The sequence below is a fragment of the Phoca vitulina genome, unplaced genomic scaffold (genome assembly GCF_004348235.1).
Source record: "Phoca vitulina isolate PV1807 unplaced genomic scaffold, GSC_HSeal_1.0 scaffold63, whole genome shotgun sequence".
In the NCBI taxonomy this organism is placed as follows: Eukaryota; Metazoa; Chordata; class Mammalia; order Carnivora; family Phocidae; genus Phoca; species Phoca vitulina.
The window spans coordinates 8968725-9035883 of record NW_022589766.1 but is presented as its reverse complement, the minus strand read 5'-3'; the positions used below and the strand labels follow the sequence as shown (position 1 = coordinate 9035883).

Genomic DNA, 67159 nt, shown 5'->3' with positions numbered 1-67159 from the left:
TAGCACCAGGTGATCGGGGTCAGCATGCGTCCTGGTGAAGCAGAATAATGACGGGAAGCCAGGGTCAGCTTGCCACGCACCCCCTACAGCTTTCATTCCTCAAACGGACCCAACGACCCTGGTGTCTGCAGGCTTACACTTGTCCCAGGGGAGGAGAGGTGACCTGTCCAAGTCACACGGTGAGTGTAGTAGGAGAGGCAATACTCACACTCAGCGCTCCCGCCTTCAGCCCCAGGTTCCTTCCATCCAGTAAAGACAATGTCCAGGAGCAGAGAGGAACCTTCCTCTACCTCTTTCCAGTTGGATGCAAATCCCCTCTGTAGTCCAGCTGACCCCCGAACAATAAGGGGTGAGGAGCGTCCATCCCCCCAACCTACACCGCACAGTGGAAAATTCGCATGTAAATGGACCCACGCAGTTCACACCCGTGTTGTTCAACGGTCAACTGGATAGAAGAGAGCTGGGACCGACACGGTACAGCCCTCTCTGCTTTTATTGGAGGGAGGTGCAGATTAGGGGGATGTGATTTAACTGGTGTATCCTTCCCAGCTCCACGATCAGGAGGAATTAGCCCAGATTCCTACATCCCTAATCAGTGGTGACTGACTCAGTTACACTCCCAGCAAGAAAGGGACAATCAAGAGACAGTGGTTATGGAGAAGGCACTGAGGATCCCAAGACGCCGTCCCTTCCTTCTCAAACTGCAAGAAGAAGAGGAGAGAACGCTTAGGATGAGTGTTTTCAGAGCACGCACCTGTTCAAGAAGGCGTTGCCGAAGGCGTTCAGCTTCCTGAAAGGCTTCTTAGGATCCACCACCAGCGCGTTCCCAGGGATGATCCCCTCCACCTGTCCGTGCATCACAGCGATGAAGGAGTCAGTGGTCGGCTCGGGCCCAATCCTCATGCCGGGGAAGTCCTGTTCCAGGAGGTACCTGGCGGAAGGGACACAGCCATCAGGCAGGGGTTCCGTTCGCAGAGCAAAGCCGCACCTCTGCCACGGGCAGGTGGTGATGCGAGTCACGGCAGAGGGCAGGTGAACAGCAATGACATTTCATGGCAGGGACAGATTTCCACGGATGGGGAATCCAAAGACCTCTGTGGAGGAAGTGGGATATTAGCTGAATTTAAAATATCTAATCTGTGCTTCTTGGTTTTTATCTTTTTCCCTCCCCGAAATCAGTAATTGGGGCGGGGCAGGGAGAAGCAGGATTTGGATTCAGCAATAAGCACGGGTTGAGACTGAATCCTGCAGAGTACAGTGGACTTTACAACGAAGGTCCCTTGCTCAAGTACCTGCACAAAGTCAAGGTCAGAATGAGACCATCCATAGACTCTGATGGCTTTCCATAGGTCTGTATTTCTTTATCTGGTTAGTCAGTCATTTAATATAAAATATAAAAACACCTCCCACATCATACAGTGTGAAGGGCCCACTGTGAAAAGTCGGTCTCCATCCCATCTAAGACTGTTGGTCTCGCCCTCTAGTGTCAGGACTAGGCTGTGGCTGGAGGTGGCAGGTGTCTCTTTCTGCTCTTCTCCAGGTCTGGGAAGGGAGAGCCCAAGGCCCCTGCTCCTCTCCACAGCCCCTTTTAGAAGTCAAGAGCAAACATGGTGAGCCCAAGAATGAAGAGAAGGAAGGTGGAAGCCTCCTGGACCAGTGGTCCTCAGCCCTGGTGGTACATTCGAGCTACCATCCAGCTCCAGCTAATGGTGCCCAGGCCCCACCCCCAAGGTCCTGCTCTGCTGGCTGGGGGGAGAGGGGGGAGGCCTGGCCACTGGTCCTTTCTAGGAACTCCCTTGTTGATTCTAAGGTGCAGCCCGGGTTGACAGCCTGCTCTAGACCAACCTTCCCATTTCACTGATACAACCACTGACATTCAGTAGCATTTCCACCTGCCAGACATCACACTGGTCACTAGGAGAACATTATCTTCTTCGGGTTTCACATCGGCCCTACAGGCAGGTACTGAGGGAACTGAGGCTTAGTAGCGTTATGTGGCTGTCTCCAAGTTAAACAGCCAGTACCCAGGAGGTCACCCCTGGCCGCACTGGAGGGTTTTCAGTTGCCCTGGGAAGCCCCTCATCTTCCTCCAGGACGGCCCAAGAATCCAGGTGTGAGGGCAGGATCTTCTCCCATCAGAGGACCATTTTGAGAGCTGGCCCTTGGGTTGTGATGAGAATAAATGACAACAGGTGCACACTTGGACAGCACGTCTGGCTTTCTCAAACACACCTTCTTCAGGGCTTCAGTGGCGAGGCAGGGAATCTCAGCAGCCCGGGGCCAGCGACCTGTTTCTCTAACCATGAGGGATATGCCCTTCAGAAGGGAAACTCACCCCCTTCCTCCATGACAGGGGAGATTACAGTTCTGATTTATTAAGCACCTGTGATGTGCCAGACGCTGTTCTAGACTTTCCAGGGATTATCTCATTTCATCTTCATATCTCGGATGTGAGCACTATGATTTTTCTCATCAAATGGGTCTAATAAGAAAACCCACCTCATGGGGTGTTCCGAGGGTCATGTCAGCTACAGAACTTAGGCACTTAAACTACCGGCACCGAGATTCCCAGTCATTGTGAAAAGGAGGAGACAGAGGGCAAACAATGTGCCCCAGGATATGTAGTCAGTGAAGAGCAGAGCTAGGATTTGAACCTCAGCACTCGGACTTGAGAATTCATGCTTCTAACCACTACATGCACGGTCTCCTTTCCTGCCTTAGGTCCCTGGACCAGGAAACGGGAAAGGGCTGAGCCCCACAGGGGACCAGAAGGAGGAATGGGACAGGAAGGCCACGGAGGAGTATGGTTTGGCAGGAGGCTGGCCAGGGGCCAGGCCTTGGGGGAAAGTTAGGCTTCGGTGCCCACAAACGCAGGAATGTATTCATCTCCATAAACACCCACCGCTGGGGTTCACAGCTCAGTCTCCACGAGTGGGATGCAGCACCCAGAAGCGGTTGCTATGGGTGACCAGAGCAGGTCCAGGCCCACTGGCTCTCCAAGGCCCTTCTTGGAACCTGAAGCTGCCTTATGAGAGTCACGGCTCTGCCCGGGAAGCCCCATGCATTCTTGCCTGTGGTGGTGGGGGGAGGGGAGGCACCTGTCCCGCGTGTGCTTGGGGGAGAAGCCTTAGCAGGGCCCTCCCAGCAGAGCGTGTGGCGGTTGTGAGTCTGAGCCTGGAGCAGGGTGCTGGATGTCATCAAAGGCCCCGGGGACAGCTGACACACAGACGGGTAGAAAGAAACAGGCTCGAGACACACAGGAATGCCCAGCCTGCAGAGGGCCAAATGCTGTGACGAAGTATCTTCCGGACATGGGCGCCTCAGATTACAGCCCCAGGAGAGACGCGGTGTACCAGCCGATGAAAAAAGGGTGACGCTTCCCAGCACAACAGGGTCCACTTCCCAGGATGTTCCAGAGCCACAGCCTCAGGCGGCCAAGCAAGGGCCTGGCGACTGGGCCTGCTGTCCTGCTCTCTCAGCTAAACCCACGTGACCCCCAATTTGCTGACCACACATGGGCCTGGAGAAACACAGAATCCAGTGAAGCCACCAGCAGGTCCGGGGACACAGCCGGGCTGGGCAGAGAACCCAGGGCTGGGTAAATTCTCAGGGACATTTGGGTAGGGCTTGCAGCACCGAGTGCCCCCTTAACAAAGCCACCACTGTGTCCAGAAAGGAAAAAGCTATTGAGGGATCTCATGGCTGCTTCTCCATGGGCAGTGATACAGATTCCCTCTGTTCCAGGCGAAAGCATTCCCACAGCAGTGTAAAAAAAGAAAAGGTAATTCAAGCCTGGGTGGGAGTGGCTGAGATGGGGCCACACAAGAATACAGAGGGACGGGCAGGCCGAGCACCAGTGGTGTGGCAGGTGTCCTTCTGGGACCTTCCCCCAAATGCCGTCACTTCATCAGCCCCGGAAGTGCCGTGGGATGGCGGCCTTACTCCGTGCTGCAGGTGAGCGAACTGAGAGAGAGGCGGCCCCCCTCTGGGGCCAAAGAACAATATTCAGAGGGGCTAGGAGTGGAAAAGATTTTGGTACAGCTCCCCCGCCGCCCCCTGGCCATCCAATGCAAAATTAATAAATACTACACTGTAATAGAGGTGCCAGGAAGTCCCACGCAATTCTGATTTTTCCCATGAGGACAATTTTTCTTCACATCTTTTAAAGCAAATTATTTTCTAGCATTTCCCTCATTTTTTGTGTGTGTCCTGCTTGGCTGGCAATCTAGGCATGTGGCCTGCTTTACTGGTGACCTAAGCATCCAGGGTAAAGGCAGGGAGCCAAGAATCTTAACCCAGTCTGCCTCCAAAGTATCCATGTCTGCAACAGCTGGGCCAGACCTCGGGCTGTGGCTCTTACTTTGCGTATCTTTAGACTCTAAATGCACAGGTCACTTTCTGCTCTGTGTTACAGGTATTTGTGTTGTATACCTGTATCTTTGGTCTCTCCAAGCCTTGGGTTCTTAGCTTTGAAACAGGGTCAAAACAGTAATACTGGGGCATCTGGGTGGCTCAGTCGGTTGAGTGTCTGACTCTTGATTTCGGCTCAGGTCATGATCTCAGGGTCTTGGGATTGAGCCCATGTTGAGCTCCCTGCTCAGTGGGGAATCTGCTTGAGATTCCTTCACCGTCTCCGTCGGCCCCTCCCCCTGCTCCTGCACATGCGTGCTCTCTCTCTCTCTCTCTCAAATAAAATCTTAAAAACAAAAACAGTAATACTCTGTTGGGTAATACTTGTTTCAGGAGGTTTTAGGGACACAGGAAAGCACCTCATAATCACAAAGTGACATAGGAGATGGGAGACCCTTGATGGCCATGCTGCGGGCTGAATCAGCTCTGCCATGGGACAAAGTGACCTCAGCACAGAGGAGCCCCGTGGCCCACTAGCCTCCCTTTCTTGTGCCCACCCTGTGACAGGCCGCCTGCCCAGTCCACGACCGACCCAGCACCGCCCACAGTCCCCTTCCCCACTCCTCTTCAGCCCTTGGAGGTAGAGGCAAGATCCTCCACTCCCTCACTTCCCTCCCCTTTCCCTCCCCCACCTGTGGGTGGGGCTGGACAAGAGCTCCCCCCACCCTCCTGAGGGCCAGCCTCTAAGCCTCTGCTTAGAGAATCAGCTAGAAAGAGGAGAGTGAAGGATAAAGCCCCAAGCGCCGTGTCTGCAATGTAATTGGTGCTACATTGGTTCTTTCCCTTCCTAATCGGGAGAGAGACCCTACAAGGTGGTTGCTGCTAGTCTCACGTCAGAGATGAGGAGGCTGGCGTTTGGACAGGTTAGGCCTTCCTGACGAGGTCTCTTGGCCAGTACTGGTAGGGCCTGGATTCAGCTAAGCCAGCCTGTGTTCTTTCCATGGCCTTACCCCACTGTCAGTGGGAATGGGATGGAGGCCTTTCTCCAGAGGTCCCCTCCTGCCAGTAAATGCTTCTCCTGATGACCTCCAGACACCGGAAGTTCAAGGCAGATCTGAAGCCAGACCTGAGGCAGGTGGACTCATTCCTCTGGCCTAGGGCTGTCTGCTCCCTTGAGTAACACTCAGGTCTTGTAAGAGGTGGGCAGAGTCCCACCCACCCCCACTTAGGGACCAGTAGAACACAGCCCCGACAGAAGGGCGTCCACTGACCACAGTGGGAGGACGGGAGTGAGATGTTGCAGGGACTGTGGGTGGCAGGACAGACCCGGCAGAGGTCAGGGGGTAGACCTGGAACGGTGGCCCCTTTCCCTAGTCCTTTGGCTTTCTGGAGGATCATCTTTCACATGGTGGAGATGCTGTAAAGCCAGGGATGAGGCCTGGGCAGTGGAGACGTCGGGGTTGTGAGGAAAGATGGCGTAACCCAGCCAAATGCTGAGTCACCTTCGTGGGAGGACGCAGAGAGCTCCCTGAGAAGTGTGGGAGGTCCAAAGGGCCCACTGAGGAGCCCCCCCACCTCAGCCCGTGCTCATACTTGAGAGTCTGAGTCCCATTGTAGAAGGGCCTCAGGTCCTCACGACCAGCCCAGACCTCCCTGTAGAGGCCCAGGCAGCTTCGCTCTGGCAGCCTCAGGCCGCACACTCCATCCCCTGGTCCTCTACTTGAGCTCTGCCGCGGCCGGGCCTCCCTCCCAGCCCACCAGAGCGCTTGGGCCAGCCCCAGGCTCTGGGACCGCCCGCCATGCACCTTGGTGACCAGGGGGCCACGGGTGCAAGGGAGCGGGGGGGGGGGGGGGGGCTGTGGGCCAGGGAGAGGAAGAATGAAGGGGGGCACACAGCAGAGGCTGAGGAGGGCTGCCAGGGCCAGAGGGACACAGAGCTACTGTCCCCAAAGAGGCAGGCTGTGTGGAGGCAGCAGCCAGCAGGCCAATTTATTGTTTATTTTATTACTCTGGGTTGCCGGGCCTCAGGCCAGGGAAGTTATTTCAGGCAGAGATCAGAGCACATTAATTAGTTATTAGAAGAATGTCCCTTTCTGCATGTTCTTCCTGAGACGAGAAATAGATGCCGTGGCAAGTACCTATAACTGAAAGTGGATGGGCAGTCGGGAGGCAAAGGGCCAAGGGCCAGGAAATGAAGAGGCAGGTCTTTGTTTCCGAGGGAAACGTCCCTCACAGGTTCAGTCCAGGGACAGGAGTTGCTGCGAATCACTGTGCTCAAAGCAAGCAGCAGGGGCGGGAGAGGGCGGGGGGCACTCTGGGCTACCCCAAGGGGGGGCCTTCTTCGCTCTGGGGAAGGGGTGTTGCATCAACTCACTCTCTTGGAAAGCAACTCAGAAATAGGATTCTTAACATCCAAATTAAAAAGCAGAAAAATTTAAAAACGCAACGAAACGGTACAACCTTTGGCCCAGTGATTTCACTTCTGGGAATCTCTGAGAAAACAGTCCAATGTGTGGAAAAACATGCATAGAGGTATTCAGAGTGATTCTGCAATAGCAAAAAATTAGAGATGACCTAAAGCATCCAAAACAAGTGGGCTGGTTAATGAATAATTGCATACACATACAGCGAAATATCATACAGCTCTTAAAAATAATGCTTACCAAGATTTTTAAAGTTACAGGAAAAAATGCTCCTTTTCTAAGTGAAATAAATTAGCACACAGAATTACATTACGGCATGATCTCAATTGTGTTATAAAATAGCTAAAAACACTGGAAAGATAGATATATAAATATCTATATCTATCTATATACATGATATTTAAAATGGTTTCCCCTGAGTCGTGGGCTTATGGGTGATTTTTTTTTTTTCTTCCTCCTCAAATTTATTCTTGTCTACGTTTTCCAGTGGGAGGAAAAATAGCTGTTTAGTGGGTTTAATGAAAAGGAGGAATATATGTAATTTGGTTTTGGAGGACTTCCCCATGCTCCAACCCCTCCTACCCTGCTGCTGGACTCTCCCTCGAGGGGGGGATGGCTTTTGATGCTGGAGCTAAATTCAGTTACTTCATGAGTGGGGAGGGAGAACCCTTGTACTTGGAGGATAAGAAAGCGAGGGATCTGCCTCTCCCAGCCTTCCTGTCTCCCTCAAATAAGGAAAAATCTATGGCAGCTCGACTCTGCCACTCTCTTCGACCCAGTTAACAGCCAGCGTGACTCAGGCAAAGCCAGGAGAGTGTCTCAGGCAAGAGGTACTTACGTCTGCCTCTCCAGGATCCTGCCTCCCGCAGACACTCGCCTTTCCCCACCTTCCCTCCCATTCTGTAAACATTTCCTGGGAGCCTCCAGGAGCTTCCACCCCAGGCGAGGCCCCCCAGGGAGCTAAGGCACAGTTGTAAGATCTGGTGCTACCGGAAGGAGAAGCTCTACATAATGTCCTGGGAGTTATAACCCAGGTGTGTCCAGAGGGCTAGGGAGGGCTGGTGCAAGGGCAACGAGCCATCTGTGAATGGCCTGCGCTTCCCGTGGGGCACAAACCAGGCCAGCTGGAGGACAGGGATTACAAAGGAAACCTGGTACAGAACCTAGGGAGCTCCGGGAGTGCTTTGGCAGCAAAGGCTGCTTCATGAACCAAGGGAAATGGATTCGATCAGGGGTTCTCGCTCTGAGATTCTATGTCAATTTGTGCATTTTTGTGTACATGGATGTGCATTTTCCTAAAGATAGGGCCACAGCTTTCGACAGATTTTCAAAGGATATATTAACCTTTTAAAAAGTTAAGAAAGCAATGGATCAGATCCTTTGCTAAGAGCCCTTGTCATTCTAACAACATAAGATATCCAAAGCCAGTAGCTTCCCACCCCCCACCCCCGGCACCTAACTTCTTTAGAAATCACTCAGCCCCTCAAAGCCGCTGAGCCCAAGGCTGTCCACCCCACAAAGGCAACACCGATCTGGTGTTCTGTTCAGACATGACGTGTTAGCATGGTGCAAGCCCTGCTCCCAGAATGCTTGGGTACAAGCTTGGCGTCAGAGAAAATTAGTATCTAGAAAATTAGTAACCAGACTGTTAACTTTTCTGCTCTCCTTGCCGAACAAAGCACAGTGCTTTGCATGTTGCAGGTGCTCAGCTAACTGGAATGGAAACAAGATTTGATCTAAATGGAAACAAGAGCACCCTGCTTTGAAACCTCCTGCAGGAGATGAGCACCACTGATTTTGGGGGCCGCTGCCCCCGTAGCCACACTACAGGAGTCCGACTCAACAGAGGGCCACAAAGCACCTGCAATAGCTTGGCAATGACTGTAAATGAGGCCAAAGGAAACCGCCTGGCCTTGGGGGTTGTGTGGACTGAGGACTGGAGAGAGGCCTGTCCTGGAAAGATAGGAAAGATGGTCGTCACTCTGGTGGACAATGTACAGACCTCTCTGAGTGCAGGGTGGACAAGCTGACTCCTTGAGTTTCCCTCTGGCCCTAGGATTCTGTAATTCAAGGGAATAGATGACTCACTCTCAGCGCCACGGGCATTTAGCCAAGCATCTCCTCCCATGCATCTCAGCATCCCAGGTGGGCCTCCTACTCAGTTACATGGCTTCGGGCGGTCACTTAACCCCTCTACACCTGCCAAGTCAAGGGGCTGGATGAGACCCACCCGCCCATGTCCCTTGCACCTCTAAAAGACGTTAATGTTATTACTGAGCCATTAAGATCAAACAAGGGAAAAGAAAAAAACATTATGCTTCTGACACTGCTTCTGTCCAGTCTCCAAGAGATCTATGTAGGAACTCTGCTCGGAGAAGGAAACTGATAAAAAGGACTAGTGACCCTGCCCCAGCAGGGGCTACAGAGTCCCCAGCCCACCTCCTCAGCTGCAAAACCCCCACGTGAGTGGCTGAGCCCTTTAGAAGGCAAGGGAGGTGGTCCTGGCCATGAAGGGCTTGCCCCTAAAAAGTGAGGGTGTGAGGCACCCCCAACCAGCCTAAGGTGCTCTTGTGACCAGGAGTTGTCTCACTGGGCCTCCTGGGCCTCAGTTTCATCATCCACAAAATGGGGAGAATACGGATGGCCCTGAACTTCTTCAAACCGACCTCTGGAGCCAAGGGCTAAGTCCAGCAGCGAGGCACTAGGTAGGAAGGGGTGGGGGACCAGCAGTGAAATGAGGGGGAGGGGGGAGGTAAGCTTTGGACACACACACAGCAGAATGTCTTCAGCGCCCTCCACGGAAGGCTTCCCGTTTGTCCCCAGGCAGGAGGGGCCCCCAGGAGTGAACGGAGGCCGTAGGCGCTGGGCGGCGGGGTGGGCTGCCAGGGCCCCGGGGCCGGCTCACCTGATGAAGGTGGTCTTCCCAGTGGAGTACTGGCCCACCAGCAGGACCATGGGCTTGTTGTCGAAATCGGCATCCTCCAGAGCGGGCGAGTGAAACTCGTGGAAGCGGTAATGCTCTTCCAGGGGCAGCAGCTTGGTCTTGTAGAGTTTCTTGAGCCCCTCGCTCACCGTCTGGAAGACCTCGGGGTCCTTCCGCCGGCGGTCATCGGAACCCAGCCAGCTGAACATCGCGGCCGCCCCTCGCCCCCCGCGCGCAGCCCCGCGGCCGGCGCCCTCGGCTCCCGGGGGTTAGAGGCCGCGCAGGGCCGGCCCGCAGCTCCGAGCCGCGCCGCCGCCTCACGCGAGCGCCGGGCTCGGCCGCACCATGGCCTGGCGCGCGGCGCGGGGAGGGGGGGCGGTCCCTGGGGCGGCGGGAACGCACCCGGCCCGAGCTCCTGGGGCCCAGCCCAGCGCCCCCTGCCAGCAGCGGCCAAGGCGGGGTGGGAAGGAGAAATAATCAGAGCGGGGCAGAAGGGCTGCGATCTCGGAAATTAAAGTCAAACCTGCAAAGAAACTGCCAGATGCCGGGGTGCGATGCCGGGTCCCCGACCTGCCCCTCCTCTCCCCCGACCTCTCCAGCCCTGGCCCCGGTGCGGCGAGCGGATGCTGCGGCTCGGCTCCTGCGCGCCCGGCCGGCTCAGGAGGGGCGGCGGCGTGGCCCAGCCCGCGGACAGCTCAGCAGCCGCAGCCGCAGCCCGCAGCCCCAGGCGCCGGTTTAAATGCCAGCCGTGCAGGAAGCGGGCTCGCGGAGGAAGTCCCCGAGTACTGGCAAGGCCAGCCGGGCCCGGCACCGAGAAGCTGAGCAGGGCGCCGCCATGTGTGTGGGCAGGCGCTCCGCGCGGGGGACCGGCGACCGCAGCCTGGGAAGGGAGGGATGCTGAGTCCTGTGGGAACGCTCCGGTATTTCGGTCCGGGCCTCTGGAGGTTTGATTTGGGAACAGCGCCCTCTCAGGGACAGCCGTGAAGACAGAGCTGACCCGCTCCACCCTCTCCTTGCTTTTGAATAGCCTAGCCTTTCCTTTAGTTACCGAGGCCAATGCCTTAGGAAGACAGGTACTCTAGCATCTGGGAACATTTTCCTTGGGGCGTGGAAAGAAGAATCCGATATCAGGTTACACAAAATGACCACAACTGTCAATACCCAAACTTTTTGCTAGATCTAGAGTGAAGTCAAAACCATTCCCATTCATTCATTCATTCATTTGTCCATTCCTTCCAGTAAAACAAAACAAAACAAGCAAAACTCCCACAGGTGGTGAGTGGGTCTTATGGGGCAGACACAATTATGGTGACTGTGGATACACAGTTAATCACAAAGATGAGCACACACAGACTCTCCCTCGCAGGAGCTCCTTTCGGGGTGAGCTGTAAGGAGGAACCATGAGCAGAGGGCCATGGGTGCGCAGGGGGAGGAGGCATTCTTTTTGTCTGTGTGATCTGAGGAAGGCTTCCCAGAAAGCAAGACCATGTCCTGGATCCTAAATGATGACTCCTCAGAGAAGCAGAGAAGACATCCCAGACCGTGTACAGGGCTTTGCAAAGGCTTGGGAAGATGGAAGAAGTCAGAGTAAACAGTTTCTATATCTAGAGTATAGGAGGGTGGAAGGGAGTGAGCGAGGCCAGTGCAAAAGGCTTTGCTTGCCAGAGCAGGAATCATATAGGAAATAGGGACCCGATAGTACTGGTATTACTAATAACTGTTAACATTAACTAAGCGCTCAGAATGTGAAAGGGGCTGGGCTAAGCTCTCATCGAGCATCTTCCATTCACCCTTCATGGCAGCTCTGAGGCAGAACATATTCTTTCCAGTGCTGCACCAAGGACAACAGGGTGGTAAGAGTTGGCCACGTTAGGCAAAAGGGGTGGCATTGTCTGTAGGGCATTTAAACACAATAATAAAACCAACTCAAAGTCAATCTGCTTTATATTAGCACCATTCTAAACCATGCCAGTGATAAACTCCTCCCCACCAAGGTGGATGGCTCCCATACACTGCCTTCCACAGATGAGGACACAGTATGCGAATGGTCCAGGCGGGACTGCTGATGCTGGGAGCAGTCAGGGAGGGGCTGGAGAGGCAAAAGAGGCTGGCGGCCAAAAGAAGCAATAGTTTCCGATTAGGAAACTATTTAAAAATTTACAAGACAGCGGCAATTAGGATGGGGGAAAGGTGGTATTCAAGAGACTTTTTATGGCATAGAATTGACAGATCCTGGTAAGCAATAAAAAAGAGGAAATGAAGGTAAGGCAGAGTCTGGGATGATTCTGAATTTTCTACTGTAGGAGACAAGATGGTTGGAGACACTGGTCTACCAGTCAGAGGAGTCAGGAAGAGGGCAGATTTAGAATTTAAAGATGAGGTCTTCAATTACTGGATCATAGGGTATTTCTATTTGTAATTTTTTGAGGACCCACCATACTGTTTTCCACAGTGGCTGCTCCAGTTTGCATTCCCACCAACGGTGCACGAGGGTTCCCTTTTCTCCACATCCTCTCCAACACTTGTTATTTCTTGTCTTTTCGATTCTTGCCATTCTGACAGGTGTAAGGTGGTAGCTCATTGTGGTTTTGATTTGCATTTCTCCGTGATTAGTGATGTTGAGCATCTTTTCGTGTGACTATACTTCTCATGGTGAGCACTGAGTAATGTGTAGAATTGTTGAATCATTATATTATACACCTGAAACTACTATAACCCTGTATGTTAATTATACTTCCACAACAAAAGAATAACAATGAAAATAAATGTAGATGATGTGTTCAGTCTGAAACATGTGGTGGTGGAGAGAGGTGTGGGAGCTCCACGTGGAAGAGTATGGTGAAGCTGCAGGGATTTGGGTAGGGATTATCAGAGGTGGGTGCTGGCTAGAATCTCCTCACTTACAGCTCAAATCTCCTGACTCCCTCCTTGAACCCCAGAGCTGATTGCTTCTTTCTGAGCTCTTTGTACCCCTGTTGGAGTAACCACTTGGATTAATATTCACCCTTGGTATTGGGGCACCTGGGTGACTCATTTAAGCGCCCAACTCTTGGTTTCAGCTCAGGTCATGATCTCAGGGTCCTGAGATCGAGCCCCATGTCGGGCTCTGCACTGGGCATGGAGCCTGCTTGAGATTCTCTCTCTCCCTCTCCCTCTGTCCCCCTCCCCCACCATGCGGAAAAAAAAAATATGTGTGTATATATATATATATATACATATTTCACCCTTGGTGTTTATGTGCTGGGTGTAGAGATACAAAAGGGAGTGAAAAGATATTACAGTACATAAAACGAATAAAACAGCCTCCAAAATACATAATTAATGCCTGTACATCTATAAGAAAAAGGAAAACATTCCAATAGAAAAACCAATAGAAAAAAATGTCAGAAGACACAAAAATTCCTCTTACAAAAGTGTTGACATGAATGTCCTATAGACATAAGAAAAGATGTTAGACCTCAGTAGTAGTATCTGGAACTTGGGGACGTCTGGGTCTGTCCAGGGGGAGAGGCCAGCATGGCCAGAGTGTCAAGGAAGAAGTCAGGGCATTCCATTGTGGAAATATTTCAATATTTTAGTAACCAGTACAACCACGGTGTTATGTACCACTGAATGTCAGCCCTGAGTGTCTAATTTGTGGAGTACCTGTTGACACATCTAACTCTAGTTCTCAGTCCTGAAGAGTTCTTTGGAAAGGAACCGAGTTCAGCATTCCTACATACTAGCAATAGTTATAAAAAAGAATTTTTTTTAAAGATATGGTTTATGAAAAACAAAAAAACCCTAGGGATAAATCTAACAAAAGATGCTCAAGAAAATGATAAAACTTAATGGAAAGACATTAAAGAAGTGCTAAATAAATGGGAGAGTCACACCATGTTTAATTATAGAAAGATTCCAGGTCTCAAAGATGAGAATTTTTTACAACATTATTGCTAGATTCAATAATTGATAGGATTTAAATTAAAATCTGAATAGGGTTTTCCCTGGAAGTTAAGAAGGTGATTCTAACAATACTCCAAGAATAACTAAGATATTGAAGAAGAAGGAAGAGGAGAAGGAGGAACTGGGGGAGAAGGAGGAGGAGGAAAAGGAGGAGGGAGAAGGAGAAGACAGTAACACCAATAGAAATAACTAGGTGAAGGGAACTTGCCCTAGGGGACGTCATTACCAAGTTGCAATGGTTAAGATGGCGTGGTTTTGGTGCAGAGATAGAAAAATAGAACAATGACACGGTAAAAGAGCCAGTCAATGTGGAAACCCTATATACAGAAAAATTGCAATAGATATCACATATATACTGCTACAAGGTCAGGAAGAATGTTTTCAACAAAACACCGAAAACATAAACTGCAAATGAAAAGATTAATAAATTTGGCATTGGTAAACGTAAGCAGTAGTGCTCAACTGAATAGACAAAGAGAGTGAAAAGATATTTACGATATATACAACCTTATTAGTAGTTAGAGAAGCACCACACCACCATTAGATAACACTTCACACCCACCAACGTGGCCAAAAATAAAAAACGTTGGATAATACCGAGTGGTAGCAAGGACGTGGCACAGTGGGTACTTTCACACACTGTGTGATGTGTAGATTGGCACAAACACTTTGGGAAACCATTTGGCATTATCTGGCAAAGCCAAAAACATGCACGATCTCCACTCTGCAACTCCGATGCTAGGCGTGATCTAGAGAAACTCCGTACACGCGCCCGGAGAGATCAGGATCGGAATGTTCGTGGTAGCTCTGTGTGAGGCAGCCAAATATTATAAACAGCTACATTTCCCTGACCAAGAAGGTGGATAAATACATTTTGCCGTGTGCATGTCATAAAATAAATTTCTTACAAAATAATCTTCATATAATAAAATAAATACGATGCAAAAGAGAAAATGAGGGGACTAGAGCAACTGAGGACAAAACAGCGCTGAATAAATAAAGCCAGTGGGGGGCTGTGATGTGTAGCCTACCGCCACTTCTCTCAAATTTGAGATCTTGCAAAAACCACAGTGCATTGTTGGTGGATGCGTAGGAGCTTCTGAAAAGAGAAGTGAGGGAATATAAAACAATCAGGAAAGCGGTGTCCTCTGGGGATGAGGAAGGGAAATGAAACTGGAGATAGGTTACACCGGGGGCTCCAACTGTATTTACGATGTCTTTTTCTTAAGTTTGAAAACGGATACTTGGCTGTTCATTTATAATTCCCCCTATCCTTTGAAAAAAAAAAAATCTGGTCCTTCGATGTTCAAAATTAGATTTTTTTCATAATCCGTGGTTCAAGATGAACTTTTTGTATCTGGATTTTTTTTTTTTTTTAAAGTAGGCTCTGTGCCCAGTGTGGACCCTGAGATCAAGACCTGAGCTGAGACCAAGAGTCCGATGCCTCACCAACTGAGCCATCCTGGTGCCTCTGTGTCTGGCTTTTTCATTGCATTTTTTCTTTCTTTTCCTTAACGCATTTTAAAATGATATAATGGAGCACCTGGTGAACCCATCAATCCAAGGACTAGAAAAATAAGCAATAATTTACATCTACCTATGTGTTCCTCCCCTATCCTGCTCCTACCCCACCTGGAATTTAGTGTGCTCTATTCCCTTGCTTTTTAAATTAATGTTAGCACATATGTATGGAAGCCTGAACAACATATTGTGGATGCCCAGGGTTTCGGGACTTGATAAACAGCATACCGGCAGCACGCATCTCCTAGAATTCTGTTTTTTCCTACTCGACGTGGTGTCAGCAGCATTGCTTTTCAGCCCTCTCCAGCTCCTGAGTGCCTCTCTCCTGCCAGGTGCCTCTCCCGAACCCAGCATCTGGCTCCTATATTCTGTCACCCTGCTGGCTCACGGAGAGTCCCAGTCAGACAGCCTGCAACACAGAGTCCTGGTCCCCCAACATCCTGGCTGTGTGTTCTTGGGGAGGTGGCTTCACTCTCCAAGCCCCAGCTCCCTGGTCTCTGGAATGGAGAGAGTAACAGGATCGCTCGGGATTAAAAGAGACAATGAGTGTGCTGTGCTTAGGGCAGCGCCTGGTCCATTGAGAGTGCTCAATATACACTGTTAGCTCTGCATATGACGATCACCATGACTTTCAGTCACTGCGTGTGCGCCGCCCCATGATCTGGATCTATTTAGTAAGCTAGTGCGTAAGTCAGGGAATAGCTCTTTCGGTTCTTTTGTATCTTAACTGAAGAGGGCTCCCTGACTCGAAAGAATATAATTGCTAATAGAATTTGTGGCATTTGCTATAGGCTCTTGGGGGTGACACTATGAAATAGGGGACTTTCCCTTCTCTTCCCCTTTCTCTGTCCTTTCCCACCAAGATCACCAAGGTCTGGCCAGAAGTAGAGGGAGAGAGATGGACACTGCAGAGGCAACTTGGAATAAAAGCTTGAGCCCTGGTTCAGGGAGGCTGGAGGAGTCAGGAGAGTTCAGTGGGGACCCCGTGTCTGCAACCCCAGAACCCAGGCCCCTCTCAGCCTGGCCCCTGTGTAAACCATGGTTTACTCATTTTGTTGGCCTCCATTGGAGAGGTAAGTGCATCAAGTCAGCCAATACCTATCATTGAGAAATAGGCTAGGGGTGCCTGGGTGGCTCAGTTGGTTGGGCGACTGCCTTCGGCTCAGGTCATGATCCTGGAGTCCCTGGATCGAGTCCCACATCGGGGTCCCTGCTCGGCAGGGAGTCTGCTTCTCCCTCTGACCCTCCCCCCTCTCATGTGCTGTCTCTCTCATTCTCTCTCTCTCAAATAAATAAATAAAATCTTTAAAAAAAAAAAAAAGAGAAATAGGCTAAACTATTTAACCACCTTATGACAACATCCTCATCCGTGACACCAGACCTAAGAATGACACTTACAATGCTATTGTGGGGATAGAATAAAACAGCGTAGGTCGGGGACCTAATACAGTGTTATGTATTTACATCTTTCTAGCTAGCTAGCTAGTGATATAATTATAGACTAGATCTATAGCACTCAGTAAATAATAGTTCACTTCCCCTTGAATGAATGACAACTGAATACACATAAGGACAGGGAAGTCTGGAATAAAAATAAGGAGATTAGCAAATTGTGCTCCAGAAGTGCACAAACAGGAAAGGGGATGAAGAAACAGGGTCAGGCTAGGTTCAGTTGTCCAGTTGTCCAGTTGTCTAGGAACTGCTTTCCCCAGTCATGCCGTTACTACCACATCTACGTCATTGCTGGGACACGTGTCTGTTGTGCATGCCAGCTCGCATGGGCAGGAACCTGGTTTCATCCCGTGGTGTACCAGGAGCAGAGCTAACCTGGCAAGTCCACCGTCACAAAGAAGAAAGCCCACACCATGAAGGCGTGGTATACGTCTGCTTTTATTAACATGCCTGTTTGATGAGCCTCCATGGCTCAGTTTTCTAAGACCCTCATCTCCCAAAGGCAAGACATATATAACTTGCAAGATGTGAGCTGTAGTTAGAAAACCTCCCCACCAGTACCTTCAATCTCAGACTCTGATTCTGGGGGAGGAGGAGTGGGGGAGGGAGTGGGGCAGGAGGGGGCATTACTCTTGCAGTATCCGTCCTTACAGCAATCTTGGAAGTGAAGATAGGGATGCTTCCCGGGGAGGAACAGAGAGGCTGAAAGCTTTGCCCACCGAGGCATCTTCTATGGAGCTAACTATCATCCTACTTTCCTACTTTCCCCTCAATCCATAAAAGCTGTGAGGCAGCTTACCAAAATCTCCAGAATTCTAAAAAATAGTTTAACCCTTGAGGCAGTTTTTAGGAGGGGAATGGGCAGGTAGGTGGGTGGTGCAGTGAGAAGGTCGGAGCAGATGAGTTCACCTGGGACTCCTTGGAGGTGAGCAACACGGGTGGCTCTAAGCTTCTTGATCAAAGCAAAACAGAAACAAGTTCTTGGTCCCTACCCAGATAGATCGATCTTTCCCTGCCAGAAGTATTGGATCGCACCATTCTGCTAGACAACCTCCCTTGGGTGAGAAAAGTGACAAAACAGTGAAACTCTAAAAGCACAAGAATCCAGAGCTGGAAGGAGTCTGGTACTTAGCAGTGAGTCCAAGCATCTTTCCCAGGTAGTAAGTTTTGTCGGTCTGTCCACCAGGGGGAGCTACAGGAAGCTCCTGGAGGAGGAAGGCTGCGCTTTCATCTCTCTTAAAACCTAGCTCAGGGGCACCTGGCTGGTTCAGTCCTTAAAGCATGCAACTTTGATCTCAGGGTTGTGAGTTCAAGACCCATGTTGGGGATAGAGACTAATTAAAAGGGAAAAAAAATCCCTAGCTCAGGGCTAGTGCCGGCCCCCAAACTTCACTCATGGCTGAAGTGATTCTTGATGAGCAGAGACTGGAAATGTGAATTTCCTACAGCTGGCCAATGGTTATAAGACAAGAGGGCCATGACTATCCCAAAAGGTGCATGGACAGAGGGAACCTGATAAGGCAGAGGATTTTTTTTTTTAAACACAGAAGCAGACAACAGTGGAAGTTACAGACTGCTCACGAAAGTCGGCTACTCAGCACCTACCTCTTGCTTTGTCTCCATTTTGAAATTGTATCTCTTTTAATTTTACTTATTTTGCATTTTACTTTCTAATTCTGATTATAGATTTTTTTTTACTTACTGAAGTTTAACACTGTTTTATAGTAAAAGCTATTGATTTTATTCTTTATGATTCCTTCTCTTACTACACTAAACTTAGAATTCCTCTGCTCAGATACTTGAGAATTTTTTTCTCGAAATTGTCCTGTTGTTTGATATTTTTATATATAACTTTTTAATTCATCATTATCTTTGTCGTTATTGTTGTTGTAAAAGTTATGGGGTGGTTCCAGGTGCTTGAGCAGTTCTCTGTTAAATAATCTTCCGTTCTCTTTTCCATGGCAGGTCTTCTTAAAGATAAATTAGTACAAATGATTGAAGAACATAAAGTCTATTTCAGAATTATCTGTTCTGTTGCAGTAAGTGATTTGTCTATTTTTAGTAACGTGCCATTAAAATCACTGTGATCTTATGATACATTTTAATATCTGGTATGAATATCCCCCCTTACTTTTGTGATTTTAAAATTTCTTAGATATTCTCTTTCCTCTTGTCCTCATTGTCTTCTTTCTCTCACTCTCTCTCTTTTGTTTCTTCTAACTGAAAAGTCATTGTGCAAAGTAACTATGCCGTTGGCCCCAGGCCACAAAATACCATGAGTATTTCACATATCCTAGAAAGCTAGCCAAATGATTGAATTGGAATGAATGCTAATATTCAACTACATGGAAATTTCATTAATTGAATTAGCCATAGTCAATGGTGGACATAGAAGTCATTTTGCAGAATTATTGTCAACAATAATAAAAGCTCTATTTCAAAGTTATCTGTTCTGTTTTAGTGATCATCGATGAAAGATGAGTATTTTTGTATATATGTCTTCATCCATGGCTTTATTTATGTAATATATTTTATATAAATGGAATTTTTGGGAACATTATTAATGCTTTTGGTACTTATCACCAAATTGCTTTCCAAAAGAGGTACATCAATTTATCCCTATCACAATGATACCAGAGTTCCTAGGGTTTTTTTTTCCCCTTTAGCACTGTATGTTATTAATTAAAAATATTCACCAATGTGGGAAGTTGGCAATGATATCTCTTTTTTAAAATTAGTAAATGTGTCATTACAAAAATGTTTGAAATTTTTCTTGTGTTTATTAACCATGTATATTTCTTCCATGATTGTCTGTTTTTGTTTATCCTTCATTTTTCTAAAATCGTTTAATGTTTTTCTCATTGTTTTGAAAAGAACTCCTTATTTACAATAAGGACATTAATCTCTTGTGTGTTTATTCATCCAGATTAATTTTAAAGACATTTTGTCAATTACCTCTCTGTCTCTTCACTCCTCTGAAAAATGGAATCATTGGGATTTTTTTTGTCAGAATCTCATTAAAGCTATAAATTAACTCCAAGAGGATGAACATATTCTTAATATTTACTCCTTCCATCCAAGATGTCATGACTTCCCATTTATTTATATATCTTCTACATCTTTATAAACTGTAGTTCCCATCAAACAGGTCAAAACATTTCCTTTAAGATTATTCTGTTATTTTATATTTTTATTGTTACTCTGGATGAGATATTTCTATTATGATAACTTCTAACTGCTTATTGTTATATATAGGAATGCCATTACTTTAAAAAAATTTGTCTTCAGTTTAGTTGTTTTACTTAATATTCATTAATATAATTTCTAGTTTATTCTTAGGTTTTCTAGTTATATAAGGACCATCAGCTAGTGTTTTTCCTCTTCATTAATACTATTTTGATTTATAATTATATTTCATATTTTGGATTTTCAGAACAATGTTGAAAATTTTAAAAAAAGGAGCATTCTTGTTTTGTTCCCAGTTCCTAGATACCTATCTAGATTCTTCTTTCTTTGCTCCCTTGGCTTGGGAGTTGTGACCTCTATCAACCCTTTTCTCTTTTTTGTCAGATAAAAAATATTCTACTAAAACAGAACATCTAGTATACAGCACCTTCTCAAATTTAACATACATATATTTGTGTGTATGTAGAATCCTACATACCTAATTACATATATGTTATATACTCCGAGTCTTCTTTTTTATTTTATTTTATTTTATTAAAGATTTTATTTATTTATTTGACAGAGAGAGACACAGTGAGAGAGGGGACACAAGCAGAGGGAGTGGGAGAGAGAGAAGCAGGCCTCCCGCCAAGCAGGGAGCCCGATGTGGGGCTCGATCCCAGGACCCTGGGATCATGACCTGAGCCGAAGGCAGATGCCCAACCGACTGAGCCACCCAGGCACCCTGAGTCTTCTTTTTTAGAAGTCTGGGTAGCTGGTGGTGCATTAGTAGAAATGAGACCGCAGGAGGCGCTTGGGGAGATATCTAGTGATAGTCACCAGAATACCGAAGCACTTCTCAGTATCTTCTCAAAGGGTTGTCCTTTACAGGATGGGACAGAATTCACATGTTAAAGAGACATGAGATCTAATTTATGGAAAACTCAATGTGAGTCAACACTTAGATGTAGTTGCCAAAAATAACTATAAACTTGTAGCTCCCTGAAGACAAACATAGGAAATGATGATGATCGGTGTTGGCCAAGAGCCTGATACATAGCAGGCATGATGCTGGGTGTTCTCACACAGATTACTCATGTCATTTTCATGAGGACAGTTGAAAGTGTCAAGAGAGAAACTGAAGCTAAGTCCCTAAAATGAAGCAGAGCAGGGGATATGCTATAGTTTTTATGAAGTGTAGGGTCTTGAATTGAAACAGTATACCCCAGATCTGGCCTGATGTGTCACGTTTAACAGTGACAGAGCCAGTCCCTACATTGTATTGTAAAGAATTTAAGGAACTAAAAATTTTAAAGTTATACTTGAAGGGCTATCACATGGGAGGGCAAACACTACGGATATAGGGTGAGCCCAAAACAATCAATCTACTACTGTGATATCACCTGCTTGCAGATTTCAATTACTAACTACCTGCATGCCAATAATCGTGAACATTCCTATCTCCAGCCCAGGCATTCCCTGGGTGTCCCGTAGGCAGCACACACTCAGTCCTGGGGGTTAAGGGGTCCTCAAAGACCTCTCTGTGAACACTGAATCCAATCATAAGGAATAATCATAATCATTATTTTAACAAAATGTTTTGAGTGCTGATTATGTACTAGCCCCTGAACTAGATATGTTGTATTTGTTGAACACAATATTAGTTGAATTCTTCCACTAATCTTCCCAGTATGTATGATTACTATGTTGTAGATGATTAGAGTGAGACTCTCAGAGGTTAGTTCTCAAGCTATCCACCTGAAACCAGTATCCAAAGGGTTTATGGGACTAATAAGCACAGCCGCAACTTTTTACCCAGGCCTTTCTCATTTGCCTTTAAAGTTGCCTGACTCTCCTTGGGGAGGCGGATTTGGGGCGTTGTCCTTTTGTCTCCAAGTTTGGCTGCCTCTCGAATAATCTCTTTCCTTTCTGCGTGATCCAGGTCCCAGTGATTGTTTCTACTGTGTATCCGGCAGATGAACTTGGGTTCGGTTACACACCCCGTTAAGTGGTGGAGTCTGGTTCAAGCTTCCAGGTTCGTCTGACTCTCAAGGTAAGCTCTTTCTAGGACGCAAATGCCACGTTTCCAGAGCAGGCAGATCAAGGTGGAAGGCACCATGCATTGGGGAGGCCCAGACATGAGGGCCCTCCAGGTGACTGATGTTTTCATGGCTGCTGCCTCATTCTAGAAGCCTATCAGAATTATGCTTTTCAGTTAAAGAGATGTTCGGGGTTTTTTTTTGTTTTTTGTTTTGTTTTTTTTTTATGTTTTGAAAGGCACACACAAACCCCTCCATGGAACTGTGGGAGGACAACATGTTTCAACACAAATCCCTGCCATGTTTCCATTGAAGACTTTTGCCCACACAACTCTATAAAAGCCTGGTGTTTCCTGGATGTAGAGGAATCCCTTATTTTCAGAGAATGCAAGGTTGAGGATGGCTAACAGACATACTTGTTAAGGTTAGGAATTCCTTCGATTGCAGAGCAGGCAGCCTGCATGCTAGAGACACCACTTTAGATGGTTCTGGAGGACAAAACTCTCAGGAATGGGAGCTGCCATATTGGCAACTCTGCGGGCATCATCACCTAACTGGGATGCTGTTGACTTCAGGATGCTCTTCCCCTCTTTTTTTGGATCTCCTGGGCATTGGGCACCTGTCTTACTCATTTCTGTACCCCTGGGATTAGTCATGGTTTATTTACCATTGGGACTTCTTTCCTAACAGAAACTTTGCCACCACCTCTTGGAAGGAAATATGGAAATTGTGCTGTTTTCCCCAGCAGTCAATTTTCCCTGTTATGATCATCATAATGGCAAACAAACTTTCTGCCAAGAAAGATAGGCTAGGTCACAAGTCAAAAGGAAAATAAACCAACCAAAACAAATATATAAGTAGAGGTAAAATTGTAAGACACTCGGGGGAAAAGGATGTCAGGAACAAAGTAAGGGTCAGAAAGAAGAATGGTTAGAAATACATTCCATAGTTGTGTATTGATTTGGACAAGTTTAATAATGCCAAGAACACAGTTAAGAAGAGAGGCAGAAAACAAGGTGTACACAATGAGACATTGAAAGAAAAAGTCTAGACAACATTTTTATCTGTTAGGGAACCAGACTAAGAGCAAAAAAAGAAATGAGAACAAATCATGCTGTAGACCTTTTTAAATTTCTGTCTTGGGGGTGCATGGATGGCTCAGTCAGTTAAGCATCTGCCTTCAGCTCAGGTCATGATCTCAGGGTCCTGGAATCAAGCGCTGCATCGGGCTCCCTGCTCAGCGGGGAGTCTGCTTCTCCCTCTCCCTCTGCATGCCTCTCCCCCTGCTTGTGCTCTCTCTCTCTCTCTGTGTCAAATAAATAAATAAATAAATAAATAAAATTTTCTGTCTTTGGATAGTCTTTCTTTGAAGGAATAGTTAATAGTTTCATAATTGTGTGATTTCTGGGTATGCTAGGAAGGCCCATCATGAGAAAAGGATCCCTCCCAATGGCTTATTGTTCATAGATGAAGGTCTATGCTTCAAGGTCTATATTTTCTGTTTATTTTTATTTATTTGTTTATTTATTTTAAAGATTTTATTTATTTATTTGACAGAGAGAGGTACAGTGAGAGAGGGAACACAAGCAGGGGGAGTGGGAGAAGGAGAAGCAGGCTTCCCGCTCAGCAGGGAACCTGATGAGGGGCTTCATCCCAGGACCCTGGGATCATGACCTGAGCTGAAGGCAGAGGCTTAACGACTGAGCCACCCAGGCCCTCTTGTGTTTATTTTTTAAAAATTTATTTATTTATTTGAGAGAGAGCATGCGAGCATTGGAGGGGGAGGGGAAGAGGAACAGGGAGAGAAAAAGTCTTAAGCCGACTCTGCTCTGAGTGCAGAGCCCAAACACAGGGCTCGATCTCGCGACCCTGAGATTACCTCCTGAGCCGAAACCAAGAGTCAGATGCTTAACCGACTGCGCCACCCAGGCGCCCCAATCAGGGTCTATATTTTATAACTGAAACATTGGCACTTGACAATTCAACTACTATGAGCCATGAGCATCTTTTCATGAATTAGGTTATCAGATTCTTTCCAATGGTCGTGGGAGAAAACATGTTAAAAAAAAAAAAAGGAAAAAAAGAAAAAAGAAAGAGGCAGGAGTGCTGGATGAATGGATGTTTCACGAATTTGCGACAGAAATGCCAACATGTACTACCCACCTGAGTGAAAAGTTAGGTCATATATGGGTCCCAAGTATTGCCCCAGTATGACTTCAAGTGCTATACAAACCTGCTCCCCTGGACCCATGCTAAATTAGAGAAGGGGGGTAGAGAAGACATGACCAGAATGGAGGCTGATGGAGGAGGGCTCTTGCTTCTGCTTCCAGTTAGCTGCTTTCCACCCAAGATTTACTGACCAATTCTGCCCCAAGACTGGGGAAATAACTAGGTCCCAACTCAGATTTTGTGGGGTCTTGAAGTCAACAATGTCACTTGTTTGCCTTTCTAGGATCAAGCAATTTCCTTGCATCCTAATACCACGAAGGTGCTCGCTGCCCAGGACCTGCTTTCCAATTAGACAGATATCAGACGTGTTTCTGCCCCCCTTTCTAGGAATCCAGTTGTGCTCTGTGGCCAGGTCACCATTGCTGTTTTGGACCATCTCTGATGCTGCCTGCCTGCCTGGTGTGTAACCTAGTGTATTTCTACATTTCTTCACCCTCTCCAATCCCAGACCATCATGCCCTGCCTCCCTGATCTGCATGGCTCCCAGTGCACCCCCAAGCCCTTCCCAGGTACAGCAAATCTTGTCAATTCAAGTTCGCTTGGGTTATGAGTTAGAAATAAGTGTCCTTGAAATTCTGGTGAGCTCTCTGATAATTTAGGAAAACACTCTCTTATTGAAAACAAACAAACTTGTTTGTTTTTATTTCCAAACTTTGTAGTGAATTTCTTAAAAGATATTTTCCTATGACATTCTGAAAATATTTTGAGGATAAAGAAATTAATAATTTAGGTCTTAGAATTTACGCTGGAATCTTGGGATGAGTTAGCCCACAAGGTCTCTTTTTATAATCTTGGTTTTTGGATAAATTTCTAATGCTTAAAAGTTATATATGGAATCACCAATTTTTCCTTTCATTCTTCTGAACTTGATGTGGTCCTTTCTCCCACTCACAAATCAAATCCCTTCTCTTTACCTTATTTGATCCTAATTTTGAAAACCTGTAACCAACTGAAAAAAATCAAGCAAGAAAAACATCAGAGAATAGTACAACCTGTCAATTGATTTCATGAAGCTTTGGTGCGGCCATAACTACCAAGACCTTGAATTCTTATCTAGAGGGCTGCCAGTAGTAACCTTGGCCAGAGCCCATGACCAGGCAGCAGGTTTCTGATTGCACTGGGACTAGAGCCTGTCCATTTGCTTAAAGAATCAGATGCCTCATGATTTTCTTGTTTTACTCTTGTATCTGCACAGAGGGAATCAATGCAAGAAATAGTTAGAGCTTGTCCGTAAGTATTTTAGTAGTTTTCCCCATTTATAGTTGTGTTGGACACATTATAGTTTTAACTTGTTTTAACTTGTTTTTTAGTGTGAGTTGAATTAAGCAACAGAAGTGACCCATGTGAGCATGCATGAACACTTGTGAGCAGTTATATTTACTGTACTTAGTGCCTTAACTTCATCCTCAACCAGACTTCTGCACGTATTATATCACTACCTGAAATTCCAGCAATCAGGAATTTGTCTGGATAAGGAACTCCCTATTTTTTTAAAAAATGCAAATCCTTATAGCAAGGTTAAGGGGATATGAGCTCTTCACACATTTATGAGGACTAGTTCCATCAGATTGTTTTCTGGTGCCCTGAAGGAACGAGAATTTTGCTTGGAGGAAAAGGAAGGAACCACTTTGGAGAGAGCACTTAGTTAGGTTTGTGTAGGGCACTTGGAAAGTCTGTGGAGTGGGGTAAGAGGATGCCAGAGACAAACTTGTTTTCCTTTGAATGTTTGCTCAAGGCAGGTCCCAAGCAGAGTCATAGAATGTTATAACAAAAAGCTGAGAGATGATGGAGTACCACTTCCTCGTTTTATGTAACTTAAGTCCCAGAGAGAGGAGGTGACCTGCCCAGCTTCACAGAGTCAGTGGTAGAACTTGGACCTGAATCCACTCTCATGTCAGTGCTCCTTCTCTAATATTCTGCCACCTAGCACAGGTAAGGAGGCATTCCTTTCCCCCTTGGATTTTCTGCTAGGACCGAGAACTTGGCAAGCACTCATGTCCTGCTGCTCCGGAGCTTACGGAGGCCACCAGAGCCCTTACCACTCCTCAAGCCTTGTTTCTACTGGAAAATGAACTCCTAGTCATAAATCACAAATTTGCTAACCTGCTTTTGGTCCACAGCCCACTCCTGGGTCAAGGAGAGCCCAGGCCGTGCAAAGATAGGACTCATCCCCAGATGAGGAGGGGACATCTGACTTCTGAATAACTGTAAGTCACAGGGCTCATGTGAGAGGCCAATGAGCCTCCTTGGACTTGTTTCCTTTACCCCAAACAATAATTCACAGGAGGATCAAAGGAGGAAATGGCCACCGGGCCTTGCCCTCTTCCACACAGTTTATGACAAGCCCAATGACGACCTGACAAAAACAGCTCTGACATAGAGTGAGTCCCAGCCCTGCTCTAGGTGTGGAGCGGGGATCTAGGGTTGAGAAGCAGCCCCAGCCAGAAGTTCCTGAAACAATGGCCAATATGAGAGGGAAGATCAGTGCCAGGGTGAGGGGATAAAAATGAAAAAGTTCTGTCTGAGACACAACTTGGAGATCAGTTGTAACAGCAGTCCTCTCTATACGCATAGATCCCTGTGGTGTTTAGAAAACATTTTCACATTTGTGACTTGATGTATTATTAATAGAGATGAATTATGCTGATTTCTCAGAAGAGAATATTGAAGTTTTCTTAACCAAACAGGATCTTCTCCCCTGTCTTTTGATTCCTAAATCCGCTACTCCTGCTATCCACCCAACACCCTCAGACCAAAGAGGGTAAGGAGGGCTGGCCGTTTAAACACGAGGTGGGGCAAGGATTCAAAGAGCTTTGAACTCAGGAGGAAAGCTTTGGATTTGACTTACCCGTGACAGAAAGACATGGTTTCTTGATTGATATGATGAAAAGCTAGTGGAATATGATGCATCTGGGACTGAGTTCCATCTCTGCTGCTTACTAGCTGTGGGTACTTCGGTGGGGTTACTGCTCTGTGCCTCAGCTTCATTTTTGTGAAATGCGGATAATAGTACCACCTCACTGAGTTGCGAAGAGTCAGTGAGATTCTGCATGCAGAGTACTGAGCATTGTACCTGGCTTGTCACAAGGGCCCAATAAATGTTGGAATGTTGGCTATTGTCTTAGTCTGCTCAGAATGCCTTAAGAAAGGCATTCAGTTCATCACAGCTATTACTACCGGTATTATTTTCCTTATCAGTGCTAATAAAATGAGTGAGGTGATAGATAGTTGCACAAAAAGATCAAGATGTGAGAGGTCAGAGTCAGAGCAAAGGCCACTGCAGAGAAGCCCGTAGGAAGGAAGAGGAGGATGAAGTTCTAGAAGTACGGGACTCGTTCATTCCACTGACGGTATTAGGCAATTAAGGCATTGCTCCATGTCCTGGGGACCCAAGGATTGCAAGCATGGAGTCAGGCAAGTGAGGGCTGACTTAGTCGCTGTGCTGAGCTCTGCACAAGCCGTACCGGGAGCCTAGCACAAAGGTCCTGGGAGAGCCAAGAACACCTACCAAAGAGCCACCATGTGAGTGCCAGGAAAGGCTTTAGGGGAAGAAGAGCCAGTGTGGAATGCAAGGAAACAATCAATAGAGGTCGTTTCTAGCCCTGAGTGGCCAAAGACAAGAAGACAAATGAACCAAAATGGGGGATTTCAGGAAGTAGGGTTGGGAAAGAAAAGGGAGATCTCTCAACGGCACAGGGGAATCGCTGGGTTCCTTCTCAGCAGAGAACATCCCTGAGGGCTTCATCAAACTCCAGAGACCACAAAAGAACATAAACATTGCATTAGTTCCTGTAATGAAATAATGTTCTAAGTCATATCTCCAAATACCTTCCCTTATCTGGAAGTAAGAAGATGACTAACTCTTGTCAAGGCATTACTGAAACAAATTCTGTCTGCCTGGTTTTCTAAGAAAATAATTGTATTTGTGCAATACCATCACAAAGCCCTGGGTGCTCCCCTCCCTTCCAGAGAACATACAGTGGGGAGGAGCCAAGGCTCTGGGAGCCAGGAACCCAGACTCCCAGCCAAGCACATGTGCTGAGAAAGGCTCATATATAAGGTTGGTCTCAGGCAGCAGGTTTCTGATTGCACTGGGACTAGAGCCTGTCCATTTGCTTAAAGAAATAAGATCTTCAGTGCAGGTAAATTTCTTTAGCTCCAAGGGTGGGATCAGTTTAGCCCAGAGCCCCCAGGGGCCTCTGGGGTGTCTGGGTTCAGACGATGAGAAAGAGGTAGTTGCTTCTCCTGGTTTGAACTTTGCAGGTCAGAGTGTATATGGGAAAGAGCCCTGGAGTCTGGAGACCTGAATTTTGTTCTCAACTTTGTTGTCCCTAATCTGCGTGACCTTAAAGAACAGACTTCAGCCCTTTGGCCTCAGTCTCATCATTAAAATCAAGGGTCTTTGGGCGCAGGGGATCTCTGAGCTTCCTCCAGCTTTGACTGTTATCAGTGGTTATTTTGTGGAGTAACTGATGTCGCTAGGTGCTGTCATTTCCCAGGGCTCAGACCATTCCAGCGGTTTTCTGAGCCTCCTTGATTTTGGAAGGGGTCTGGAGGTCGCTGGTTCTTGTCTGGAGCCTTTTGTGGGGTCCTGATGTTCTGGGAGGCAGGCTGTTCTCTGGGCGCTGATAGACAGTGAGGCTGGTTTGACTTCTGTGAAATCAGATGTGAAGAAGACGCCAGTGATGATGCTCACATTCTGTAAGAGGGAAATAGTTCCTGAAGAAAACCAAAATATGCCTCTTTGATATAAAAATAATTTTGAACTGAAGGCACTTGAGAAGTGGTAAACACAGAAAAAAGTTCCCTCTTTTCTGCCTAAAGGCAGGAAATAAATTCTCCTTTTATTGGAGACATACTCTTAATAGGCTCAGAGAAGGCATAGAGGAATCTGCAAACAAACCTAGTAAAAATAACCCTTATCTTCCTTGTTCTTGTCCTAGTTAAGGAAATTCTTTTCTTAGTTAAGGAAGATAAAGACTACTTAGTTCTAGTTGGGCCTAGCCCAAATTCCTTTGTCATGTCAATTATTCACAGATTTATTGTTTCTTTGTCTAAAAGGTATGAGAGCATCCTGCTCTGGCCACTTTGGGTCTTCATCCTCTTATAAAGGCTCCCGTGTTTATGTAAAAATTCAGTAAAATTTGTGTGCTTTTCTCTTGTTAATCTGTCTTGGTCAGTTTAATTTTCTGACCCAGCCAGGACCCTAAAAGGATTGAGGAGAAATTTTCCTCCCCTCCATCTCTCATATAGTAGTTATCAGTATGACACTAGGGCTCATTTAGACTAGAAATCTGGAAATCACCATGGTTGGAGCTATTTGCTGGCCTCTGGACATGAGAAGTCACTAACTGGGGCTCTGGATGATTCTGGAAGAAGGCAGGCAGCTCTCAGCTCAGCTCATAATCCTTTTTGTGATTTGGGTGGGAGGTAGCCTGGATATGGGTTAAACATTGTTGTTCCAGAAATGCCAGGTATCGTCTACAGGAGCTCAGGGCTGGAATAGTGATCCTAACCTTGAACTGGTGAAGTAGACCTAGGTTTTTAGATCTGGGGACTCTCCTTGACCAGACAGGGCAAAAAGGTGTCTTTGACTTTTAGAATGAGGATTCTTAGACTGGTGGGTGCCGACCATTACACGGAGTGAGCACCTTGCAGCGAAGAGAAGAAGGCCCTCTCTAGAGTGGGAGCCTGGCCACTGGTCCGTGATTTCCTTGTGGGCAGAAACTAATTCATCCTGTACTCCTATCATCAAGGGTGATGCCTGGCCCATGGGGAGGCACTCAATAAAGCCTTGTTTATGTAGTTGAATCTACCACTTTCCAAACTCCCTATAAATCTCTCTCCTGACCATCAAAACAATCAATAGAAAGGAGTAGAATAGACTCATATATTAGTGGTTTAATTGGCTTTGTGATAAATGTGTCCACTCCAAGGGTAACCAATAAACCGATTTCTAACACATAGATTGGTTTTGCCTTTTTTTTGAAAGTTACATATGTTGTCAGAGGGTCTCTGTGCCTGGATATTTTTCACTCAGTTCTGGTGTTTGTGAATTCCATCCGTATTGTAGCAAGTAGTTCTTGTTTGTTCAGTCTCAGTGCTGTGTAGTATTCTGTTGTGTGAATATAGTCCAATACTATTTATCCATGTTCATGGGCATGTGGGTTGTTCTCAGTCCAGGCCTAGTTTGAATAACGCTGTTATGAATACTGTTGTATATGTCTTTTGGAGCATAAATTTAAGCATTTTTGTTGGGTAATGCCCAGGGATTGTTGTATCGTAGGGTGTATATATGTTTAGCTTTAGTATTCACGGCCAAGTCGTTTTCCTAAAAGATGTTTTTGATTAACTTACTTTCCCCAAAGTTTTGCCTTAATTTCTAACTGCACAGCTTGGCATTCTAGAGTAGTGTAAATCATAACCTAAGATGCAAAGCCATCATTCCTCAAGTCCAGGACTGAGCCTTGCGGCGGGCAGGGGATGCTCTTACCCAGCAACCTCCTACCCAGTGTGCACGCTTGAACAATGGGCAAGCAAGCACTACGTCGTAACAGATTCAGGGTTGTTCTTTCTGGGCAGCTCCTATTACAGTGGTCTCTGCCTGTCACACAAGATCAGAGACCCTTAGAATACCTTTTCTAAGGTGAAAACATCAGTACATCAGTGAGGCGACTCAGCTGTGAGGAGAAGATCAGATGTGCTGGGGTGCAGAGAGGACTCTGGGGAGGAAGGGAAATCTGAGCTGAACTTTGAAGGATGGATGCATTTGAAACAAAGAGAGCAAGAAACACCTTTTAGTTGTGTGCCCATAAAAAGAAAAGTTGGATAGAGAAGAGGAGTGTGCTGTAGGTTATTTACACAGAAAGGGGCCAAAACACCAAGAGCCTGACTATTTGGTTTGAGGCCGTGGGCTGTGTGGATCCGAGGGGAGTGGTGTGAAATGGCTGCTCCGAAGATAAATGCAGGGTCAGTCGGAAGAAAACGTAGGCAATGTAGCACTAAGTCTGTGACTCTTTAAGATGCAAATACTCCTAAAAAAAAAATAAGAGTAACTAACTTAAATCTGTTTTAAAACTCATTCCTATTCAAATGTGTTTTTGAAATGTTCAGAAGAGAGAAAAATTGAAAGGATTTGTCCATTAAAAGTGTGGAAGGTGGTGGAGAAATAAGAGCAGGGACTGACCTGAGGCTAGTGGATGAGAGCTATAAGACCAGACGCGGGCTTGAGGGAACAGAATGACCCCAGTGGGATTCTGGATGAGGGGCTCAGCCCCACGAGGTTGAGCAGGCTGAGAGCCCATTGGACCTCCTCAGAAGTCTCACCTGCACACAGGGGTGCTGAATGGGGTGACCACCAAATTCCTTCTAGCCTGATACTTGGTTCATATATAGTGAGTGACATCTTCCACACAGGCTAAGTGAATATTCCTAAGCCCAAGGAAAGTTATCTCTATGGGGGTGTCTGCACTTCTACAAAGCCACAGATTCGTGGCTGTTCAGTGTCCCATGGAGTCAGATGAAAGATGGGGCAGTTGCGAGTGGGTAGAGAGTGCCACAAAATTTTAACATCTCCAAATAAACATACAGTGAGCCCATAGGAACCCCTAGCATCACCAGCTAAGGCAGGGCGCTTCCTGCCCCTCCTCCCCCCAATCTACTCCCAAGGTATATGTTCCCTTTGGAGACTCTTTCCTCCTTGAAGGTTGACCTTGATTTTACTTTGTTGCCCAGGGTGCTTTGCCCTGGAAACTGCATAATTCCCCAGGAAGTAACCCCAAAGACAGCAAGGATTGGAACGGAAGGCTGTTAATGAGGCTCCTGAAAGCAAACCTCAACTCAAAACAGTGCTCAGGGATGTGAACAGAAAAACAGAAGAGCAGCCGAATGATTGACAGCTCACAAAAATATTTCATATCCTGTATCTCATTTCAGCTTCATATCAGGAGGGGTGGAGAGGGCAGGCTTTATCATTCTTTACATTTTGCAGATGAAGAACCATCTATTTGTTCATTTAGTCAGCCTGTCAGCAAGCATTTATCAAGCATCTGTTTATTCATGATGTATTGCCTGGCTCTGTGAATCCAGAAAAAAATATATGCCATTCTTATCTTCTATAGCTTATGGCTGGGCCGCATTCTTCATTGTCTCCTCCAAGACAAATGTCTGCCCTAATAAATAAAGGAGTGCTTGGGGTCTTCTGTTACAAACTATATCTAAATTAGACAAACCTAAATAGTAAAAACTTTCATGATCCTTTCAAACCATTAATTTTGTTGTCGGGAAGAAAAATTTCACTTTACCCTTCCAGCTTCTTTTGGCTGGTCTAAGAATTAAATCGACATGAAGCAGATTAACGGGGGAAAATCAAATTTAATTATGTAAGCAAGAGAGCTCCATAAGAAAATGAGGCCCACAGGCAGTCGGGCAGGCAATTGAGGCCTATATGCCGTCCAGAACTAATGAAAAGGATGCAGGGGTCTAGGTCTTGAAAGGAAGGGAAAACAATCCACCCGAAGATGAAAAAGAGTAAAAGAGTAAACAAATGTTTGCTGGGTCCATAGCAACAATGGGAGATAGAGAGGAATTTTAACCAACAGACTTTTCTAGGTCCCACCCTGTCTATCACACCTAGTTCATATTATACTGTAGTTATCTATGGTAATAGTTCCTTTTCTGAAATAAGTCCTCTATCTAAACTTTCTTAGGTAGTTAGGAGGGAGGCAAAAAAGAAAAACTTCTTGAGTCTTCTGTTTCTTAAAAATAAACAGCCTAAAATAATCCACGTGCCAAAGAGACACACTTTGGGGTGGCAAATTTTGCTCCCCTACATTGCAAAATTACTTCCTCTTTTACAAACAGGTCATGATCTATACATAGAGATGTGGCTTTTCCTATTCATAATCAGTAACCACAGAACCACCTGAAAACTTCTCAGGAATGTCTGATGTCATCACATGTAAAAAATGAATTAGAGACAAGACTTTAGCAGAGAGAAATGGCAGGCCACATCTTCAAGTCTTTTTGAGACAGAAATGTAACTGTAAATGTTGAGTCTATAAAAAATTAATGAATCAATTAGAGATAAAATTCTGTTGCATTAACATAAATTCTTAATGATGGACCCAGTTAATCACATCTTATTCTCTGAATTCCTGTTTGGGGCCCCCCACTGTGTCTAGCATTGTGCCATAACACGTTATGTCAGTTAGACCGTGGTTTAAGCCAGTTTGTCTGTAAAGGGCCAGCCAATAAATATTTCCGGCTTGTTGGCCATATGATGTCTGTTGCCACAACCCTACTCTGCTGTTGTAATGTGTGCTGTAGATACAGCCATAGACAATACATAAGCAGGTAGTGTAGCTGGGTTTCAGTGAACTCTATTTACAAAAACCAGCAATGGGCCACATTTGGCCCATGAGCCATGGTTTGCTAACTCCTGATTTAGACTCAAGTTTTTTCAAACTCCTTTATATCATTAGCTCTTTTGAGGCCTGAGAGTGTATACAATATGTGTCATCTCCATTTTACAGGTAAGGAAACCAGCTCAGAGAGGGTAAGGGATCTGCCCATGGTCACACAGTAGGAGGGGACAAACCCAGCCACCTCCTGGGCTTTCTAATTCCAAATCGAGTGCTCCACGACCACTGCACACCGTCTACGACACCAAAGAAGTACTGTCCCTGCCCAAGATAAATCAGGCAGGGCCGACAGTTAGTCTTGTTCTTTTGTTCCAGCTGTCGAGAGCCTGGAATTGATCCTGTTTCCAATCCAATGCTCTTTATCATGCAGACAGACCATTGTGCAAGAAGCCTAGTTTTGTCTTCTAATTTTACCTCTGACAGCTTGGTGGGTTATGGCAGGATGCCAGAGTTCTCTGGAAATCAATCATTCCCTAGGAGGATTCTACAGGTCCGTAGCACCTGTGGATGAGAATGTGGTTCTTATTTCTTTTGTTTCCTTTCTGGAGCCCGAGCTCTACCCTTATGTGTGTATGTTTAGCATGGGTACAGTGTCTGGCGCATAGTAGGTGCTCAGGACACATGTGAATTAGCCGAATATCAGGGCAGGGACTCCAGGCATGGAACACTCAGGTGTCCCACCTGGTAATGTCCCTCAGTGTTCACCAGCCAGTTAGCACCAAAAGGCTTCATGTGGATTCGGAGCACCAGGGACACCCCTCACCATCCTAGAGCTCCACCTTGCACCTAACGTCTATAGAGAAGGCGAGTAGAGCCAAGTAGAAAAGTGAAATGGAGGCTCTGACTACTTATTTGCTGAGGACAAATGAATCCTGACATGAAGAACGTGACAGAGGAGTCTAACAACCTCTGGGGAGCCAAGGAAAGGACGCTCAGGCAGAGGCAGTGTGCCTTTAGGTTGCATACTCGAATATCATGTGCCTCAGTCAGCTTTTCCCTATTCATTTGCATAGTCTTATGTTATGGGCCTGCTCCGACACTGTTTACTTACAATAGTTAATAGGAGTTTCCAAATACAGCCAAGATACACCTGGCCCTTTGCAGAGCGCTGTGGCAATCTGAGAAAGAGTCAATTTCAGCCACAGGTTATAACATACAGAAGACATGTAAGACCTGCGAACTGCCCACATCTGGGTCTAGACTCTCCTTAAGGTGCCTTAGGAGTACTTATTTAAAGACAAGATATTTATGCGTTTGGCCTCATTCTGAAATTTGGAGGGTGAAAGCATCTTGTGATGGGCATTTTGTCCTCTGAGCCCAACAAGGCACCAAGACTTGTCATGAGATGCAATGTTTTGAGGCACGGAGAGGAATCTGAATGGCCTTGTGTTTGTTTACAGATGTAAATGTGGTTGGAAGAAGGAGTCAGGGTGGAGGAAGCTTTGCCTGATAGACCGTATCAGGAAGAAACTCAGGGGAAAACACAAGGCCCCAATAATAGCGTTTGGATCCCTGTAACCCAGGTTAGGAGTCGTCCCCCAGGAAGTATGAATGCACTTGTGACAAATGAAAACAGCCGGGAATCAGATTGTCCTCACCTCAGAGAGAGGTTAAGGGTGTGAGACAAACAGCATTCCATCGGTGTTAATCCTGTGGGGGGAAAAACCGGTATTAGGCAGAGGAGGTTTCCGTGTGTGTGAATCACTCCTAGCAGAGCCCACAATGGGATCCAAGAACAAGATCGTTTCATGAACTGATCACTAGCGGTGCATGATAGGCTGAACTAAAGGTAAGTGTTTAGAAACTTATTTTATAGTAATTGATCAAATAATTTTACTTATGTTGAATCTGAAAAAAATTTTTTAAAGGAGGGCTTGTATTTTCTATATCTTTTTTAAATTTCATTTTTCTATTAATTTATTTTCATTAATTTCTGTGACAAGCTGAAAATAAAAAAATACAGCTGCTTCACTGGTGATAATTTGAGAAGCACCAGTTAGAAGGTGGTAGGGTGTCCTAGGTGGTAGACAGTGGGTCAGTAGACCTTCAGAATGAGGGGAACTCAGGGAAGACCAGACACACAAGGAAGTTTTCCTGGTGGAGAGGATAAAGTTGGACTTTGGAGGATAGGCAGGATCTTGACGAATGAAGAGACCCCTCAGATCGCTCCTACAGCTGGGAGGGAGTACTCATGCTTGGCATAGGCTTGTTTGCAGGCTGCTTCAGTGCATATACATTCTGTCCCAAGCACTGTACTGGCACAAATGGGAGCTGTTGCCATGGAGGGCTGAGCATGGTTATGGGAGTCAGGGCCCTGGGTTCTGGATAGGGCTCTGATGAATTTTCCCTGGGTAGCCCTGGGAAGATCACTTGACCCCTACTAGGCTGGAAAAGCCATGAGGGCAGGGACTATCTCTGATGAATGGTGCTTAGCTCAAGCCTGGCAGATAAAAATTCCCAATAAAATTTTTGGTGAGCCAATGGATGAATGGGTTTCAGTTTTAACACTTGAAAAATGAGAGGGGCTAGGTAGGATTGGTGGTTTTCTTTTCTTTTCTTTTCTTTTTTTTTTAAAGATTTTATTTATTTATTTATTTGAGAGAGAATGAGAGACAGCACGAGAGGGCAGAGGGTCAGAGGGAGAAGCAGACCCCCCAGCTGAGCAGGGAGCCCGATGCGGGACTCGATCCCGGGACTCCAGGATCATGACCTGAGCCGAAGGCAGTTGCTTAATCAACTGAGCCACGCAGGCGCCCTTTTCTTTTTTTTTTTTTTAAGATTTTATTTATTTATTTGACAGAGAGAGAGTTAGCGAGAGCAGGAACACAAGCAGGGGGAGTGGGAGAGGGAGAAGCAGGCTTCCCGCCGAACAGGGAGCCCAATGTGGGGCTTGATCCCAGGACCCTGGGATCATGACCTGAGCCAAAGGCAGACGCTTAATGACTGAGCCACCCAGGCGCCCCAAGATTGGTGGTTTTCAAACCATAGAATGAGAAACCTTACAAAGCTGCACTGTGGTCCAACCTGTAAAATCAAGCCTCTACCCTTGAGTTTCTATAGGATTTCATCTGAAGAAGGAACTCCACTGCTAAAATAATTTTGGGGAAAAACTGGATTTGATGATTTCTAAGGCATATGCTAGCTCTGACATTTTCAGATTCTAAGTAGATAGGAATGCAAATCATAGAGGCCATAAAATCATTGACTTAATGAATCACTACTGTGCAAAAATAGACATAGGAGATATAAGGATGTGCTAGAATATTGGGGTTGGTGGGGTCCAATTGGCTGGCAGAGCTCTTAATGTGAAGCTTGTTGACAAGTTTCAGAAGAAGGATCCATTTATATCCCAGAAGAGTATGTAAAATTTTCCGTGCCATTGAGTATCACTTGCGAGTGCTATGGTTGCATGTAACAGAGACACATAACACTGGCTAACACAGAGAACACTGCTGAGCCTGGCCACTACCATGGCTTAAGTAAGCAAATGGTTTGTCCTTCCCATGTAATAAGTCTAGAGGCAAGCCACCGAGGCTGGACCATTTGTTCAAGGAAGTCATCAAGATCCAGACTCCTTCTAGCATGTGGCTTTTTTCTAGTGGTCCCTCTCTAGGTGTGACATCTACTTTCCAGGAATGGGAAGTGGGGAAGTCAAAAGTAGTGCCAACTGGGAAAATTGGGAAAGTCGCAGCTTTTCCGAAAGCCCCACCTTGTAGACTGCTACCTTCATCTCATTGGCCAAACTGTCCTGCAAGAAGCTCTGGGAGATCAAGTTTTATCGAGTGATTAAAGCTGGGATCCTATTAATAAGGTGAAGGAGGGAATGGGTAGATACAGACAACTGTCAGTATTTACCATAATATGTATGTGATTTTTTTTTTTTTTACATTGCCCAAAATGTCTTTAAGGAAGGAGTTAATTTGAAGAATATGTAGAAGGAGGAAAGTGAGAGACACGGTTTTGTAGGGAAGATGGAGAAGGACATTAGAGCAGGCAGGAGGACGTGAATGAGCTTGGGGGTGACAGCCCTGCGAGGGAGGACAGAAGGGGCATCCACTGCTCCTTCCTTGTCTGGCACAGGGACCCTCAATCCCCATGAACTGAACTTTAGCTTCCTGCTGCTCTCCTCCCCCCCGCCCCTGCCGCCCAAACAGAAGTGTCCCTGTGACATGGTCAGGGGCCCAGGACCCAGCCCTGAGGCTGGAGAGAGCCCTCCTTTCCCTCAGGCCTTGGCTGCAGGAGCCCAGAACCGCAACACGTGCTCAAGGAACCCCACTCTCTAGGATGAGAATCGGACCAGGTGCTGCCGCCCGTCTCACCTCTTCGTCCTCCTCCTCCTCGCTGGGGGAATGGCAGAGTGTCAACCGGCAGTGAGTAACCTGAACATGGGCTCTCCATTCCAGGAGCAACAGAGACTATCCGGGAAGACCCACTTGGCCATGTCTCTGAGGCTACCTTTCCGAGGCAGATGGAAGCTGGGGCGGAAGAACTCCCTGGGGGGTTCCTCGCAGCTCCCCAAGCAGGACTATGAGGCCCTGAGGGAAAGGTGCCTGATGGAAGGCCGCCTCTTTGAAGATGACAGCTTCCCAGCCAGCCTGAGCTCCGTGGGCAGCGGGCCCCTGCTGCGGAAGCTGCCGCCTGGCCTGCAGTGGAGGAGGCCTCCGGTAAGCGAGGAGGGTGCTTCCCCACAACACACACACACACACACACACACACACACACACACACACAGGTCAACCCAGACCTTCCTTCGGGGTGTTCCAGATGCCAGGTCTTACTCACTGCCATTGATCCCCACGTGAGGGGAATGTGTGAGTGCCCACATTCCTATTCTCCAGATGGAGAAAACCAGTGGTGGCTCTGAGAGGTGGTCTCCCTCAGCCCCTACCCAGAAATATGCTGGGCAGCCACAGCCAAAGTCCTGTTGGGCCTCATCCAAGATGGCAGGGCATCCTGAGCCGCCGCCAGTGCCATCGGCCAGGGAGACACATTCTCACATACCTTCACTCCCAACCCCCAAATCAGGCCCACAAAACACATAAATTAAGAAGCTATTAATTACTTTATAACAATGTTCTTCACTTTCTAAAGTGCTTTGACAATTCCTTTAAAAGGCAACTTAGTGTTTTCAAAGGCAATCCAGCCCCCGCCAAACTTGATTTACACAATAGATTTCCCAAACACGGCTGGTGAACAAAGTAGAGTCAGCCTGTGCTATAGATTCTCTGCCCTTCTGGGCCCTGTTCAGCCTGCCCATCAAAGCGTATGGCCCCAGACTAAGTCCCTTCTGTGTGCAAAATTCCCAAGAGGGCCTCGCAAACTAGATAGCAGTCAAGATTCTACTTTTCCCAGAAAATTCGGGAACTGCTGACATAGAGTCCGTCGCACACCTGACCTTGGGTGAGCTGTGCTAGTGCAGAACGTGAGGGCTTTAGTGCTCACCACGGAGCAGAGACCACCTGCCCCACCTCCCACTGCCGCCCCACCCGCATCTCAGTGTGGAAGGGCAAAGAGGCCATTATGTTGGGGGACGGGGTGGGAAGGAGCAGTAGGAGGAGAATAAGGACAATGGGAAGATCTCTAGGAAAAATATGAACACCCTCTAAAAGACATACTTCCATTTTAACAGAAACTCCAAGCAAAGGCATTTTGGTACAAGTGCTATTTCTCAGTATCCACACAGAGTTCTCCCGGACTCTGGCTTACATGGGCTGCAAGAAGAAATGAGAAAGGCGACAGGCTGAATCCATATGCCAGCTTGTCTGGGACAGCCCTGATTTCACATATATTCTATATCTATGTCCCCGTAAGTCCAGTCTTGGGGTATGGGAAACTACGGTCACTGTAGCTCAAGGAGCTTCTTCTTGGTCAAAAGGGCAATTCTGTCTGTCCCCCACAGGAGCTACACAGCAATCCCCAGTTCTATTCTGCCAATGCCAAAAGACTGGACCTGTGCCAGGGAGTGGTAGGTAAGTCTGTTCAGCCCCTGGACACACAGGCCTGGCAGCTGCTAAGGCTGAGCGGAGTGGGGAAGAGGGGAACTGAGAGATTCCCAATGGGGGAAATGGCCACCCTGAACTCCACCTTGTAGTCCGTGTCCTTTGCCAGGAAAATGGTAACAACTGGTCCTCTGAGGATGTATGGGAATGCCAAAACTTGCCCAAGGATAATCCTCATTACCAGTTTACAGGTCTAAGTTTTGTCTTGGGAGAATGTGCTCACTGTGCTCTAGTCCCCATAATGAGTCCTTTTTGGCACACCAGTCACTAGATGCCCCAGCTAGAGTCCAAGCAAGCCTATCCTCATCCCGACTTTCTTTTTAGGGGAATAGAAAAAACCCTTGGCCACAAAGGGAAGACACAAATGTAGTGACACCTGTTTTACAGACAGGGATAATGGAGCCCAGAAGCGTTGAGGCTTTCCCAGAAGAGCATAAATCAGTTACAGAGGCAGGACTTTAAGAAAAGTTTGGTTGTGTTTGGGTCCAAGTTCCTGAGGATGTGGCATTCAGGAAGCTAAAAGCTGGTCCAGGAATATGGCTCAATTCTTGGTGTCAAGTTGAGGTTCCAGCCAATGCTCCTCCCCTCCTTCTGCTCACTCACTGTCTTCCTCCTCAGTTTTTCTTTCCCTTCTGCTAAACTGGGCTACAAGCCCAGAGAGGAAAGCAGTTGGGACTAGGCATTTCTTGCATGTAATCTCTTCAATAGATTCATACAGACACTTGCAGAACGTAGGAAGTACACCCATGCAGACGCTATGCGCTCTCTGGCTTAGGTGATTGCTGGTTCTTGGCTGCTTTGCAAGCCCTGACTTTGCACCAGGACATCCTGAGCCGTGTCGTTCCCCTGAATCAGAATTTCACTGAGAAGTATGCCGGCATTTTCCAGTTCTGGGTGAGTAACCTCCTGGTGCCCCAGCCTGGAGGAAGCCATAGGAAAGAGGGTTCTTGGAAGAGTCATATCTTTGCCTCCTGGGCTGACCATCTTCCATGGCAATCTTCTCTCACCGGTGGGCACTTTCTCCTTCCAGTTCTGGCACTTTGGGAAGTGGGTGCCTGTGGTGATAGATGACCGACTCCCTGTGAATGCAGCTGGCCAGCTGGTGTTTGTCTCTTCTACCTACAAACACTTGTTCTGGGGAGCTCTTCTGGAAAAGGCCTATGCTAAGTAAGACAATCACCAGAAATATTTTCCCTTCCCTCCCCTCCCCTCCCCTTCCCTTCCCTCCCCTTCCTTTCCCTTCCCCTCCCTTCCCTCCCCTTTCCCTTCCCTTTTCCTTCCCCTTTCCCTTCCCCTTCCCTTCCCCACCCTTCCCTCCCCTTTCCCTTCCCTTCCCCTTCCCCTTTCCCTTCCCTTCCCTTTCCTTCCCTTCCCCTTCCTTTCCCTTCCCCTTCCCTTCCCTTCCTTTCCCTTCCCCTTCCCTTTCTCTCCCTTCCCCTTCCCTTCCCCTTCCCCTCCCTTCCCCTTCCCTTTCCCTCCCTTCCCCTTCCCTTCCCTCCCCTTTCCCTTCTCTTCCCCTTTCCCTTCCCCTTCCCTTCCCTTCCCTCCCCTCCCCTCCCCTCCCCTGTCTCTGTCTTTCTGTCTCACTCCCATCAATGCTGGGAGAGCACAAGAGGAGGCAGGTAAATTTTATGAAGTGAGACGCTGAGGCATGGCTCAGTGAATATAGAAGTGATGTATTCAGAGACTCTTATGTAGAGTTTACCCCATCTGAACAAGCATTTGGGAATTTTGCCTTTCCCTAATGGATGGAGTTGTTTAACAAGGATAGGAACTCAGAGTATATGCTTTCTCCTTTGCCCCTGGGATGGAAGGAAGGAGTAGCGGGCACGTGCCCAGGGAAGAACCAAGCAGGGGGTTCACTAGACTCATTTGGACCATCCCAGGCTCCAGGATAAATGGCCCTTCCCTTCTACTCCCATGCGTACTCCTTCCCTGGGCAGGCTCTCTGGCTCCTACGAAGACTTGCAGCATGGACAGGTGTCTGAAGCACTCGTGGACTTCACTGGAGGGGTGACGATGACCATCAAACCGGCAGAAGCCCCTGGCAACCTCTGGGACATCCTAACCCGAGCCACCTACAGCAGAACCCTCATTGGCTGCCAGACCCACTCAGGGGTGAGACTGGGCTGTGTACCAGCAGCGTGTCCTCCCTGCTCCCGTCCCCTTCATCCACCAGCTTCTGCTCTCACCTCGGGGTGGGCCCCAAGACCCCCCTCTAGATCTTGCTCCTAGAGTCCTGATGCTCAAACCGGAGCAGCCAAGCTGAGCCCTGGGGGCCGGCGAGGCCACAGTCGAATGCAGATGGTGTGCAGACAAGCGAGCTAACAGTGACTAAGTGTCAACCAGGTGCAAGGTGCTTTACTAGCACAACTTGTCTTTACTGCCTAATTTAGTAACAACCAAGAACGTGGGACTAGAGTAGGGAGCCTTGGGTTCAGCCCTGCCTCTGCGAGCGACCACCACGTCACCCCACGTGATGGTTTAGCAGCTCCGAATCTGAGTTTGTCCTCTGTCCAATGGGACGGGAATCCCTGCAGAATGGCATCCTGACTTAGAGGCTCCAATGAGACTGTGGATGCTGAAGAGCTTTGACAACTGTGAGGGCATAGCTGGGTCTCTCCCAGCCCTCCCCATAAGCCCTTGCTCTAGCCACACAGGTCCCCATGGCCCCCCCCCCCCCCAATAAGCTGTATACAGCAGCGGGCTGAGAGGAGCTCTCTTGTCTCCACAGAAGGAAAGGGTGCTGGAGAATGGGCTGGTGGGCGGCCATGCCTATACCCTCACAGGAATCAGGAAGGTGGGTGGAACCAGCCCCTCTGTTTCCCTTTGGGCTCCTCCTTCTCTCTCAGGGCTTCTCACCAAGGCTTGGGTGAGCATTACTAGCTGTGCCCAGTCTAGGGGGCAAATTCTTTGCTGGGTTTTATAGGTCCTGCCAAAGCAGGTGGTGGGTTCCTACACCAGTGCACCTGTGTTCTGGAGTGATGTGGTGGGTCCAGCCTGGGCCACCTGCAGGGCACCATCCCAGCCCCTCCTGCCCTGGGGCAGCGCTGCCAATCAGCCATCCAGCCTGCTGGGCCTCACCGCCCTTCCTCGAGGCCCCCTTTGCTCGGGGCTGCCACTGCCCATGACCTTCACATCTGGGGCTTCCTGCCCAAATTCCCACTTCTTTCTCACACACTCCTTTTTATCAGCTTCCTGGGTTCTTTCCATGGCTATTCATCTTTTGAGCTGTGCTAAGCATTGAGGGAAAGATGAATCAGACAGGGACCCTGCCTACACAGAGCTCACAGTCAGGGATGGAGAACCATAGGTAAGAATGGTAAGGAAGCAAAGTAGAAAGTGGAGAGAAGAAAAAATAGATGAAAGGCTTTAGGGGCTCAGAGGTAGGAGAGAACACATTTGCCTGATTGGGTTGGGAAAAGTCAGGAAAGGCTTCGTAGAGGAGGTGGCATTGAGCTGGCCCTGGAAATGTCAGTAGATTTGTCTGAGGGAAAGGGGCACTCCTGGTGGACGGGGCTGCACGGAGAAGCATGGTTCCATCTTACAGAGCCTCCGATGTCCTCTAGACAGCCTGATGTGCCCAAGTCCTCCAATTCCCTTTTACTCTTTCAGATTTCTTGACCTCAGCTCCCACCTGACTTCCTCCTCCTCCTCCCAGATCTACATCAGTCATGTTTATGTGTGTGTCAAGAGCTTTTCATGAATTCTCGTATTTCTTTAACAAAACTTAGATTTTATTAATAGAGTTACATGTTTATGTCCATATTTGTTGTATATTTATTTAACATAATTAGCAAAATTTAGCACTTACTGTGTGCTAAGTCTTGTTCCAACTTCTTCACAAATGTTAACTCAATCCTCAACACACCCCTGTGAAGGGGTGTATTAGCGTCCTGGGGCTGTCATAACAAATTACCACAAACTGAAGGGCTTCAGACAACGGAAATTTATTCTTTCACGGTTCCAGAGGCCAGAAATCTGAAATCAAGCTGTCATGACGGTCTCTGCAGGTTCTGGGGGGGATCCTTCACTGCCTCTTCCAGCTTATGGCGGCTCCCAGCATTCCTTAGCTAGGGATGGAGAGCTCCAATCTCTCCCTCCATCTCTGCATGGCCTTCCCCTCCCTTCCTTTCCCTTCTCTTATCACTGGGTTTAGGACCCACCCTAATCCAGGGTGATTTCTTTTCTTTTTAAGATTTTATTTATTTATTTGAGAGAGAGGAGAGAGTGAGCCAGAGAGCACAAGCAGCGGGGTCAGGGTGGGAGTGGGGGGTTGCGGCAGAGGGAGAGTGAGAAGCAGGCTCCCTGCTGAGCAGGGAGCTCGACCACGGGGCTCCATCCCAGGACCTGAGCCAAAGGCAGACACTGAACCAACTGAACCACCCAGGCACCCCTTCAGGGTGATTTCATCTCAAGTTCCTTAATTTTATTATATCTGCAAAGACCCTTTTAATAAATAGGATCACACTGGGGCGCCTGGGTGGCACAGTTGGTTAAACATCCGACTCTTGGTTTCAGCTCAGGTCGTGATCTCAGGGTCGTGGGATCGAGCCCCGTGTTGGGCTCTGTACTCAGCTGGGAGTCTGCTTGGGTCTCTCTCTCCCTCTCCTTCTGCCCCTCCCCGCTGTGCTCTCTTTCTCTCTCACTGAAATAAATAAATCAATCTTTAAAAATAAATAAATAGAATCACATTGACAGATTTTGGGTAGATCTATCTTTGGGGGGCCACCCTTCAACCTGTTACAGCAGATGTAGCTATTAACTTTACTTTCCAGTTGAGGAAACAGACCCAGAGAAGGTAAGTAAGTTGTGCTAGGTCTCAGCAGCTCTAAGAGGCAGAACCACTTTCTCTTCTCCCCACGCTCAGGGCCTTTGGTCTTCCACTTCAAGGTCTCATCTGGCAGGCACGGATCTCACCCAGATAGCTGCAACATTTGCATTTGGCACTCAGCCCAGCCACCTAAATTGCTTCTCGTTTTGCGCAGGTGACCTGCAAACATGGACCAGAATATCTAGTCAAGCTGCGGAACCCCTGGGGCAAAGTGGAATGGAAAGGAGACTGGAGTGACAGGTGAATGCCCGGAACAGGCTGGCAGGGGTGAGGACGGGGCAGGGCAAGCCTGTGAAGGAGGCTGCCGTCTGCACACAAATTCAAAAGTGTTCTTTGGTCTCCAGCTGGATCGGGAGAGTGTTCTGGTTGTGAAGGTCAATTGCTCACATTTATGTGATGCTTAATGACATATAGATGGTTTTCTCATTCATTATAATAATTGAGCTAATGTTTATTGAGAGCTTGCCAGCACTGTGCTAAGCATTTTGAATTTATTTTTCCTGCCCTTATTTATTTAAAAGTAAAAATTACCTTGACTTCGAATGTGCAGAGACCTTCCTTAGGTGCAGTCTGGCATATTTCCTTCAAGCACTTCGAATATTTATTATCTCTAATCCTCTGAACAGTGCTCTTACTAGGTAGGGAGTTTTATCTCCATTTTACTGATGAAGAAACTGATGCTTAGTAAGCAAATTACTTAAAGGTCTTTGGAGTCGAATCCAGTGTTCTTTCCTGGGCACGGTTCAGTGTGCTCTTGGGCCCGTTGAGTCAGAGGTAGACAGATCCAGATTGGCCCCGACTTTCTGGTTCCATGTCGTGACCTCCGGGAACTCTGCTGAGATCAGAATGCGATTCCCTGGGTCACCTTCCAGGGATTTAGTTTCGGGCAGGAGTCTGGGCCACGTGAGGGCTCACCTCATTTGCTCCTCCCAAAGGCCCCCGGGTCATAACCCTGAGCTGCCTGCTGTCTAGCATCTGAAAACAACTGTTTTTTATATTTTTAGTTGTTTATGGTGGGGAAGTAATGCAGGAAAGCCTTACTCCCTCGTGGTCCGACACAGAAGTTCAAAATGACAGGCTTGAAAATACATAGTACCAACGTAGGTTCAGATGCGCTCGGACATTTCATAACTTTGTGACTTCAGGAAAGTGACTTAGTCTCTTTTAACCTCTGTTTCCCAATCTCTAAAATGGCAACAAAAATCTCTGCCTTGCAAAATTGTTGTTAGCCTTAGGTGAGATCAAGTATGTGAGGGGCCTGGCCCAGAGCTTGGCGCCCAGTGAGGGATGAGTTACTGTTACATGTTGTTTTTAGAAGATGGGATGTGAGATTTAGTTGTTTGCAAAGCGGCATGAAGAGGAGAGAAATAATGACACTCTCGAGCATTTACCCCATGTCCTCCACAATCCTTCATTCCCCACGGAAACACCCCCTTTTCTGTTTTCAGCTCAAGTATGTGGGAGCTACTGAGCCCCAAGGAGAAGATTCTACTGCTGAGAAAAAGTGATGATGGAGAATTCTGGTATCTGACCTGGGGACTCGGGAAAAATGCCCTGGCTTACATTTGGACAACCAGCCTGCAAATATTTACTGGGAGCCACACATGTGCAAGGCGCCTTGTGTGCAGAGATCGTGAAACCCTGATAGGGGCCCACAGCCCCTGCAAACGGTCATGGTCCCTATGATGAGTGCGGTGACTGCTGACATGGCGCTCGGGGGACACTGGGTGCAGAGCATGGGGGTGGCCGCCTCCTTCTCCCTGACTTCTGCCCGGTCTCTTGTATCACTCAAAACACTCAAACCCAAGGTTTTGTCTTTCCTGGCCTGAAAGGGAGATGAGGAAAGAAGCCATAACTATAAACTATAAGCCACCTCAGAGCAACATGGCATGACTCCCACCCACCCAAAGCCACTCACCCCTTTTATGAAAAGCCACCAAGACGCCTTGAGCTGATGCTGTTTCTGGGTGTCTGAGGCGAGCCCCATCTGCTCCCCTTTCCCTTCGCTTTTGGTCCTCACTATTAACTTCCACCCTTGTTCCCATGGGCCACTCTTCCCCCATTCTGTACTCTTTCTAGACTGCTGTGACCCCTCTCTCTTTGGAAGTGGGGTCCGGCACTGAACTCAACAGCCTGAAACTACTATTAATTTCCACTTTACAGATAAGTAAACTGAGCATCAGCCAGTGCAGATAGCATGCCTTGGGTCGCAAAGTGAGTAGGGGCTAAGACTTTTATCAATGAATAGTTGAGAACCGACTTGTGCAATTATTCTTGAACATTTATATCTCAATTGGCTAGCTAGGAATGCCTCAATTCAGCTTTATCATCGCAATCAGCAAAGCAAGAACATTTCCCCAGGCACACTTTGCAGGAAGCTGCTTCCAGTGACGGGCTGGGGTGGGGGTGGGGTTTCTCGATGGCCCACCTCCCCTGATGCCTCCTCACACTCATCTAGCCAGCGCCGCTCTCCCGTGTCCCAGGCCAGCTCAGCAGGACAGAAGGGCGAGGTCATGGGGCTGGGGCTGGTGGGGCTGGTGGGGCTGCTTGATTCCAGCCCCCACTTTAGTCCTGATGAGTAGACATTGTGCTGTGCCCCCTTCCTCTCCACAGGATGACACTGAGGGACTTTAAAGCACATTTCATGCTTCTGGTCATTTGTAAACTGATCCCAGGCCTGCTGAGTCAGGAGGTGGGCCGGAGGTGGGCATGCACCATGCAAGAGGGGAAGTGGGAGAAGGGGAGCACGGCTGGTGGCCGGATGAAGTCGCCCCGAGGTAAGCACGTGCACAGGAACTGGGGCTCTTGGGGCTAGAGTAGCAGCTTTGCCAGCAAGGGTGGGGATGCGGGCACCCTATGGGTGGTGGTGGGGCCTGCGCCCTGCACGGGGCATCTGGCTGAGTGTGAGGGATTTTGCTGGTTGAGCCGTGTGCTCTGGCCCTGGCCGTGTCCTCCTCAGCCCCAAGAAGCCACAGGCACACATGCATGGTAGAAGTGGGGGTTCAGTCTTTGGTTTTAGGACAAGGCCATTTCTATGCTGAAATAACCACCCCTTAAAGGCAGGCTTGAAATAGTAATTTTATCCTATGTATCAGGCCCTCCTTGCCTGGAGGTCGGTGGTGAAACAAAATCAAGGATTCTCAGCTCACCACTTACAGGAGACAAATGTGTCTGAATTCTCAAAGTGGAGAGATTTGGTCACTGTGTCCCTTTCTCCGCAATGGAGGTGCTGAGCCATCTCTTTGGAAGGAAAGACCTGTAGGATATGGTCTCAGTGAGCCAGGTGCCCTTGGCTCTGGCTTCCCCCTCTCACCACAGAGGTTCCCCCAGAGGCTGAAGCTTGGTCCCTGTTAAAATGCAAACCTCCCTGGGATCATGGACCTGTTCTCCTCGGTTAGTTAATACAGTTCCTTACTCAGGCAGTCAGTGCTTTTGGGGCACAAAGTCTGTGCCAGGAACCATGCTGCACAAAGGGGCTACAGTGATGAGAAGAGCTCTTGGTCTATGTGTCTGTAGGACACGGGGTGGAAGGGGTGGGGTTGGAGGGGGGAGAGTGGGGAGGCTGAGAACCCCACTCTGTCCAGATGGACCTTAGGGTGGGAATCTCAGGGCAGGTGCCCTGGGTCTGTGGGAGTGTGAAGCTGAGGGAGCCGGGGGCCTGGCTCACCTCACTTCGCTCTGCTCCAGACACATTCTGGAAGAACCCACAGTTTCTGCTGTGCGTCTGGAGCCCTCAGGAGGGCAGGAGTTTCCCGATGCCCTGCAGCGTGCTGGTGTCCCTGCTCCAGAAGCCCAGGCACAGGCACCGCAACCGGAAGCCTCACCTCGCCATCGGCTTCTACCTCTTTAGGGTGAGTGGGCCTCCAGGGCCCGCGGCCTCATGGGGCATCTCCCACCACTGGGCATCCTTCCTCCCTGTTTCCAGTCCTCTTCACCATCTGTCTCTGTCTACACGCAGACTTGGGTGCAGACCTTGGCTCTGTCCCTTGGGAATATGTGATCTAGAACACATCACCTGCTGGCCCTTGAGCATCAGCTTCCTTATCTGTAGAGTGGGGACATTGATATTTACACAAAGGGTAGACCAGAAGGACACCGCATGCCAGTGCTCCTCGTGGGGCCCGGCACACAGTTCATACAATCAAGACCGCTGTTCTTTTCCTCTCCCAAAAAGTCAAGGTTGCCTTCCATCAATCACCCTTTTCCAGAATTCCTGATGATGAATTAAAATGTCACTGACTAGAACAGCAAGTCTTATGGGAGAGACGGGGGCCCTTGGGGGGGAGCCTTCTTATATATCAGCCTCCATTCGTTTGTGCTTGTGGAAGAGTTGCATTCCCTGCCTAATGAGGCGTCTCTTTTTTCTGCTTTTCAGTTGAGCAAGGTGAGTGCCACACTTGACCAGCTGGCCCTGGTTTGGAGTGATGTCACGTGTGAGGTTCAGCTTGACTGTAGCAGCCTTACGTGAGGAGTCGTGAGCACGTCTGGCAACAGTGCCGAAGGGATGGGCGCTTGCCGCTCTTTTTACCCAAGGACCCTGAGAAATCCTTCTGCCTCTTTGGGGGGGTCTCTGAGCCTGGTGTAGAACCAATACATGTTAGAATTTATTAAATCCCTGCATGAATACCTAGCACTGATATTGAGGACCATCCTGGCGTCCAAAGAACGGTAAATCACAGTCTTAGAGCCTGAGTTATGAAGCCCATAGTAAAACAGATCTGTAACATATGGGACATCAGGAGACCATGCAGCCCCCCTCCTTAGGGACAGGGACAAAGGCTTGGGGAAAATGGGACAGAAACACAGGCAGGGGACAGGAGCAACTGTGGCTCTCATGTGCAGTGGGAGCCTAGAAGAGCAGCTGAGAAGGTTGGAGGGACCCCAACCTCTGCGAGCGTGGAGGCTATTATTTTGTTTCCCAAAGTAAACAGAAGTGGAAAACTGCATTTTCTCAAATTAGACTGAATCGAGTAAAAGGGTTTTTGTAAAAGAAACTATTTCTGTATTAGGTGTCTTGGGTCAGTTTTGGACTTTTTTCCTCCTGTAGGAACACTGAAGGCTCTCAAAGTTTCCCATAATTTTTTTAAAGTTATTTATATCATGCATATTTCTGAATAGAATTTGGGTCAGCCTACAATAAAACTGTAAACAGAACAAAACTATAAGCCAGTTAAAAATTTAAAGGGCAAGAAAAAAGTCATATATGGATAAGGTAAGCAGTTGAGTCTACAGGGAACGCTAAACCTAGGACAGCTAATACGGCTGATTATAAAATTTAGTTCTGAGATTCCCAGTAGCCAAGGCAAAAATGGCAATAGGATGAGTCTCTAGTTCTTATTGTCTGATAAAAGAAAGCATGCATCATCAGGAGATACATTTTATTTCCTTAGCCTTGAGTGGAACCTGTGAAATGTTTTTATGTAAATGGGTAATGTCTTTGTTATCTATCTATAAACTGGAGTGAAGAACCAGCATATGGTCCTCTTCTCCCTCTACAACCCTTGAGTGAGAGCAAAGGGGAAAGGCAGCAAGAGAGAAAGATAGGGAAAGATAGGGAAATAAAGGAGGGAGAAAGGAGAGAGAGAAAGAGAGAAAATAAGAGAGGGGGGAGAGAGAGAGAGAGAATATGAGATAAAACAAAAACACATGCCCAGGCAATGTGAGAGGCAGAGCCTGATTCAGGCCTTCTGAACTTTTGTCCGGTTCCCTTTCCCCGTCACTGAGATGATGTAGAATGTCCAGTTTATCTGTACGTAGCTGTTTTACTGTAGGTGGGGAGAGGTTTGGTGGTCCACCAGTATCTGTGACCATAGTCATGTCATAATCAACCTTGAAATTGCATCACGTACATGGAGGCAGCATCAGGGAGTGTAAAAGACATGGACTTTGGAGCTCAGCTGCCCTGCATTCCAACACTGGCTGGGACTCTTACCAGCTAGGTGACCTTGGGCACATGACCTAACTTGTCTGAGCCTCAGACCCTTAACTGTAAAATGGAAAGTGCAGACACAGTGACATTTCTCACGTCGTTTGTATACAACATTGTTTTTAGTGTAAAGTTAAATGGATTGACATGTGGTTCATCAGCCCCACATAGGATTCCAGCAGTGGTGCTCATTCCTGACATGTTGTGTTTTATCCTCTCCACTCCTCACCCCTTTATCCCTCCACTGGAGCAGGTTGGGTTTGGCTAATCAGAGACCACCTTCATCCTGTCTCCTGGCCAAGGACCCCAGGGCTGGCTACAAGCCCTGGGTATCATCTTAACTGGGGCTCTTCCATCCTCCACCCACAGTACTATGGTGACCAGAGGAGACTGCCTCCTGAGTTCTTCTGGAAAAATGCTCCCCTAAGTTGGCCCGAAGCATTTCTCACAGAGAAAGAAGTGAGTCGGGAGCTGCAGCTGGAGCCAGGGACATACCTCATCGTGCCCTGCACCTCTGAGGCTGGCCGGGAGTCAGAGTTTCTCCTGAGGGTCTTCTCTAGGAAGCACATCTTTCAGTAAGGACACAGGACTCCCCTGGAGGTTGGGGCCCCCTCGGGCCAGGGGAGGTATGGAGGAGGAGGTGGAAATGGCAGAGGACGGGGTCTGTGTGGCCAACACAGGAGAGGGGTAGGGAGAGCAGGGAGCTCCCTGCATGGAGAGCATCCTTCCTTTCTTCCTCCCCACTCTCCTAAGAAATGAACAGTCTGCTAGACATTCAAGAGAAAAAACTAGCCTAGGCCTGGCCCCTGCCCTCCAGAAGCTCAAGGCCTGGAAAGGACAGGGACGTATGAGCAGTGATTTATGCTATGTCCGGTGCAAGCATTTATCTACACAGGGTGTTAGCAGAACATCAAGGAGGAGCATCTGAGCCAACCTCCCATGGTCCTGGGGGAAGCAGGGGTGGCTTTGGGAGGTGTTAATTTCTAGGAGCTGCATGGGGATTGTGCACATGAGGGGAGGCTGTCATCAATGAGCAGGCTCAGATCCATAAGTGTGTGCAAGTGAATCAATAGACATACATCCCAGCCCAACTTCTTCTGCTGCTTATGATTGTTTTGACACGACAGCCCTTCAGTGCTTAGAACCCAGTTCTCTTTCTTTTTTATTTCATGGTTTGGCCCTATGTAGTCTGACTTGGCCTCGAGCCTCACTGCCTGTCCGTGCTGATAGTATATATGAGTAGGAGTCGTTTGGTGTAGATGGGGACAGTGAAAGGCATGCCGGGCGTGGAGATGAGCAACAGCCCGGGGGCATGTGGGGAGCAGGGTGTGGGGCCACGTGGCTGGACTGTCCACTCCAAGGAGAAGTGGGGGGAAAGGCGTGAGAGTGGGGCGAGCCCACATGGCAAATCAGGTAAAGGACTTGGAAGATGTGTTCCCAGGGGAGGGGGAATATTGGCCAAAATGCTCTCAGGAAGTAATTCTGCCTTTTGTTTTCCCTCAGTGAAATCGGCTGCAGCGTCAGTGCTGTCTTCTCTAAGGTGCGTAGGCCGGTGGCATTCCACACGCTGGGACCCGTCCAAAGGACGGTGGGCTTCTCCCCTCACGTTCATGTGTTGGGGGAAGAAGTCTGCAGATCCTGAGGACCCTACTCTATGGCACCCATACTGTGTTTTCTTTTGTGCCCTAAGAGTCCCTAGTTCTGCTGTTTTTACACCAGGAGAACTGCCTTTCTGGTCAGGTCCTTGTCATGGAGGGCCCAGAGTGCCCGGTACATGAGTTATACATCGACTTGCTTCTGCTTCTTTCTACCTGGTGTTTCTTTTACCCATTTCACTGTTTGCTACTTCTCCAAAGCCAGTGAGAATTGGAGAAACAAAAGATGTGTGAATGCTGTCATAGAAAACTTAAGATGGTGCTCAAGGTGCAACTTATAGATTTCTGGGGCTTGGGGGTCATGAGACATTAGTGTGTGCCTGAGCATCCATTCATCCAGGTGAATGATGAGGTCTTTCCATGTGTCTGTTCCTCTAGGAAATAGTGGACCAAAATGAAGGGCAGGATGAATTCTTCACTAAACTCTTTGAGAAGGTAAGTTGACCAGGGGTGGTGGCGAGCAGAGGGCAAAGCGGGGGACAAAGTGGAGCATAGAATTCCATGGAGGATGTGTTTGCAGCTGCCTGACCCTGGTACAAAGTGTGATGTAAGGCTCCTGTTCCCCAAACTGCCACTTTATATTCAAGTCCTCAGGTTTTTAGACAAGTAAGTGGAAGTGGATTGTCTCCAGAAGGCTCCTGTAAAATGCATATCTGTTCTTGGAAGTGACTTTGATTAGTTGTAGGAGAAACAGCTTTAATCTTTGATCCCTGAGAAAATGGAATATAGAGTTTAGAGTGTTGGCAGTGGGTGCAGAGCATGGTAATGACAAGCCCCAGGGGCCTGGGGGAGCCCAAGGAGGAGGACCGCTTGGGTGGTCACCTAGAGAAGGGATAGGGCTGGGAAGAGGGTGTTAGGGAAGAGGAGGGCCTGGGGCTGCATACCTGGTCCCCTTGTGGCCTTTCCTTAAGCTGACCCAGATCAGGAGGCCAGTGGTGTGAGGTAGGGCTCTGGAGGCCACTCTGTCCCTAAGCTGCAGGACACTAGATCTGTTGAGGAATAAGACACAAATACACTAGAAATCTGGCATCTGACAGCTTAGTGATGTCATTAAAACTACAAGGGATGAGCTCCTTGTGTTGGCAACTCTCTGGATTTAATTCACAATGTGCCTGCCCCCCAAGTCTTCTCTCATATTCACCCCTGCCATTTTGCCTAATGTAGCCAGAGAGGATAGTCAGAATCTTACCTGTGTTGTTCATAAATGTTTTCCTCCATACCAGGGGTTTCCAAACAGTTTCTGTTGCAGTCCTTTTATCAAATGGAATCTCACTGAGAACCCCAATATATATAAAACAGATAAAAATGATATATTATGAATATGTATCTGTTTTATAAGCTCACATTGATGATACTTACATTTCATTTATATTTTTTAAGGTTAAATTTTTTTTTTTTTAAGATTTTATTTATTTGAGAGAGAGTAAGCACAAGCAGGGGGAGCAGCAGAGGGAGAGGGAGAAGCCGGCTCCCTGCTGAGCAGGGAGCCTGATACGGGGCTCAATCCCAGGACCCCAGGATCACGACCTGAGCCGAAGGCAGGCGCTTAACCAACTGAGCCCCCCAGGCGCCCCTTTAAAGTTAAATGTTAATGTAAAGGGTTGCTTCTGATAAACTCTAAAATTAAAACTTGGAGCCTTGGCTGAAGATCGCTTATTAAGAATAAAATTCAAACCAAATTGTTTGCGGAACTCCTGAAGCATCTTGATGAAACTCAGTTTGACAAACACCATTATTAGACTGTTTCTTATGAGTCCTGTCCTGCTGGGGTTCCCTGGACTTGACACCCGGGCTCACTTACTCTGCCCAGAAGTGGCATATGTTCCGTGCTGAGCAGGTGTGGGGGTGATTTCCCAGCTCTCTTCTCCCGCAGCCCCTCTGCATCTAATGAACCTTTGGTAATGATAATTTTCTCCTGCTACTCTGCTCCCACTTCAGTATCCAGAAATAAATGCAGTGCAGCTGCAGAAGATCCTGAACCACATGACCTGGTCAAGTGAGTATTTCAGAGTCATCCTGGAGGACTCAAGGGGCACGGCTCTTCTGAACTCCGGGTCTACTCTCTTTCCCCTGTGGGACACATGAATTCCTGCACAAGGGTCCCCTAAGCAGCGGTGTCTTACACCAGGGTGGGTCATATAGTAGTAAAGAAATTTATACAGCTTGGAAAAGAGATTTTTTGTTTTTCGTTTTTGGGGTTTTTGTTTGTTTTGTTTTGTTTTTGCTTTGCTTTGCTTTGCTTAGTTTGGGTGTGTAGAGATACATGGCTGTGAAAATAAAGATTTCTGATGTTTTGCTAGTTTGGGAAGAATATCTGAGTATTTCTTTCTTGGCATATAAATTCCATGTGGAAGAACTGTACCCAGCCTGGCATATAAATATTGTATTTATATATAATGTAAGTGTTGACTAGCACTCCCAGGGAGCTTTCTAATGAACTCGTATTTAAGTTGACCAACCTTCAAAAATTTGAAGGAGGGGAGCACATCCCCTCAGAGGGCTGCAAATGGCCAGTGTGGATGCCCTCATATGAAGCTTGAGATAAATTATTACGAAAGTTTAAAATCCATGGAAAATTTTTTATATGTATATTTCAAGTGGAAGGAACATGATTTCTCCAGGGAGGAGAATGAATTTCAAAACAAGGAAAGTAAACCAAACAATTAACAGGTATTTGCCACCTAACATATGTGATTGATTCTCCTTTATATGAAGCCAAGACTTCAAACCCAAACAAATTATAGTCTAGGGTGTTGTATAACTCAGGGCTTGAAATAATTTCCAGATGGTTCCTCAAAGCCAAATTCAGGTATTATAAAAGAGCCAGAAGGAGAGATTCTAGAAATTATAGAATATAAGAATCCCCCCCACTGACACACACACCCTGGAAAATAAATTCTAGGGAAATTATCTAGAAGAGAAAGTTCGAGCACATTTATAATTTTTTAAATGTTTTGATCACAAGTATGCAAAGTGGTTTTCCAAAGAATGTGTGGACAAATTGCTTTCATTTAGTCCTATGAGAGAATTTTTGGATTGACAGATCAGAGAACTACTGTGGTTTTGGGCAAAATACTTGGTAAAGTATCTGATGGTAAATGATGACATGTGGGTTGGGAAGTAGCAATATGAGATGTATTCACAAGTCTGATTACCATTCCCAAGAGTTATATAAATGTGAAACCAGAGGGATAAATCTATGTCATAGATGAGAGTCTGTAAGTATAGATGAGAGTCCCTGGTTTCTACCCTTGGTCCCCTTCACTTCCTCAGGATTTATCAATGACTCAGAAGAGGACATGGGAGGTGGGCTTATCAGATTTGCAGATGGCACAAAGCTGGAAGGAATCATTAATATAATAGATAGCCGAATTGAAATTCACAATGCTCATAACAAGCTGTACCCAAACCAAAAAATGAAACAGAGTCAGGATGATAATTAAAAACTGTCACTTCATTATTTTTTAAAAATTGATTGCCTAAGTTCCTGGCAGACAAGATCTCAGTTTTGTGGCAGTTTATGTGAAAGATATCTGGTTAATATAGTTGACCTGGAGCTTAACACAGGCTCACAGTTTCAAGTTGCTGCTAAATAAGCTAATCTAAATTCAGGCTATATTTAATGAAAATGTTTAGATTTGTATTTTTGAAACTGCATTCCAAGGAGTATTAGACGCTATGAAGTTTTAGGAAATGTTCCATGAAATAAAAGGGATTAGACTCTGTGGTCAATTGTGCTCAGGGAATTCTGCATTAAACAAAAACAAAATTTCGATGCTGGCTTCTCAGTACCATTATATGCTAAGATGCATGGTGAATGGATAAAAGGGTCTATAAATACAAAATATTTCAAATATAGTTGAACTCAAAACCCTTTCTCTGCAGAACATCATCACTGGAACATAATTTGGGAAATACAGCTTGAAAATTTGGGAAGTCATAGTCCCCTTGTACTCTGCTTCATTAAACTGCAGCTCAAGGAGTGCATTCCGGTCTTGGTACCACATTTAGAGAGAAGATGGCAAAGCATAGGGTCTAGAAGAAGGCAGAGAGAGTTTAGAAGCCACGTTTAGTATGGAGAGGAGACGTTGAAGAGCAGACATATGCCTGTCTATGCCTTTCTGGAGGCAGAACTTGGACCAGGGATTGAATTTTGCAGGAGGTTCCTTTGGAAGTAACATAAATTTCTCCTGACTGGAGCTATGCATCCATGTGAAAAAGCAAACACCCATAACCGAGAGACCATCCACTGAACATCTGAGGAAAGGATCCCCCAGTTTAGGTAGAACTCGGACAGATTGATCTCTCAGCTCTCTTTCGGATTTGGGAGTCCGTGACTCGGTGCCTATGTCCTAGGTACCTGGGGCTACGTTCACCTGCCTATGGTGGAAGCAAAGCCAGGCTGTAACCGGCTCGTCTCCGCAGGGCTTTATGGTGCTCTTTGGGTGTAGGAACCACCACTGAGCCTTCTCTCTGTCTGCTGCCCTCTTGTCCTTACTCCCCGCTACCCCCCATAAATGATGGTCATTGGAACCTACAGGTGGCCTAGACAGCTCAGCCTCTTCCCATTCAGAAAAGGGCTGTGCCGTCCTAGGGCCACCCCCATGCACACTCTTTCTGTCCCTCTGCAGGTCTGGGGAGCACCCAGCCTCTCTTCAGCCTGGACGCCTGTCAGGGGATCCTGGCCCTGCTGGACGTATCTTTCCAGGTTTGCGGCAGGACGCATGCTGCTGCTGGGGGAGAGCCTCGCGCTGGGCCATGCTGCCTGGGTCTGAATCCCAACCCAAGCGCTTCGTAGTCGTGTGATCTCAGACAAGTCACGTAGCCTCCTTGTGCCTTCAGGCCCTCGTGTGCAGCGTGGAGATGCTATTAAAAGCTACTCTGTCGTATCAGTGGGAGAATGCACAGAGCGGTGACTATTAGCTATGAATAATAAGACTCTTATTTGCCGACAGTGAGGATGAGGCGGCTGCAGGGGGTGGTGGTTAGGAGCAATCCTCTGGGTAACAAGAAGCTGTTCCAGGAGCCTCAGGCTCCCGACTTTTGCAATTGGTGACCAGGCAGTGGCTGCTCCCATTTACAGAGCAGGAGATCAGAGGTCGGTAAGCTCAGTGGCATGCCACAGACTCTGCTTTCCTGGCTCTCAGCCCTGTGATGTTTCTAGCAAACCCTCTGCCTTTCTAAGTGGACAACTTAATCACAGTTTAATTATCCACAGTACAGAGGGGCACGTAGAATGGAGAGTGTGGGGTGGGGGTTGCAAATATAAAAGCTGTCTTTGGAGAAATGTTGCAGAAGACAGCGTGCGGCGGTGGGCAGGTGTGCTGGCATCAGAGGAGGTCCCAACCTTACCACCGGCTGCATGAACTTCAACAGGAGCATCCGCTCTGAGCCCCCATTTTATCATCCATTACAGGGGGAGAGTGAATACCTACCTCACCTAGGAGGTGAAAATGAAGTGATGTAGGACAAGCGTATAACTCGGGCTCAAAGAGAGGTGTGTGTGGTGGTATGTTGACCTCGTCTCCCTGATACAAAGGTGTTTGGACATGATACGATCTACGAGGCCAGTCATTAAGCTTTTAACTTTTTATAAAATGACTAAATATAAGAGCCACCCTATGACAGACTCCTTCCAGAAGTTGGTTTTAACAATAATGGGGAGAAAAAGTTACTGTTTTTTATTTAAATCACATCAAATTGGCTGTGTCAAAATACCCTTTCTCACTGAATGTTAGCTGTTGTCATCACCAACATCCCCTCCATCATCAATCTTCTCCCAGTGCGGCTGTGTTTCTGGCTCCTTCTGTCCCTTCCTAGCAAGGGCGAGGGAGCCCTGGGCTGGACTGACCAGCCAGCAGAGGCCAAGCAGGGCTATCAGACAGGGAGCAGGGCTGTCCACAAATTACAGCCTGTTGTGCGGAGGGCCAGTTGCTGCTCCCAGAGGTGTGAATGCAACTCCCCTAGAGGCTTTGACCTTAACCCTCTATCAGCTTAATGCATCCGGTACTGTGAGCATCCAGGAGTTCAGAGACCTGTGGAAGCAGCTGACGCTCTATCAGGTAAGAACAAGTCTTAACCACACCTCCTTGCGGGGGTGGGGGGCAGAGATGGCAGTTCTGCGAAACTGTGTAAGGCACCACGCCTCTTTCAGCCCCGTGTTCCCCACTGTTCACCCAGCTGCTCTACCCTCCCTTCAGTGCGCCCGCCTTCCCTCTCTCCCAAACCCAGCCTGTTGCAACGGTCTCCTGGATTTTTAAAGTGCACGTCTGATGATGTCGCTTCTTACTGAAAGCTTTTAAAGACTCCCCATGGTCGTCAGATAAGGTCTGAACTCTTTAGCGTGGCAATTAAAGTCCTGCATCAGTTGGCTTCTTTCTATTTTTCCAGTTCTTACTCACCACTATCCCCCTTGTCTCCTGAGTCCAAAAGCTGGCAGCCCTTCAAGGTTTGGAGAATGTGCCTAAGTCAAGTACCTTTGGCTATACCCAGGCTGTCTATCCACATGACAAAAAACCACTCCATATCTCAGAAGCCCGGAGCCTCTGCCTGTTCTTGTCCTGGCAGCAGGCCCTGCTGGCGGGGTCTCACGCTGGCGAGGGTCCACTGCTCATGGACGCTGGGGCATGGAGGGGCTCTCAGGCGGTGCTTGGACATGCCGGGTTCCTAAGCCTTTGGTGTGGGTTCTTCACAGGAGGTTTTCCACAAGCACGACAGTAACCAGTCGGGATACCTGAACAGGACTCAGCTGCGGGCCGCCATGAGGGACGCAGGTAGGCACGGGCTAGACAGGGGCTGCTGGCCACACCCTCGCCAGGCTGGGAGGCCAGGGGGTGCATCACTTCTGAAGTAATTCTAATGTGCGGAGCTGCTCCCAGAGGCCCGAAGATGTGGATCTGCAAATCACGGAAACATTTATTATCACTCTCACTGTGGTCACAGCCAACATTATTGAGGGCTGGGGCATCCACGCTCTCGTTTAATCACCCACGCCAAGTGATAATCCCCACTTTACAGAGAAGTTACAGCTCAGAGAAGTTAGGTAACTTGTCTGGAGCCTGAATCCAGGGCTACCAGGCCCCAAAGTGGATGTTCTTGACCACTCTTGGGCAGACTGCCTCCTGCCTTGAAGGCCAGGATCCCAGTCGATAAAAAGATCCTCATGCTGGTGGCCTAAGGGGCAAGAATGGGGAGTCGAGATGGAGATAAAGTTAATGGACTAAATAATTAAACAACTCATACTGAACCCCATAAAAGAAGACCCCGTGTTATCAGGATTCAGGTCCTGCAAGGGGAGGGAGCTGAAGGGGCCTCAGGTGGCGGGGAGGGGGCATGAGGTCCCCAGCACCCACGGCCGGAGTCTGTGTTCCATGCAGGAATCGTGCTCAGTGATGATGTCTGCCTGCTGATGCTTATCCGGTACGGCGGCCCCAACCTCCAGATAGACTTCGTCAGCTTCGTCCACTTGATGCTGCGTGCGGAGAATATGGAGGGTGAGCTGGTGGGAAGGAGGCAGGGCCAGAGGTCCCTCCGCACTCCTTGTGGATTGCCCACCTGTCCCCAGTTCAAGCAGGAGGGAGGACAGCAGCCGGCCAGGAGCTATGGGGCACGCTGGCTCTGTGCCCGAGAAACCTGGCTGCATCGCTCCAAGCTCATGTACACCCCGCCTGTCCCAGGGGCAAAGGCCTGAGGCAGCTCGCTTAGCCTTGTAAAGTGTGGCCACCTGGGGCTGAAACCAGGTTCCCAGGCGTGGGGACGGAGGGGAGGAACTGGTCGTAATGTTTCCAGCACACGTTAGCTGTGTTCCTTTCTGCTGCATTTTTACAGATGCCTTCCAGAACTTAACCCAAGATGGCAAAGGGATATACCTCCAGAAGCCAGAGGTAAGCCTTTGTCCATGGGGTGGACTCATATCATCTTAGGCAGAGGGGGCCATGGCAGGTCCAGGCTCTTGTGAAGGAGCAGGGTTCTGGGGCCTTCGTTCTACTGAGTTGGGGATGTAGCCCTGCATTCACTGCACTCATCCGTTCATTCGTCCACTCTTTACTGAGCACTCAGTCTGTGCTGGGTGCAGAGGCAGGGACCTAGACCCTGAATCAGTGGACCCAATGACGGTGACCACAATAATGCCATGGAACAAATCCACCCAACTTCAGCTGTGACAACAATACTCACTGAGTTCCCCAGTTACATGTTTGGGAGTGAGTGTGTCTCTGCTGGCTGGCTTGTGATTGGTGGGTGAACTGGGAGCTTTGCTGGGGTACCTTCATTGAGGAAGCTCTGGCTAGGCTGGTCTCATTGTCTCTGGACAATGGCAGAAGTACAGGGGAGCGAGCTTACACATGCAGGGCCTCCCAGATCAGGCACTTTGTGCTCTGCCACTCATTCTGTTGTCTGAAGCAAGTCGCATGGCCAAGCCCACTTCCAACACTTGGGGAAATAGGCACCTCGAAGTCACTTGCAGAGGGCATGGACACAGATTGGGTGAAGACCCAGGCCAGCAATGAACTCCAGCACAGACAGTAATAGGGGACCTGGTCTGAATAGGGCGTTTCACAGAGGCATTTCTGGAGGAGGTGACATCAAAGTTGAAACCTTGATGATCAGAAGGAGCCAAGGAGGCAGAGTGGAGAGTAGGAAAGGCTCAGGCTAGAGGGAACAGTGTGTGCGGTCCTGGCTAGAGTAGAGAGAATGACAAAACTGGCTCAAGGTGAGTCTGAAAAGATCAGGGTCAGATCTTTCTCAGGAGCTGGCCTAGCCTTTCCCCTATGGCCTGGGATTCTGAGCTTGTGTGGGTAGCCTCTTCTTGAACCTCATATAGTGGTTCACACGTAATAGGAGCTTGACAAATGTTTGTTGAGTGAATGAGATGATATGCTGATAAGACAAATCTGTGCCTGACACTGATGGTCTTTCCCGATGATTCAGACCCCGTGGATTTATTGAGCACCTACTATATGTCAGATGTGGCACTAGGTAGGGTTTGCTGCAAAGACATTGGAGTCTGGAATTAAATTATCTGTTCTTTCTTTGTAAAAATACATCCTCTGTTTGGGCTGCTTAAAAAGGGTCTAGTAAAAGCTGAGGTTTCTTCATTGACCTCAAATGTCCATTTTATGTAATATCTTTCCAAGATATTGGGATCCTCAGTATGTGTCTTGCCTCAATCACAGTCATATTTGAATGTGAAGACAGGATTCACCTGGAGGGAAAAAGGTTAGAATCTTCTGAGCCCATTTCCATCTCAAATCCCCAAGCTCACGTGCTGATCCCAAGCAGTCCCTCCATAGTGCAGTCTCAGAGCTGGGAGAGCAGGACAACATGAACGTGCAGTTGAAACAGGGCAGCCCACAGCCCGAGCAGGCTGCAGCACTGCAGTGTGCCATCATGGGACGAGAACTGGACTGAGACCCGAGTTGAACCCGCAGCACTGCTTGTAACTAGCTGTGGGACCCTAGGTGACTCAACTTCAGTATATCTGGGCCTCAGCTTCCCCACATGTGAAATGAGTGAGCTGGTGTCTCTAAGACCCTCTTCAGCTCTGACCATCTCTGGCTCCATGAGAAGGAGATCCTCAGGGCCATCCAAGGAAGTCTATAGGGAGCAGCAGCCAACTTGTTGGAATTTCGCGCTGGTTTTCTCTGATGCCATTGGTTTAACTCCATCATTGTCATCTTCATCACCAACATCAGCAGCAGCAACATTCTGATGTAATTGGCCTGAGGAGTGGTTTCTCCAGAGGTCCCCTCTATTCGAGTCAGAGGGTCTGTTCATCACACCCACATAAAGCTGTCAGACAAATGGGCCCATAAATGTAAACACGTAGAATATGCTCTAATGGATTTCTGCTACCCAGTTGGTCCACACACCTGCACACTGATGTCATGAGAATGCCAAATTGAATTCATGGCAGAAAATTGCATTGATTGTTGAATACAGAATCAGCCAGTATCTTGGGTATCATCATTCACTGGCACCATGAGAAGTCAAGGTTGATTATATTTCAGGTTGATTTATACTTACTACCAGATGGTGTGGTCCCTCTGGCTAAACCATCCATTACTGTCCTGTCTCCATGGCTTCCCAGGAACGAGGGGGAGAAGGTCCCAAGTCCTGTGTCAGGCTCCAGGGTCTAGTGACCGAAAAATGAATCACCCCTTAGCTGAATGTCAGAGGTCTGCCTGAACTGACCGTAATTTGCTTCCCCATTATGTCCAGTGGCTGATGATGACTCTGTACTCCTGAGAAGGCTGGGGCCCTGTCTGCCTTCACCGAGGATGCTGCATATGGCTCAAAGGTAGCCTTCAGCTGAGACCAATCCACACTCAACTCATTTACCGTTCTTCAGGACCATGTCTCCAGTCATCATCTTCTCAGCTGGGAAGTTTTCTTCTCTGCAGATCTCCCCTTCAGATAGGCAGTGTGCAAAAAGGGAAAGGAATTAGCAGAGACTGCCTTGGACTTGTAAAGACCAACTGTCATTCTCAGGGCACAACCTTTTCACAAGCAGAGATGTTACCTGATGTGACCTAAGCAATCTGACTCCAGAATTGGTGTCTCAACCTTTAACAATACTGCCTCCATGGCTGTCCAACTTAAATGACCTTAGTCGAATGTTATCCCATTCGGGGTAAGAGTCTAGGTTTTAAGATCTGAAGAGGGACTAGTATGTCCTTAAACAACTGCATCAGCTTCTAGAAATTGGTGGATTCAGGCTAAATTTCAACTGTGTGGAGGTGGGGTGGGGCTATATTGAGCTTTCAAGAACACAGAAAATGAGAGGATTGGCAGAGTCCAGGTGGGTTGGGCTGGCTCTGGCATTTGAGGTCACTGGATGGTCTTCTGCTACAGTATCTCCAGATGGTTGAATTTGGGGCCGGAACCAGTGGATTTAAAACACCTGAATTCTCCAAGAGTTTCCTGCATATAATAGGTGCCAGTCTGTTTACTTGACCTATGGACTATCAGATCCATTTCAAATCAGTCCCCAAAGCCTCTGTGTGCCAACTTTAAAGAAGAACAACCAATCCATGCTATATCATAGAGGTAAGCAGTAGATGATTGGTATCTCTGATTTTTGAACTACCATGCTGCCTCAGTTTCACAGCATCCCTCTCAACCCAGAACCTGGAGGAAAACCAGGATAAAGACCATCTCCCAAAGTCCATACATTTTATTCACAGGTTAGCAACTCAGAGCAATTTGTTAAAATTCTATTTATTCTTGATTTCCAAACTGTTCTAATAGACATGACTGTCTGGTTTCCAAACCCATAAAAGACTAAAGGAGGAAGCTGAATGATGGGATAAAAGGGTGTCCATTGGCAGAACAAAAGGAAACTTGACAGTCCGATAAATGGGCACTGAAGAAGGAGCGAACATTTTCTAAGCATGGCTTAAGGAAGTAGAAAAGTATTTTACTTAGAAAAAACTTTATTGATTCCAAATGATGAAATGTAAAATGGTTTTCCATAAAGTTCCAGGCACATAAGGTATTACTGTTTTTATAAATGATGATTATGTGTTATAGGCAAGATTTTTATGTCTATTTATTTGTCAGTATCTCTGTCTTTAGATTCTGCCATTGTAAATATTTGTTTTAATTAAACAGCTATTGCTTTGGTCCCACGAAGGCAATTTGGAAGATTTTTGGGGGTGGGAAGGTGATACCATCATCCGGTTCATGACCCTTGGACTACAGTGTAATAGTTTTGGTTGGTGCCGATGACATTTATATCGAAGTTAATTAAGTCTGGTAGAACCTCCCTTCTAGCTTCTCAATGGTCTGAACTGCCCTCCTATGTCACTCATGTGTTACCCTCACTCGCCTGAGTCTATCACTGTGGTAACTCAGATGCCCCACGCCATGCTGACCTCCTCCTCCATTCCTTCCAATGCCCCCCAAAGCTGAGTCCTGGAGACCAGAGGCAGAGCTGTTTTCCCACCCAAATATCCCTTCCCCATCCTCCGTCACTCCAGGGAATGTGAGGCAAGTAAAGATCTGGGACAGGATGGACCGCACAAGGGTCAGAGTGAGGTCAGGCTGAAGGTCTGAGAGGTGGACATCTGCATTTCCTGGAAGTTAAAAGCCAAAAGTTGGATCCTGACCGAGACAAGCAGGAAGTGTGCAAACCCAGTGAAGGATTAGCAAGGAATCGGTCCTCAGGTGCCAAAATAGGTGAGGTCAGGGAGTCCGGGAGGTTGGGTTGTTCACCCATCCAGCATAAGCACGCTGAGCATGCCAGGCTGAGCACACCAGGCTGAACACTGGCGCAGGCTTTTAAAATCTCAGGAAAAAAAGAAAAAAGACCCTAACTGGTGAAAAGAAAAGGACGGTTGCAAGAGAGGACTAAAATACCTGCCCTTTCTTTACCCCTCTTTTTTCTCTTTTCCTTCTCTCATGTTTTGTACAAAAACTCAGCCACCAAAGAGAACCTTCTAGATTCCAGTTGGAGCCTGGGGCAGGGCAGTCAGCAGCTGACTGTAAATAGCACTTCTTCCCTGCCACCGTCACGCTGGGTTAGAGAAATGATTTTAGCCTCTGGGATTCTCTTTTTTTTTTTTTTTTTTTTTTTTAAAGATTTTATTTATTCATTTATTTGAGAGAGTGAGAGAGAGAGAGAGAGCACATGAGAGGGGGGAGGGTCAGAGGGAGAAGCAGACTCCCTGCCGAGCAGGGAGCCCGATGCGGGACTCGATCCCGGGACTCCAGGATCATGACCTGAGCCGAAGGCAGTCGCTTAACCAACTGAGCCACCCAGGCGCCCCCTAGCCTCTGGGATTCTCAATCTGATGTTTCCCCAATGAAATATCTGCATTTATATTTATAACGGGAAAAAAGGAGGAGATGAGTTTCCTGGGTCCTGGGTAGGTCAAAGTGGGCCAGCTGTGCTGGGCTTAGTTGTGGAGCACGCTGTGTGCCCGGTTCTCAGGGAGCTTTGGAAAGATGGCCATCTGGGGTCGCTGGTCCCAGGTCCTGAGTCCCATCTCTTTTCCAGTGCCCTGAGGACCCAGGGGTACAAAATCCAACAGCAACGAAAGTGAGGAGACGCTGGGAAGGAACATTCTAGCTGGATGACATTGGGCCTCAGTTTACTCACTTGTAAAATGGAGCCCAAAACGTCTACATCACTGGGTCATTATGACAATAAATAATGCCAGCATACTGTAGGCACTCGATAAATAAAGCATGTCCTTTTTCCCTTAGGCAGTGAAAGTATTTTTGACAACCATCACAATTTATTTTCATTTTTGTTTCTAAGAACATCGTCCCTCATAGTGACAGCTCTTTGTAAGTACCCAGGATTTCATGGCCCATTTCTACTTTCCTCTTCCTCCACGTCCCCTCTCTGAACACTTCACACCATGTCTTTGAGGTGTGGCCCCAGGAGGACTGCCCCAGTCTCCGGTGTCAGGGACTCAGCTCCGGGGACCTCTGAGAAAGTGGCCGTCTGGCTATGAAAGGTCCTCTTCTGTCAGGCAGACAGCGGCTCTGCACTCTGCTCACCCGGGGCCTCGGGAGCAGAGGGGGTTCGCGCATCAGAGTCCAGGTTGCTAGCTGGCGGTTTCCTGGACCACCGACCGGGCGACTTCTGGGAGTGTCTTCTGTGAGCCTGCGGGCTGGCCGGCACTGACTCCAGAAGCTCCGCTGGGCAATTCAGTTGCGATCTAGAGCTGACCTTGCCGTGAGAAGGGGTGGCACAGCTCCTGGCTTGTGGACTTCTGTTCTCTGTCCCGATGGGCTTGCGGGCTAACCCGGCTGGTCAGCAGGTGGGGAGGCCCGCCGGGCAGTGAGCTTTCCTCTCATCCCTCTCTCCATCCAGCCACGCAGCCAAACATTCAGCGCTCTGTGGGAGGACACCTGGCCACCTTCTGCAGTGGGTCAGGCACTGTGCTAGGCCCTGGGGACCAGAGTGACAGGCTTCCGGGGCAGCAGATGACTGGCAGGTGGCCTAGCACTGTGACACGGTGGGGGTGAGGTGGGGCAGGGCTTCTTGGGAGATGATGCTTAGTAAAGAGGCTAGGAACTAGAAACTAAGGGGAGAACAGCAAAGTTCCCCACGGAAGGTATTGCACGGGTATGTGTGTGTGTGTGTGTGTGTGTGTGTGCGTGCGTGTGTGTGTAAAAGACCGGAGTGAGGGATGGAACAGTATGTTTGGAAAGCATCCAGTGGGTCAGGGCAGCAGAGCTTAGCTCTGTTCGAGGGTGCGGCGTGGGCCCAGGTGGCACAGGTAGGCGGTGGCCAGGGCCCTCTGAGCTCCGGCACATCACGGCATCCGGGTCCTCTCCTGGGGGGGCCAAGGCATCCCCCAAGGACTTCAGACCTGGGCCTGAGACGTTCAGACCCTTCCTCCCCACCAGCAAAGCCAGGAAGTCAGCGGTGTGTAGACAACGACCTGGGAGTCAGACGGAAGAACCGAGTTCAAATCCCTGCCCTAGTTCACCCTTCTGAATCTCCACAGCATCGCTGATAAAATGGCGAGAACAACACTCACCTCACAAGGTGAGTCTCGTAAGATAACATACCAGCGTTTCTGGCGTTTCTGGCTTTCGGCCTTGCCTGTGTGAGGTGTGAACTCCACCCGATTTCCCCGCTGGCGGTGGGCGCCTTTATTCCCGCATTTGTGGCATGTGCTGAGGCTATTCCAGCACTAGATGGCGCTCTGTCCCCACACAAGGGCTCCCGACAACGGGCTGGCTGGGGGACAGCTTCAGCCCTTAGCCTGGGCAACTGGGTGCTTTAGTGCCCTGCCGCCTGACTCAGCTCTAAAGGCCAGCGTCAGCCCCATGCAGGCTCGCTTTCCTTTCTTGCTTCTTTGTTTCTGCTTAGTGTTTAATGGATGCCCTGTACTTTGTTTTATAAACACTGTCCTGTAAGTAATGTATAGCTTTTTTGTTTCTGAAAAAAGCAAAACTGTGTTTTTAAGCCCTTATTGTAAATGCATCTCCTTGAGATACAACCATGCCCAGGCCACTCACCCATGAGCCCCAGGACCTAGCTTAGCGCCTAGCTTAATGCTGAGCTCATGTTTGGGGTTCACTGAATGAATGAACAATTTTTGAAGTAATTCAGGTGAATCCTGTCAGGAAAAAGTCAGTGCGTATTCGAGATGCTAACCGAAGATGTTAGCATATAAGGGTTGCTTAAAGAAACAACGATTTGCCTCTGAAAGGGTCCTTTTGATGTGGCTCAAGCTAGCTTACTCTGCTGCCCTGCGCCGTGCCCTGATCCCAGGGGCAGTTCAAACCACCGTTCAAAAGCTCATCAGACTCTCC

At 47.8% G+C, this 67159-nt stretch overlaps 2 protein-coding genes across 2 annotated transcripts in view; one reads left to right on the top strand and one right to left on the bottom strand.

Moving 5' to 3' along the window:
• Positions 1 to 9986, bottom strand: part of EHD3 (EH domain containing 3) — a 25320-nt gene extending 15334 nt beyond the window's left edge. Inside the window, exons 1-2 of the mRNA XM_032391570.1 lie at positions 9679 to 9986; positions 755 to 931 (exon numbers count right to left, since the gene is read on the bottom strand). Of these exons, the coding sequence (XP_032247461.1) occupies positions 755 to 931; positions 9679 to 9905 (404 nt within the window). The 5' untranslated portion in view covers positions 9906 to 9986. The remainder of the gene's footprint in view (positions 1 to 754; positions 932 to 9678) is intronic.
• A 27922-nt stretch (positions 9987 to 37908) lies between these two features.
• CAPN14 (calpain 14) lies at positions 37909 to 62128 on the top strand. Its single transcript, XM_032391680.1, has 21 exons — positions 37909 to 38133; positions 39369 to 39438; positions 40244 to 40362; positions 40499 to 40635; positions 41412 to 41586; positions 42206 to 42268; positions 44457 to 44542; positions 45751 to 45825; positions 46916 to 47079; positions 47990 to 48153; positions 48678 to 48686; positions 50598 to 50803; positions 51732 to 51768; positions 52262 to 52318; positions 53822 to 53879; positions 56515 to 56579; positions 57877 to 57945; positions 58578 to 58656; positions 59260 to 59376; positions 59711 to 59766; positions 62102 to 62128. Exons 1-21 carry the CDS (start codon positions 37909 to 37911, stop codon positions 62126 to 62128), a joined length of 2058 nt encoding a protein of 685 aa, XP_032247571.1.
• The last annotated feature ends 5031 nt before the right edge of the window (positions 62129 to 67159 follow it).

Bases quoted from the DNA above. Each gene is read 5' to 3' on its own strand.
- CAPN14 (XM_032391680.1), top strand. From the start codon at position 37,909: ATGTCTCTGAGGCTACCTTTCCGAGGCAGATGGAAGCTGGGGCGGAAG. The intron at 56,580-57,876 runs GTATCTTTCCAG...ACCCTCTATCAG, and splicing joins GGATCCTGGCCCTGCTGGAC to CTTAATGCATCCGGTACTGT. The intron at 59,377-59,710 runs GTGAGCTGGTGG...GCATTTTTACAG, and splicing joins GCGTGCGGAGAATATGGAGG to ATGCCTTCCAGAACTTAACC.